The sequence below is a fragment of the Macaca fascicularis genome, chromosome X, assembly GCF_037993035.2.
Source record: "Macaca fascicularis isolate 582-1 chromosome X, T2T-MFA8v1.1".
Lineage (NCBI taxonomy): Eukaryota > Metazoa > Chordata > Mammalia > Primates > Cercopithecidae > Macaca > Macaca fascicularis.
In genome coordinates, this window is record NC_088395.1 from 21,829,989 (window position 1) to 21,901,319 (window position 71,331).

At 43.4% G+C, this 71,331-nt stretch overlaps 1 protein-coding gene and 1 long non-coding RNA gene across 3 annotated transcripts; both read left to right on the plus strand.

Moving 5' to 3' along the window:
- The first annotated feature begins 446 nt into the window (after nucleotides 1-446).
- Nucleotides 447-57,626, plus strand: SMS (spermine synthase). Of its 2 annotated transcripts, none has more exons than XM_005593159.4 (11): nucleotides 447-611; nucleotides 29,849-29,969; nucleotides 34,555-34,648; nucleotides 35,163-35,227; nucleotides 39,676-39,851; nucleotides 40,582-40,736; nucleotides 41,511-41,600; nucleotides 47,354-47,468; nucleotides 48,186-48,265; nucleotides 55,354-55,469; nucleotides 57,088-57,626. In XM_005593159.4, the coding sequence occupies exons 1-11, from the start codon at nucleotides 563-565 to the stop codon at nucleotides 57,125-57,127; spliced, it is 1,101 nt and encodes a 366-aa protein (XP_005593216.1). In that variant the 5' UTR covers nucleotides 447-562; the 3' UTR covers nucleotides 57,128-57,626. The 2 variants fall into 2 exon arrangements, with proteins under 2 accessions (XP_005593216.1, XP_045240334.1); XM_045384399.3 differs by lacking the exon at nucleotides 447-611 and adding an exon at nucleotides 694-1,105.
- Nucleotides 1,272-2,050, plus strand: LOC135969222 (uncharacterized). The gene is made up of 2 exons (XR_010584365.2): nucleotides 1,272-1,407; nucleotides 2,002-2,050. It is a non-coding gene; the product is annotated as an uncharacterized lncRNA (long non-coding RNA).
- Nucleotides 57,627-71,331: the final 13,705 nt, after the last annotated feature.

Sequence of the window (71,331 nt, forward strand, 5' to 3'; positions counted from 1 at the left end):
AATGCAAAGCAGACCCTTGCTAATAATGGTAATAATCCGAATGGGTTTAACTGCAGCATTGTAAGAAAAGCCAGGCAGTACTCTTAGACTACAGGGGTGGATCTCATTTGATTTTCCCGACTCCGCCAGGAAATAAGAGGGGCCTTGGCTTGGGGAGAGGTGTGTGGGGAAGCGTAGGGGGTGGGCCCCCCGGAAGTCCTGCTGCGCTGTTTAAACCTAAGGTGACCTAACGGATGGCGGGAGCGGCCGCGCGAGCCTTGGAGCAGGGCGCGGCCATTGGTGACGCACGCCGGGGAGCACGGCGCCCACGTTTCCACCATTAGCGAGGCCTCACACCCGGCGCTCCAAGTTCGGGGCTGGAGGCGTCCTGGCTTCCTCCCTCCCGGAGGCGGGACCGGCCCCGCCCCCGCGCCCCGGGTCTCTCCCGGCGGCCCCTCCCACCTCCTAGTCCTGGCCTCCCCGGGCGCAGCGCACTCCCCGCCGGCCGCAGCCTGACACGCCGCGCGGCCCCCCAGTCTCCCGCGGCCGCTCCCCCAGGCATGGCACAGGGCCTCGCCTCACTATGGCAGCAGCACGGCACAGCACGCTCGACTTCATGCTCGGCGCCAAAGGTGAGGGCGCCCGCCGCCACCTGCGCGGCCATCCCCGCCGCTCCCGCCGCCTGGCGGGCTGGGGCCGGGGTCGGGCGGGGCGTGCGCCGCGGGCCGAACAATGCGGGCGGCCCGCGCGGCGCCGCAGTCTCCCGGGCTGCCGAGCACAGCGCGCTGCGGGGCCGCGTGCACCGGCGGCCGGGCGGAGGCCGCGCTCCTGCTCGCGCCACGCTCGGTCCCGGCCGCAGCTCGGGGCCTGGAGGGGCAGTCCCGGGTGCCCGCCAGCCGCGCCGCCCTTCCGGGCCCTGGCCGTCCACCCGCGCTCCAAAGCGGGCTCGCCGCCTTCGCACTCCCGCTCGGGGATTCCCCGGGCTGCCGGGCGCGGGCAGACCCCCCATGGGACGAGGGTTGTAGGGATTGCGGCGGAGCGAGGCGTGACCCGCGCGGCGAGCCCGGGCTGGGGGCGTGCGCCGAGCGGGGCTGCCCGCGCGACCTTTTCCTGTTCTTGCAGGCGGGTAAATTTCCCTCTTGGGGGCGGGGGTTTCCCCTCGCAGGGAGATGGGGCTGTGGAAAGGTCTGCGGACGCGCAGTGCTTGCAGAATTCTCAGCCGACTGCGTAGGAGACGGATACCCCGGAAAGGAACTGGGGGACGGGAAAAGGAAACGATTATTATTATTGGGGGTGGGGAGGCATGAGGTCTGGGCGCGGGAATCGTTTACACCCCGAATCGGGGAGCTATCAAAAGAGTCCGCCGGGCGCGGTGGCTCACGCCTGTAATCCCAGCATTTTGGGAGACCGAGGCGGGCAGATCACGAGGTCAGGAGTTCGAGACCACCCTGGCCAACATGGTGAAACCCCGTCTCTTCTAAAAATACAAAAATTAGCCGGGCGTGGTGGCGGGCGCCTGTAATCCTAGCTACTCGGGAGGCTGAGGCAGGAGAATCGCTGAAACCCGGGAAGCGGAGATTGCAGTGAGCCAAGATCGCGCCGTTGCACTCCAGCCTGGGCGACAGAGCAAGACCTTGTCTCAAAAAAAAAAAAAAAAAAAAAAAAAAAAAAGCCGACCAGAAGAGAGAGGCCTGCTAAAGTCGGAACTGTGTGCAGGAAATTTGAAGGGGAGTGATACTTTGCAGGCTTCTTTTCTCGGGATGCCTCTGTCGTGGGGGTGGGAGTCGCGGGAAAGATAGAACTGCCCTTTCTTTTTCTGGTGGCTTTTAAACCTGTGACTGCCGCAGACTTGAATCTGCACTTCCCATAGGTTCCACTTGGAGTGTCTCGCTCATACCTTGGTTTTCCCACAGTTTTCCTCGAATTGGATAGAGCAGGCTTTTCTCTTACCATTTTTAACACTGACTTTTTCTTTCTGAATTTCTGAGTACTCACTTTGCATTTTCTCCCTCAAATTTAAAGGATCTCCGAACGCGCAAGATTTAGTAAAGACTGAGGATTTGGAGCAACACCTGGGTTTGAGTCTGGCTTCTTCCTGATGGGCTCTGCGTGTGACCTTGGGTTTATGTTAACCTTTCTGAGTCTTCCCCGTCCATTAAAAAGAAAAAAAAAAAAACAGTGTACACCTCTTCGGGTTTTTACTCTTAAGGGAGTAGCTGTGGAGCACACTGTAGGGTTTTTAAGCAATATCAGTGTATTTAGGTGGTCTGAAGTGACTTGGAGAAAACAAAGCATGTTAATTTTAGTCCCCACATTTCTTAGGTAAGGATGTAGGGCAGGGAGACTGCTAGAGATAAAATGGTGCTTGAGTGGTGGAGCTGAAGAGCCAAGGTTTCATTAATTACCCTGCCAGCCCTAGGGCTGAATGGTTAATGAAAGCTCTGGCATACTGAATTTAGCGGTTAGTGTATTATGGTCACCCAACTAGTAAGGGGTGAGTCTGGGAAGTGTCCCTGTTGTGAGCACCTTGTGAACACTCACCTGTATTTATCGTCCATGGATTTTCTTAACTTTTTTTTTTTCCTCTGAGATGGAGTCTCACTCTGTCGCCCAGGGTGGAGTGCAGTGGCACGATCTCAGCTCACTGCAACCTCCACCTCCTGGGTTCAAATAATTCTTGTGCCTCAGCCTACCAAGTAGCCGGGATTACAGACTTGAGCCACCATGCCCAGCTAATTTTTGTAATTTTTTTTTTTTTTTTTTTTTTTTTTTAGTAGAGACGGGGTTTCACCATGTTGGCCAGGCTGGTCTCAAACTCCTGGCATCAAGTGATCCGCCTGCCTCAGCCTTCCAGAGGGCTGGGATTACAGGCATGAGCCACCGTGCCCGGCCTGTTCATGGGTTTTCTTTTACGCTTTGAGGAGGGTGATCTCAGCATGGGGCCCAAAGACTCTGGCACTTCCCTTTGTCCTTAAACCTCCTTGGCCAAATTTAGATTTAGCCTCTTGAAGTGTTGGTTCACAATGGGATGTTTTTGTTGTTTTGTTAAAGTGGGAAAAAAGCGAATGAAGAAAAACTAAGAGATTTTTAACACTTTGGGCTGACACTGTCCAGGAGAACCATGGATCCCTAGTGTGGGAGGCAGGAGGAGAAACTGGCCTTTTCTAAATTGGAAAGGTGTGGAAGTGGCATCTTAATAATTTAGTTGTGCAAAGAGGAAGTAAAAAGATTGATGATAAAGACGTGTGTAGAGCAGAATAGAACCTTAAGAGGGAAAGGTGAAACATAAGCTGTTAAAATTTTAATTCCCCATCTGTTCTTAAAGATGAGAAAGCTTTGATGGCAAGGTGAACATTCTAGAAAGAAATATTACGTGCGTGGGAGGGTGGGGAATGTGTGTATGTACGCATCTGTCAGACCTTGAGTCATTACAAGTGTTCTGGGCTAAGAACTCCGATTCATATTGTATTCTCTCCCATCACTTTATTTGGGGTGAAGCATGTTGACCTTACTGTCAGTATCCACATTTGAAAAATAAAGAGATCGTGGCTAGATTGGGATCTAAGTTCGTGTAGTTTTTAGTAAGGGGAGCTTGGTGAAAAATCGACTTGTGAGGTCTCCAAAAACATTTAATTGATAATGAGTCAAAAGGCATTACTCTTGGCATGTGAATATTGGACGTGACTCAAGGGTGAGTCAAATGCCTGTGGAGCCTGGATTCATGTTCTTCTTTTCCCCGTTTGTCAGTAATCCTTTCTAATGTTCCAGTTCCATGATGTGATTTTAGTGGAATTAAACTCGAACCACTTAGTTATTATGTTGTTACTGTGTTGGGAGCGCAGCAGCCACCAGCCCACCAAGAGCAACTGTAGATGGGGCTCGGTGGTGCTGGGTTAGTGTTATGGCTGATGAGGTGTAACCCAGGACATTTTTATTTTTGCTTTTAACAAGACAACTCATCTGTGGTCATCTTGTAAGTGAAGTATTGGACTCTAAGGACTCTTGAGCCCAAAAACCATTTTGTGACTTAGCCTGAGGCTAACAGGAATAAACTTGTCCCATGTTTAGATAGTGTAGGCATATCTGAGCTGGTGGAGGAATCGTGGTCTGTTCCTAGCCCCATGTGCTAGGCAGGATGCCTGGGTATCCAGAGGGTGAGTGAGAGGCCGGGCGCGATGCCGCATGCCTGTAATCCCAGCACTCTGGGAGGCTGAGGTGGGCGAAGTGCTTGAGCCCAAGAGTTCAAGACCAGCCTGGACAACATGGGAAAAACCTGTCTCCAAAAAAAGCCAGGTGTGGTGGGTTTTCTGTACCTGCAGTCCCAGCTAGTTGGGAGGCTGAGGCGGGAGATCCCCTGAGCCCAGGAAGTCGAGACTGCACTCCAGCCTGGACAATGGCGTGAAACTCTCTCAAAAACAAGGGCCAGGTGTGGTGACTCACGCCTGTAATCCCAGCACTTTGGGAGGCCGAGGTGGACAGATCACCTGAGGACAGGAGTTTGAGACCAACCTGGCCAACATGATGAAACCCCATCTCTACTAAAAATACAAAAATCAGCTGGGAGTTGGTGGCCCTTGCCTGTAGTCCCAGCTACTCTGGAGGCTGAGGCAAGAAAATTGCTTGAACCAGGGAGGTGGAGGTTGCACTGAGCCCAGATTGTGCCACTGCACTCCAGCCTGGGCTGCAGAGAGACTCTCAAAAAAACAAAAACTCACACACAAAAACGGTGGTGAGTGAGTGTCTATAGCCTCTTCTCACCATGTTGGAATGGAATGTCTCTAACAGGCCAGCCAGCTCTGAAAAGGTCTGGCAATCCCACGTCCATTTTTTCCCCTGGGCTGGGCATATCTTTTGAAGGCAGACCTCCACCAGGGTCTGCATCCTGGAGACAGCTCTGGTACATGGTAGATATTTGGTATATGCCGATTAAATAGATCAAATTTATGTTACGGTAAAGGTGGAATGCTGGTTCACGTCAATTAGGGGAAAGTGAGACACTCAATTACCTTGTAGAATTATGAGGATGGTCCTGAATTCAGAAACATGGCAGATACTGTTAGGTCTGTCCTTTGGACCATTGCTATATGATTTGTGCAGGGAAACAAAGTGATTTGTGTCGCTCAAATTCACAAATTTTATAACAAATCTTGTTTAATAATTTAAGAACAGAAGGCTACTTGGGAATTATGGGCTTAGCAGAGAAGGTTTGGGGTAGGGGGTTCTGTTGTACCTTTGACCCTCATCAGGGAAGCCTGTGGGCCTCTTCTCAGAGTATGAATTTTAAATGCATACAATAACCCAATTAAAAATACCGTGTTAAAAATACAAAACCCCCAGATGTGTGGTATGGTAACATGTGCTTCGCTTCTCCCCCACTCCCCACCCCCCAGTCTTGCTCTGTCGCCCAGAGCTGGAGTGTAATAATGGCATAATCTCACTGCAACCTCCGCCTCCCAGGTTCAAGCAATTCTCCTGCCTCAGCCTCTGGAGTAGCTGGGGTTACAGGCACGCACGCACCACCACGCCCGGCAAATTTTTGTATTTTTAGTAGAGACGAGGTTTCACCATGTTGGCCAGGCTGGTCTCGAACTCCTGACCTCGTGATCCACTCGCATTGGCCTCCCAAAGTGCTGGGGTTACAGGTGTGAGCCACCGTGCCCAGCCCATGTGCTTCTTTATTAACACATCAAATAAGATGTAGCAGCAAGGCTAATAACTTTCATAATCTCAAAGTAGACCTGAGCAAAACTGATATTTAACAAATTGTTAGGCAAGGAGAAAAACCTGATTTTTGTGACAATGACCAGGTGTAGTTGACAATGTGTGATTTTTGGCCTCCAAGCATAACTGAAGAAAGTGCTAAATTTCTATTAGTGAAAATAAGTCGGCCGGGCGCAGTGGCTCAAGCCTGTAATCCCAGCACTTTGGGAGGCCGATCACGAGGTCAGGAGATCAAGACCATCCTGGCTAACATGGTGAAACCCCGTCTCTACTAAAAAATACAAAAAACTAGCCAGTCCCAATTACTCAGGAGGCTGAGGCAGGAGAATGGCGTAAACCCGGGAGGCGGAGCTTGCAGTGAGCGCAGATCGCACCACTGCACTCCAGCCTGGGCGACCGAGCGAGACTCCGTCTCAAAAAAAAAAAAAAAAAAAAGTCTGTGTGGTTTTTTTTTCCATTCAAGTTCACAGGTCCCCTGAATTGTATCCATTGACTACTTGGGCATCCATGGACCCCAGGTTCAGACCCCCAGGCTGGGGAGGGGGAGGACTGAGGCAGCCTGTTCTGTAGATTGTGTGTTCCTTTTAGGGGGTGTAGGTTTTCACCCAAGGCCAATGCTGGAGGCACATGTCCCTAGTTCCTCTTCAAAAAACAAAAGCGGCTCTTTGAAATCTTTGAAAACATAAAAGTTGTACTTAGTAATTGCCACAGGGGCTAGGTGTTGCCCTGAGTGCTTTGTGCATTATTTTAGGTAAATCCTCAGAATAACCCGTGGTAGGTCTTGTTCTCCCCATTTTAAAGACAAATAAATAGGCCTACCTGAGGTTTTTTACTTTTTGAGTGGCAGAGCTGGAATTCAAAGCCATGTGTTTGATTGGAAGGCTGGTTCTGCTTCCACGATTCTGAAGCCTCTTAATTTAAGGCGGTGATTCTCAATGTGGGTGCTTCCCTCTGTGAGTGACATCTGGCAATTTCTGGAGACATTTTTGGTTGTCACAACTGGGGAGATGCTACTAGCATCTAGTACGTCCTGCAGTGCACAGGACAACTCCCCAACAGCATTGACAGCCCAAAATGTCCATAGTGCCCAGAGAAACCCTGGTTTAAATTCATACTAGACCATTTCAGTAATTTGGATGACAGATCATCAGCAAAATTTCCCTGGTCCTTCTTGGAAGTGTCAGTTATGCCCACAAATTGTTAGGCAGGGAAGGAGGATGGGCCCTGTCTTTCTGTTAAGGTTGGCACTGGGGTCTGTTAGGAGCTTGGTCATCGCTTCCTATTCAACTGAGCCTGTGGTTTGAGGTGACCTTCCCTCCCTGATTTCCTGAACCATCGCCCTTTTTAATTAGCTCCCACGCTCCCCTGTATTTGAGCTGCCTTCTGGTGGAAGCCTGTCTTCTTTGTGTGTTTTAAATAGCTATAACTGTCTAAATAATAAAACCTAAACAATGTAGTTCAGATTGCATTTAGCTTTCTCAAGAGTAGAGAAAGCTTCCTTCCTCCCCCTCCTTCAGCATTATTATCCCGTCCCACTATACTTTAATCCTCCATTGTGATAACACCGCAGGCGCAGACGCCGTTGCTTTAACCATGAAGCCTTTCGGGGCTGATGACTGGGAGTGGGGAATGCATGCTTGGGCCCTACTCTACACGGACTGAATCACAGTTGGTGGAGGGGGGTGAGTTCCTGGATTTTGCATTTTTAATCATCTTCCTCACAGTAATTCTGTTGCTGATTAAAGTATGAGAACTCCTCTAGTAGGTTCCTCATTTAAAACAACAGCAACGAAAACTTGTCCGAAACCTTTGGCACACCTACCTCACTCAGCCCAACCAGTCAGCCTAGTCAGTCATTAAGTCCTGCGGCTTCTGCCTGCCAGTGTTCTCAAATTTGTTGCTCACCACCTGTTCCTTACTTTAGTTTCCTGGCTACAATCTCCCCATTTGTCTCCATTTGGGGATGGGCTCGATCATTAGGAACACAACAGGATCCCTGTCCTTTTCCCATTTAAAAACCCTTCCGTGGGTCCCTATTACCCCATGGATGAAGTCTAAACTCTGTATCAACACATACACGGTCAATTTCTACCGGGTTTTTCCTCTTGCCCCAATTTATTCCTTGTGCTTCCCAGTAGCCAGGAAGCACCTGGACTCAGGATTTGACAGCTTTGGGGGAAGACTTTTTGTGTGCTTTACATAGGAATTCTCATGCGTTAATTGTGTTTGAAAATACTTTATGGACTGCTTCCGGGAGATCCCTTGTTGGCATTGCCTGCCTTTGGCATGCTCTTTTGCTTTGTGACTTTTTTTTTTTTAATCCTCTTGTCCCAACTCTGCAAAAGATTCTTAATTGCACAGATTATGCTCCATATGACTCCAGGCTGAATAACCTCATGTTTCGGGGAATTAGTTTTGTGGGCTTGCCATTAAAAAATTGAGTAAACCGTAATGATTCTTTTTAGATTGTAGTTTCCAAGTCATACCGATTTCCTTAAACCTATGGAGGTAGCATATGGTAAGATTTTAGTTTCCACTTTATATCTGTAATCCTCATCTAGTTCTCATTGGGTAGTTCAGTATTGTTTAAAATGCTTTGGAAGGGATGATAGCTGTTTAAGAAATTGACTCCATGATCAAGGCACTAGGAGTGACCCCCATCCTTGCTAACAAGGGAGGAGTACTTTTTCAAGTAATCAGAAGCCCTGCGTGAGACATTCTAATTTAATAACCGGTAGTCAATTTGTCTCTCTCTCTCTTTTTTTTTTTTTTTTTTGAGAAAGTCACTTTTGCATTTGCAGTGGGGGAGTTACCAGTTGGGAATCTTCTCATCCCCTTAGTATGTACTTTACTCCGTTGTATTTGAATTGGCAGTTTCAGGCCTTAGCTACCTTCTCAGGAGATAAAGATTAAAATGCTGTGTTCTCTAATAGCTTTAAAAAGTTAGAGCTTTTGATTTTGAACTTGGTATCCAGAAGGTTTGAAATTATGGGCTTTATCATTTTAATTGTGATCACCATGGTTATACTAATCTTTCACATATAAAGATTAGTTATAAAGTTACTGATATCTGTCTAAAAACATCAATAAAGTTATTACTGAGTTTAGTTTTTGGAGTCTCTGCATATTCCAGGTGTTTTAATTCACTATTTCACTGCAGTTGTAACCTAAGCCTGCTGGTGTGCGCTGTGGCTCCGACCACCATTTCGTGGTAGTTACAGACTCAGTTCTTTTGAAAAGTCAGGAAACCTCCTCAATTGAATCTGCAAACCAAGTATGTAAACCATGCACAAATGCTCTTGAAAACCCTCACAACTAGGCACTTTTCCAGACCCCAGGAAAAACAGCTCTGTGGCCCTGAGGTGTTGTGGGCCTGGATTTCATTAAATTGACACTGTCATCTGTGTTCCGGAAGGAGCCACCGAGCTAGCTAGTGGTGATGCTGTTGATAAATGTGTTTACGTGCTAAGCCACAGATTCAAAAGGAGCTGGTAAGAGCCAGTAACATGTTCTAGATTCCTGAACTGACTTGACTCTGGGTAGTTTTACACACACCTTAATTTTTCCCTCTCCATGGAGGTGCTAATGATGCTAAAATCCCACACACTGTGTCGTTGGGTGGAATGTCCAATAAAATGTTTGGAAGAGTGTCAAATGATACATAAAATACCTAACACTAATTGCGATGCTTAGGGCCGAGTACTTTGAAATTGTGCCAGTGGATAAAGATGCTCAGTTATAAAGAGGTGTGAATTTAACTTACTTGAAGGGTAACGAAAGCTCTGCTGGCAAGAGAAGAGGCAGAAAATAATGGGTTGGCCTGTGTTTTGAAGGTTGGTCTACTTTATTTAAAGGACCTCCTTCCTAAGTTATTAAAGCAGAATTTTAAAAGGACACTTGGATTTAAGATATCAATTACTTGTGTTTCATGACTCCATTTTTTTTCTTAAATGAAAATTTCTCCATTGAGAATCCTGAGCAATTCCTAGAACAATGCTATATTTAATACTGAATTCTCCCTTCTAGAAGGACTGTAGATCACAGTGTTCAAACAAGACTGATGTGCCTGTGGGCATACCAAATTCCTTTGCTGGCCTTAAGAGGTGAATATAGAAATGTTCCTCAATCCTTTTTTTTTTTTAGCGTACAGGTTGAGCATCCCTAATCTGAAATGCTCCACAATCTGAAACTTTGAGCACCGACGTAACACAAAAAAATGCTGATTCGGGATTTTCAGATTGGAGACTTAACAGTCAGTGAGTGCAATGCAGATATTCCAAAATGGAAAAAAAAAAAAAATCCAAAACACTTTTGGTCCCAAGCATTTTGGATAAAGGATATGCAACCTATATTTTCAGGGCCAGTGCCTTGGATCATGCTTTGGAAACAGTGGTAGCATGGTTTTTTGTTTTTGTTTTTCAAAGATGGGGTCTTGCTGTGTCGCTCAGACTGATTTTGAGCTCCTGGACTCAAGGGATCCTCCAATCTGAGACTCCTGAGTCACTGGTATTACTGGCGCACACCGCAGTACCTGTCTGAAGTTTCATAAATGGCTTAACATTGAATCTTTTAACTGTATAATGCAATAGCTAAGTGGCCCAGTTGCATGTGGGGTTTTGAGGAAGATGGTCATGGGTTTGTCAGTCCAAATGTTTGTTCCTTCGTGGGGGTTTGTCTGATTTGGAGCTTGAGAGTTGGTGTTGAGAAGAGAGAGGAAAGAGCTTACTATTAACTCCCTTTGGTATGAGATACAAGAATATGACAGGACTTTTTTTTTTTTTTTTTATTTGAGTTCTGGGATGCAGTGCAGAACGTGCAGGTTTGTTACATAGGTATAAATGTGCCATGGTGGTTTGCTGCACCTGTCAACCTGTCATCTAGGTTTTAGACCCTGCATGCATTTGTCCTAATGCTCTCCCTCCCCTTGCCCCCCACCCCCTGACAGGCCGAGGTATGTGATGTTCCCCTTCCTATGTCCATGTGTTCTCATTGTTCATCTCCCACTTATGAGTGAGAACATATGGTGTTTGGTTTTCTGTTCCTGTGTTAGTTTTCTTAGAATGATGGCTTCCAGCTTCATCCATGTCCCTGCAAAGGACAGGAACTCATTACTTTTTATGGCTGCATAGTATTCTATGGTGTATATATGCCACATTTTCTTTATCCAGTCTATCATAGATGGGCATTTGGGTTGGTTCCAAGTCTTTGTTATTGTAAATAGTACCTCAATAAACATACGTATGCATGTGTCTTTATAGTAGAATGATTTATTTATTTATTTATTTATTTTTTTTTTTGAGACGGAGTCTGGCTCTGTCGCCCGGGCTGGAGTGCAGTGGCCGGATCTCAGCGCACTGCAAGCTCCGCCCCCCGGGTTTACGCCATTCTCCTGCCTCAGCCTCCCGAGTAGCTGGGACTACAGGCGCCCGCCGCCTCGCCCGGCTAGTTTTTTGTATTTTTTAGTAGAGACGGGGTTTCACCGTGTTCGCCAGGATGGTCTCGATCTCCTGACCTAGTGATCCGCCCGTCTCGGCCTCCCAAAGTGCTGGGATTACAGGCTTGAGCCACCGCGCCCGGCCAGTAGAATGATTTATAATCCTTTGGGTATATGCCCAGTAATGGGATTGCTGGCTCAAATGGTATTTCTGGTTCTAGATCCTTGAGGAATCGCCACACTGTCTTCCACAATGGTTGAACTCATTTACGCTCCCACCAACAGTGTAAAAGCATTCCTATTTCTCCACATCCTCTCCAGCATCTGTTGTTTCCTGACTTTTTAATAAGGACCATTCTAACTGGCATGAGATGGTATCTCATTGTGGTTTTGATTTGCATTTCTGTAATGACCAGTGATGATGAGCTTTTTTTCCATATGTTTGTTGGCTGCATAAATGTCTTCTTTTGAGATGTGTCTGTTCATATCCTTCACCCACTTTTTGATGGGGTTGTGTTTTTCTTGTAAATTTAAGTTCTTTGTGGATTCTGGATATTAGCCCTTTGTCAGAAGAGTAGATTGCAAAACTTTGCTCCCATTTTGTAGGTTGCCTGCCTGTTCACTTTGATGATAGTTTCTTTAGCTGTTGCAGAAGCTCTTTAGTTGAATTAGATCCCATTTGTCAATTTTGGCTTTTGTTGCAGTTGCTTTTGGTGTTTTTTTTTGTCATGAAGTCTTTGCCCTTGCCTGTGTCCTGAATGGCATTGCTGCCTAGGTTTTCTTCTAGGGTTTTTATGGTTTTGGGTTTTAAATTTAAGTCCTTAATCCATCTTGAGTTAATTTTTGTATAAGGTGTAAGGAAGGGGTCCAGTTTCTGTTTTCTGATTATGGCTAGCCAGTTTTCCCAGCACCATTTATTAAATAGGGAATCCTTTACCCATTGCTTGTTTTTGTCAGGTTTAGGGACTTTTATTTTTTTTAAAAAAAAAAAAAAAGAAAGAATTTTGTGACTGTTAAATTTTTAGTGGAGTTCCTGTAATTTATTTCTTTGAACAAAGGGTCTGGCTTTGCTTCAGAAGGCTGCAGGAACTGTTCAAGTTGTGGTTTGTGCATTTGTCTTCTTACATCATCTGCTCATTTGACACTATGGGGTTAGGGAAATATAAAGAAAGGGGGGATACAGCTCTGATATTATGGCAAGTAGATAACCACTTTGATGTATGGTACAAACGGCTTGCTTATTCTTGTTGCATATATAACAGTGTTGTGCGTAAAAACACTGAATTTTGTAGCCTAACTGTTGGGGTTTGAATCCCGGTTCCACTACCTACTAGTGTATGTGACCTTGGGCAAGTTGTTAATCTATGTGCCTTACTGAGCTGGCTATATTTCGGTTACCCTTGAATAGCAGCTGTGAGAACAGACATCCTTGCCTTGTTTGGACCTAAGGGGGAGAGCAGTCTTTTACCATTTTGAGTATTATGCTAACTGTAAGTTTTTTGTAGATACCCTTTATCAAGTTGAGAAAGCTCTCTTCTATTCCCATTTTTGTGTGTTTATCTTGAATGAGTGTTGGATTTTGTCAGGTTCTTTTTTGCATAAATTAATATAAAATGTGGGGTTTTTTTCTTTAGCCTATTATGGTGGATCACATTTTTTTTTTTTGAATGTTGAACTAGCCTTGTACACCTGGAATAAATCTCACTTGGTAGTGGCATGTAATTTTTCTATATTGCTGAGTCCTATTTGCTAATGATTTTGTTAAGGATTTTTGTGTCTATAGACATGAGGGATATTGGTGCATAGAATTTATTTTGGACTGTCTTGGTCTGGTTTTGGTATTAGCATAATACTGGCTTAATAAAATAGGGAGACCTTCCCTTCTGGAAGAGATTGTGTAGAATTGGTGTTAATTCTTTAAATGTTTGGTAGAACTCTCCAGTGAAACCATCTTCGTCTCAACATCTCTTTTCTGGAGTGTTTTTTTGAGAGAGGGTTTTGCTCTGTCACCCAGGCTGAAGTGCAGTGGTGTGACCTCAGCTCACTGCAGCCTTGACCTCCAGGGCTCAGGCAATTTTCCTGCCTCAGCACCCCTCCCCTCCCCTCCAAGTAGCTGGGACTACAGGTATGCACCATCATCCCTGGCTAATTTTTGTATTTTTTGTAGAGACAGGGCTTCCTCATGTTGCCCAAGCTGGTCTCAAGCTCCTGACCTCAAGCAGTCGACGCACCTTGACCTCCCAAAGTGCTGGGATTACAGGCGTGAGCCACCATGCCTGGCCTCTTTCTGGAGTTTTTAAGCTATAAATTCAGTCTCTTTAACAGTTATAGGACTCTTCAGGTTATTTCATATTGGGTGAGTTATGGTAGTGTAGTGGAATTGATAAGAAATCAGAGAGACTGATGGGGTTCATGAGGATATTTATTATTTAGGTGCACTGGCCCAGTTGGATTAACATCCAAAGGACTGAGCCCTGAACAAAGAGTTAATTACCTTTTAAGCATTTCGTGGGACTGGGGGAGATCTGTGCAGGGGGAAGCATATTACAGAAGCAAGAAACAAAGACAGTTATTCAAGTAATTGAGACATGCATTACATCATTTCTTACTTCTCAAGGAAAAACATGTTTTATGACTTGAGTTTATCTGTCTAGTGACCTTGCAGCTGCACAGCTAGAGAAACAGGGTCTTCACAATGCCTGGGAAAGGAGGAGAGATAAGGCTCACTAGGCACAGAAAAACAGGCAGTTAATTTTTAAAGGACTCCAGCTCTTTCTCTTTCTCAGGGGGAATTGGGTTTTCTTACGTACAGCTGAGTTTCTGCTTACACATTCTTTAATTTCTTTTCATTCCTATTTCATTAGTTTGTGTTTTTAGAGGAATTGCCCCATTTCATTCTTAAATTGCCACATTTATGTGTGTAGAGTTGTAGTATTCCCTTATCCTACTGGTGCTTCCAGGGTGTCCGTGGTGATATCTCCTGTTATTCCTAATATTGGCAATCTTTGGTTTTTTCTTTGTAAGTCTTGCTAGAGTTTATCTTAATAATCTTTTCAAAGAAATAGCTCTTTGCTTAATTTTTTTCTCCTCTAGTTTTTACCAATTTTATTGATTTTTTTTTTTTTTTTTTTGCTGTTATCCTTTTCTTCTTGCTTTGGGCTTTTCTCTTTTTCTAGGTTCTTGAAGTACTAGTGTGGATTAGGGATTTGAGATTTTAAAGTGGAATTTGGTACTCTTAAGTATTCTCATTCTTTAGTATGCGGTTTCTGTTAATACTAGTTGATAATGTTGCTTCCACGTATTCCTTAAAAAGCAGGAGTCTTAGTTATGTTGGTTGTTAGCTGTTCTTTTTTAAACACAATAAATTGCTAACTTGAATATAGGAAATATTCCTCAGATTATTCTAGTTTCAAATGCTAAGAATGTTCTGAAGTTCTTGGACCGGATTCTGCTAATCTGGCCTAGTTTTGCGTGACCCTCCAGCTAAGAATGATCTTTACATCTTAAAAGGGTTGTAAAACACACACACCAAAGAATATGTGACAGAAACCTGAGTTAGCCTGAACGCTTTACCACGTGGCCCTTTACAGAAAAAGCTTGCCCCCCTCCCCTCACCCCGCCTTTAGACCATCTAGGTACAGTGATTTTGGTTGCCTGTTTCAGAGTCATCTGGAAAAATTTTGAGGTACAGATTTCCAAGCCCCTCACATGGCTGCCTTCTCATCTGGAATCCATCATAGCGCACAGCCCTCTCCGTGTTTGAGTAGTTGTGACTTGTGTCTTTTGTCTTTCATCTTTATTCTCCAGTGGCACGCACTTGTCCAGCACCTCCTAGGTGCTGAGTAATCTCCTTGGGGGCCCAGTTGAATGTGGACTTGGCTAATAGTACCCTGGTAAAGCCACAGGAAGGGAAGGCAGAGGGACCTCCTCAGCGACATGTGTATCAAGGACCATCTAATATAAATATGATATATATATATATTTTTTTAACACCACACAATTCCCAGAGTCCAAACTGTTTTATCTTTGGAAATGCTATTTCATTGTTGATTCACAGCCTGGCATAGATGCTCAGACAGAACCCTCGAAGTATTGTTTTTTTGAGACAGAGTCTTGCTCTGTTGCCCAGGCTGAAGTGCAGTGGCGTGATCTTGGCTCACTGCAATCCCTGCCTCCTGGGTTCAAGGGATTCCCTTGCCTCAGCCTCCCGAATAGCTTGTATTTACAGGCACCCGCTACCATGCCTGGCTAATTTTTGTATTTTAGTAGAGACGGAGTTTCACCATGTTTGTCAGTCTGGTCTTGAACTCCTGACCTCAAATGATCCGACCACCTTGACCTCCTAAAGTGCTGGGACTATAGGTGTGAGCCACTGCACCCGGCCTTGAATTATTTTTAAACACAAAAATGGTATGACCCCTAAGGGATTCTGCCCAGTTAAGGTTAGTGAGAAGAAAGCTGGATGTTCGTGATAGTGATGCAGTCCTCAGAAAGCATATTTCATCCTTCCCATATCATGAAACTGGCAGTCCCATGGTTTCTACTTTGGCAAGGAAATTTTGTTTCCCCTTCTGGATGGAGCTAAAGGAAACCATTGTCATTTAACCAGGGCCAGCCTGTGTCCTCTGTTTCAGCCTGCCCCTCTGTCATGAGGGGGTGAAGGTAGGTTGGTGGCTGGGGCCGTCTCCACATGTCACATGCCAATTTTGAACTAAAAGTAAGGGCTGATCACTTTACCTGGTCCAGATGCATTCCTAACTCATCTCCTGTTCCCTGACCTCAAACACTGCAAGTCCCCTTTCAAAACCTTCTTGTTGTTACTTCTCTAACTTTCTGTTGGGTTGTAGCATGATCCCCACCCTCTGCTTTTCTGTGGGTTCTTATCTCTTTTCCTAATCCTCTGCCTTGGTTCTCTTCCACAGCTCTGGGCCAGAGTTTATTCCTTCCTCTTCTCAAAAAAACATGGTCCTTAAGCTGACGGGGCCCACTGAAGAGCATCGTAGGATACCTTGTGTTTTTTGCATGATTCCTTCCAGGAGAGGTCAGGTGGCCTGGTTATTCAGTGTCTCACAGCCACAAACTAATAGATAATGTTCCTTCCAGAGGAAAGGCAGGCTTTAGTATACTATCTTGTCTGTGCCTTGTTTTCTAAGTCTTGGCTAGACTCCATATGGGTTAAATCAGAAGGGTGAGGATGGGTGAGTTTGAATCACTTGGCAACCAGCAAGGTGCTGCCCTCCCCAGTCCCAGTATCTGTGGGAAATGCTCTCCCTTGCAGTGGGAATGACAAGGCAGAGCAGTGAAATAATTAGCAGCACATTTAAGCCATTGTGGCTGGTACTCTGTAAACATGCCCATATGGCTTCCCTTAATGCATGTTTGCATGAAAAAAGCTTGGGTGTCATTTCTGTGTTGGTGTTGTGTTTTTCTTCTGTAGTTAATTTTTCTTGTCTGGTTGCTCTTCTCTATGAATATCAGAAACCATGCTATAAAAATTAAAGTCCTGTAAATTTCTCATGCCACTGTCCCTCTTCTGTCACCCAGACAGGAGTGCAATGGCGAGATCTCAGCTCACTGCAACCTCTGCCTCCTGGGCTCAAGCGATTCTCCTGCCTCAGCCTTCTGACTAGCTGGGACTACAGGCATGCACCACGGCATCTGGCTAGTTTTTTATTTTTATTGTTGTTATTTTTTGAGATGAAGTCTTGCTCTTGTCACCCAGGCTGGAGTGCAGTGGTGTGATCTCGGCTCACTGCAACCTCTGCCTCCCGTGTTCAAGCGATTCTCCTGCCTCAGCCTCCTGAGTAGCTGGGATTACAGGCATGCGCCACTACACCCGGCTAATTTTTGTGTTTTTAGTAGAGACAGGGTTTCATCTTGTTGCTCAGGCTGGTCTCGAACTCTTGACCTTGTGATCTGCCCGCCTTGGCCTCTGAAAGTACTAGGATTACAGGCGTGAGCCACCACACCCAGCCTTTTGTATTTTTAGTACAGCCGGCATTTCGCCATGTTGCCCAGGCTGGTATCCAGTGATCCTCCAGCCTCGGCCTTCCAAAGTGCTGGGAGTACAGGTGTGAACCACCACGCCTGGCCCCATCTGTATTTTGCAGCCATACTGGCCCCTGTTTGTATTTTGCAGCCATACCTCACCGAGACCTGAGACTGGCTGCAGGCACTTTAGTGTTAGGAAAGCTGTGTGGGAACTGGGCACCAGCCACCTCACTGTGTAGCGACAGTGATTGTGCAGTGACAAAGATTGTTTCTCAATCTTTGTTTCATGTTTGCGCTCCCTACCACCCAGCCCTTGAGGCCAAAGAACCTTTGTTTAGATATGTTTTACTGATTCTCTCCCACAACAGCCACTCAGATACTTGGTAGTCTATGATGGATGGGGACATTTAGAGAAGACCACAGCAGCCCCTTTACCTGATGCATGTTGCATCTGAGCCTGTGCCTAGTGGGCAGCTTGTGGTGGAGGAGAAGGAGAAACCAATTATTATTATTATTTTTTTGTAAGAATGTATGTATGTATTTTCTATTGCTGTACGATAAATTACCACAAATGTAGTCACCTAACACATAATCACATTTTATGTGGATTAATAATCTGAGAATGGCTCAGCTGCGTCCATTTTTATTTTATTTATTTTTTCGAGACGGAATCTCTTTCTGTCACCCAGGCTGGAGTGCAGTGGTGCCATCTTGGCTCACTGCAACCTCCGCCTCGTGAGTTCAAGTGATTCTCCTGCCTCAGCCTCCCAAGTAGCCAGGACTACTGGTGCACACCACCACACCCGACTTTTTTTTTGTATTTAGCAGAGACGGGGTTTTGCCGTGTTGGCCAGGCTGGTCTCGAACTCCTGACCTCAGATGATCTGCCTGCCTCAGCCTCCCAGAGTGCTGGGATTACAGGCGTGAGCCACTGTGCCTGGCCAGTTGGGTCTGCTTCTAAGGATCTCAAAAGGATGTGGCAGAAGCTGGGCTGTGTTTTCATCTGGAAGCTCTGCTGGGGAAGAATCTTTTTCCACATTCATTCAGATTATTAGAATCCACTTTCTTGCAGCTGAAAGACTGAAGAAACCAGATTCTTACCGACTCTTGGTTGTGGGCTTTCCTCAGGTCCTAGAGACTGCCCACGGCCTTTAGCCACCTGGTCTTCCACCTGGTAGTTCACAGTGTGGCTGCTTTTTCAAGGCAAGAGAAAAATCTCTTACTCCACTGTGCTAAACAGGGTCTATCATATCATAACCATGGGGTGAAATCTCATCACCTTGCCATCCTGTATTGATTAGTAGGAAGTCATGAGTCCTAACCACACTCAAGGGGAGGAGATTATTCAAGGACCTGACTCATTGGGACTCACTGTAGGTATGTGTGCCTTAGTTAGTGATTGCATATGAGCATAGACAGAAGTGATATGGCACAATTAAATGTCATCTCAATAAGAGATCAAGATTATATGACTTCTTTGAGTTAAAATTACTACATTTTAGAAAACAGTGAATATAGGCCAGGTTTTTAATATCGTTGCCACCTTAGATGTTTTCCAAAAAGATAGAAAAAATCTGGTTGTATATAGGCTATAATACACCTGTTTGCAGAAGCACCTGGAAAGCACCGACAACCCCAAAATATATCCATTTTTGTCCTATACTTTTGTGTGTGTGTGTGTGTGTGTGACAGAGCCTCGCTGTGTCACCCAGGCAGTGCAGTGGCGCAATCTTGGCTCACTGCAACCTCTACCTCCTGGGTTCAAGCGTTTCTTCTGCCTCAGCCTCTTGAGTAGCTGGGATTACAGGTGCCCACCCCCACGCCTGTCTAATTTTTTTTTTTTTTTTTTGTATTTTTAGTACAGATGGGGTTTCACTGTATGTTGGCCAAGCTGGTCTCGAGCTCCTGAGCTCAAGCGATCCACCTGCCTTGGCCTCCCAAAGGGCTGCGATTACAGGTGTGAGCCACAGCACCTGCCCTGCTATATGCTTTTTTTGTTTTTTGGAGATAGAGTATTGTTCTGTCGCCCATGCTGGAGTGTAGTGGCGCAGTCTAGGCTAACTGCAACCTCCGCCTCCCGGGTTCAAGTGGTTCTCCTGCCTCAGCCTCCCAAGTAGCTGGGACAAAAAATTGAAAATATTTATATCAATAGTTTTTGGGGTATAGGTGGTTTTTGGTTACATGGATAAGTTCTTTAATGATGATTTTTGTGCACCTGTCACTCGAGCAGTCTACACGTACCCAATATGTAGTCTTTTTTCCCACACCCGCTTTCCACTCTTCTCCCGTAGCCCCGAAAGTCCATTATGGCATTCTTATGTCTGCATCCTCATTGCTTAGCACCCCACTTATAGGTGGGGATATATGATATGCTTTTCCATTCTTGAATTACTTCACTTAGCCTAATGGCTTCCAGTTCCATCCAAGTTGCTGCAAAACACATTATTTCATTCCTTTTTATGGCTGAGTAGTATTCCATCGTATATATACCACATTTTCTTTTTTTTGAGACGGTGTCTTGCTCTGTCACACAGGCTGGAGTGCAGCAGTGTGATCTCTGCTCACTGCAACCTCCACCTCCTGTGTTTAAGTGATTCTCCCGCCTCAGCCTCCCAAGTAGCTGGGATTATAGGTACGCAGCACCACACCCAGCAAATTTTTGTATTTTCAGTAGAGATGCTGTTTTGCCATGTTGGCCAGGCTGGTCTTGAACTCCTGACCTCAAGTGATCCCCGCACCTTGGCCTCCCAAAGTGCTGGGGTTACAGGCATGAGCCATCACGTCCGGCCAGTATACCACGCTTTCTTTATCCACTCGATCAGTGGGCATTTAGGTTGGTTCCAAATTGTGCTGCAATAAACGTGTATTCATGTCTTTTTCATATAAATTCAATGGTTCCAAATTGAATTGCAAATAAATTCAATGGTTCCAAATTGAATTGCAAATTGTGCTGCTATAAACGTGTATGCATGTCTTTTTCATATAATGGCCTTTTTTTTTTTTTTTTTTTTTTTTAAGACCGAGTCACTCTTTTGCCCACCCTGGAGTGCAGTGGCCTGATCTCTGCTCACTGCAACCTCTGCCTCCTAGGTTCAAGTGATTCTTCTGCCTCAACCTCCCGAGTAGCTGGGATTACAAGCGTGTGCCACCACGCTGGGCTAACTTTTGTATTTTTAGTAGAGATGGGGTTTCACGATTGGGGATTCACGATGGGGATTCACGAATTAGCTGGGCATGGTGTTGCGTACCTATAATCCCAGCTACTTGGGAGGCTGAGGCAGGAGAATCTCTTGAACACAGGAGGCGGAGGTTGCAGTGAGCAGAGATCACACTGCTGCACTCTAGCCTGGGTGACAGAGCAAGACACTGTCTCAAAAAAAAAAAAAAAAGAAAATGTGGTATATATACGATGGAATACTACTCAGCTATAAAAAGGAATGAAATAATGTGTTTTGCAGCCTGTTGGCCAGGCTGGTCTCGAACTCCTGACCTCAAACCTTGGCTTCCCAAAGTGCTGGGATTACAGGCGTGAGCCACCGTGCCCAGCTTTGTTTTTCAGATAGTGGCTTTTTTTCCTCTGGGTATATGCCCAGTAATGGGACTGCTGGATGCAATGGTAAGTCTACTTTTAGTTCTTTAAGGAATCTCCATGCTGTTATCCACAGTGGTTGTACTAGTTGATATTCCCACCAGCAGTGTAAAAGTGTTCCCCTTTCACCACATCCACACCAACATCTATTGTTTTTTAACTTTTTAATAATAGTCATTCTTGCAGCAGTAAGGTGGTATCTCATTGTGGTTTTTGCATTTTCCTGATAACAAGTGATGTTGAGCATATTTTTCATGTTTGTTGGCTGTTTATCTTCTTTTGAGAATTGTCTGTTGCCCATGTCCTTTGCCCACTTTTTGATGAGATTATTTGTTTTTTTCCTTGCTGATTTGAGTTCCTTGTAGATTCTGGATATTAGCTCTTTGTCAGATGCATAGTTTGTAAATATTTTCTCACACTCTCTGGGTTATCTGTTTGATGATGATTTCCTTGGCTGTGCAGAAACTTTTTAGTTTAATTGGGTCCTGTTTGTTTTTGGTTTTGTTGCATTTGCTTTTGGGTTCTTTTGTCGTGAATTCTTTGCCTAAGCCAGTGCCTAGAAGAGTTTTTCTGATGTTATCGTTATCTCCTAGAATTTTTATGGTTTCAGGTTTTAGATGTAAGTCTTTGATCCACCTTAAGTTGGTTTTTTGTATAAGGTGAGAGATGAGGATCCATTTTCTTTCTTCTACATGTGGCTTGCCAGTGGAGAAACCAACTTCTGAGACTTCTCCATTGCCTTGGCAACCTTGCAGTAAGTGGGATTCTGAAGGCTCAGCTTGTTAGTTTGGGATTTTTGGGGAACAGCTTTATTGAGATATAATTCATATGCCATATAACTCCTTTATCGAACATGTACAATTCAGTGGCTTTCAGGATATTTGCAGAGTTGTGTGACCATCATGACAATCAACTTTAGAACATTTTCATCACCTCAAAAACAAACCCTGTGCCCCTTAGCCATCACCCTTATTCCTCCCCACCATTCTTCCCAGCCTCTGGCAACCACTAATCTGCTTTACATCTCTATGAATTTGCCTTTTCTGTTTTGTTTTTTGAGGTGGAGTTTCGCTCTTGTTGCTCCAGGCTAGAGTGCAGTGGCACCATCTCGGCTCACCTCAACCTCCGCCTCCCGGGTTCAAGCGATTCTCCTGCCTCAGCCTCCCTAGTAGCTGGGATTATAGGCATGTGCCATCACGCCCAGCTGAGAATTTGCCTTTTCTGGACATAACAAATAGAATTACTTTTTTCAGTTAGCATAGCGAAAGCTGCTTTCACTTAGCATAGTGTTTTTAAGGTCTGACTGTGTTGTATGTAGTGTGTATCAGTACTTCATTCCTTTTATGCCTGAATAGTGCATGGATAACCACAGTTTGCTTATCCATCTATAACTTGATGGAAGTTTGGGTCTTTTCTACTTTCTGGCTATTACATGTCATGCTACTGTGAACATCTGTGTCGGCTTGGATTGTGTGTCATGAGCTTCATTTCATCATCATGCAGCTGTTGTAAAAAGGACTAGATATAGGGCTGTAAAGCCAAGCCGTTAAGGAATGCCAAAGGACCACCTGCTTGACCTAGAAATTCATTAAGCTTCTAATATCTGAGAAGTCTAATAGGCAGATCCTTTTTTAAAATTAAAAAGTTAAATTTTTAATTGTAAACTAAAATTTTCTTTTGTGAAATTGAAGGCTTTTTTGCATATCACTTGATTTCTGTAATCTGGACCTGCTGCCTGTCAGTCTTCATGCTTTTGATGGACCTAGCACATTCTGAGTTCAAAAGATGCTCTCAAACCCTTAGGCAGTGCTCAGCCATGGGTTTGGGTGAAAAGGAGACTTGAGGGATGCTGTGCTCTTTGTCATTCTTTCCAGAGGGGTTATGCCAGTGGCGTTGGTGACTCCTCAAGAGATACTTCTTTAACTTGATTCCTGAACAGGTACTTCTTTAACTTGGTGTAATTTATGTAAATTTTAGTGTACCAGTTCTGAGTTTTGACCAATGCATACAGTTGTGTAACCACCACTATTATCAAGATTAGAAACATCTGAACGGGTTTTTAAAGCAGCTACCTGATTTCAAACTGGATTGGAATCCAGTTTCCTTTCCTCTTTTAGGTTTGGGGTCTATCAAGAAAAACCAGAAAGCTGCTTTATGTGTGAAGGGAAATTGTGCACAACCTGAGCCTGGCTCTCAGGTTATCTGACGTTAGGATCTGGGGTTTAGGAGAAAGGATGCCTGCATTTGTGCTTCCCCTTGCAGGGTATTTGCAGACTGGCTCTATCACCAGCCAGCTCGCACACCGTCTTCCCATGGAGAGAGTGCAGATCTCTGAAAGGAGCAGGCAGGGAGGGGCTGGGTGTAAGCTTGACCAAAGGTGGGGGGGGGCCTTGGACTTAGGTGGCAAAGTGGTAAGCATGGGTGGGGAAGGCGTGAGTGTCTGTCTGTGTGTGTGTGTGTGTGTGTGTGTGTGTGTGTGTAGGAGCACTGAGAATAAAGTGTGAGTGAGGGCATGGAGCTCTAGAAATCTCGGCAGTTCTATGGTGCCCGGGGCTGCAGTTGCTGGAGCAGTAGGTGGGCTGGAGGTTCAGCTTTGGGTCTTATCACTTGGCATGATGCGATGATGGGGATGACTAACCACTCCTTGGAGCCAGTTCTGGGAGAGACCTAGGAGGGAAAGGGGCTTGATAGTGAGGTATGAAATTTTCAGTCTTCATAACTAAAAATATGCTTGGCGAGAATAGAAATTCATCTCCCAACTTCACAAGCCAGGTGCTCCTTAACCATGAGAGAGCTGAAAGGAGTGTGAATGTAAATCTGTTCCAACCGCCTCATTTTGCAGAGGAGAATGTCAAGGCTTTGGCCTGTCGAGTCTGATGGCTCTGCCTAAGGGGAGGGATGGTGACCACACACAAGACAGTCGGAGTTGTGTAGCCTTCAGAAAGCACCCAGTGTGCTCATGGCCTGAGTTTTCTTAGCTAAAGTTTATGAAGTTGAAAAAACAGTCACAAGCCAAGGTCACAAGTAGAGAGGTTTTTTGTTGTTGTTTTTTGTCTTTCTGGATGTGTGAGAATTGCGTATTTCCTTAGGGCAGCCTCTAATGGAATTTAGTTAAGGAGGATGTTAGATTCTGAAAGCTGAAGGAGGAGCAGGAATATAATATGCATGTCTTTTTTTTTTTTTTTTTTGCCAGGTGTGGTTTTGATTCAGAGTGACTCCCTGGCCTGGTAAGGTTGGCTAGTACAGCTGATCTGCTTTATGCACACAGGGCTGCGTACCATATGGATCGGTGATTAAATAGCAGTACAAAACCATGAGGGAAGGAAGGAACTGACGTTGATTCTGGGTTCTATAGAGGAACCCTACAAAGTAGTGTTTCTATTTTATGAGGAAATTAGGTCTGTAAGTGAAAAGTCCTGGCCAGCAAGTTTGGGTGGGATGGAGAGACTCTGGTGGGAGGCTTGAGAGGGCCTGTTATGGGGACTGTTAAGTGGCTGGTGATGTAACCATTGACGAGAGTAGGGAAGTAACAAGCCTGATTTTAATCCGAGACTTGTGATTGGAACAGTGCTGGGAGCAGTTGCACAGGAGGCAGGTTCCAGCTAGATACACAGATTTGGGCTTCGGGCATCTGGAGCTGATACTCAGGGTGGGAAGAATGAGGTTCTCCAAGACGGGCATATAAATGGTTCCCTGGTAGAAAATGAGGCAGGAGGTGAAGCTTAGGACTTGATTCTTTCCCCTTCCTGTCTTCCCTTCCTTTCCTTTAGTAGTGCTGTATTTAATTTGGACCAGTTTATTCATTTTAAGCTATTGTTGAACAAACACACAAAGTAGGCAGTGGGCTGGAAATGGGGGCATTGCGTTGTTCAGTAGACAAAGGACATGTTTTGCCTTGGGAGAAGTCACTGTGTTTCTGAGCACTTTGGAAGGCTGAGCGATCTACTAGTTACAATATATTGTTCTTGCTTGGCCATTGAAGTGAATTTTCTGAGAACTTCTGCCAAAGAAGAACATTCCATCGGCCTAGATTGGATGACTATGTCTCCTTGAAAGTAGTGTGATGAGCTCTTTTAGCATTTGAATCTATCTTCACATTTTCTTCTGATTTGTGGACATTTACAACCTTGCTGTCCTGTGTTCTCAAGTTTGGATATATTCTGACCTCAGGCTCGTTTTCACCTGAGTATAGAGCATGTAGTAGTTCTCAAGTGATTGTATTGCCCCTCTCCTGCCCTTGGGGCAGTTGGGGTGGGGGGTCTTTTATTGACAAGCAAAGGCATTCCTGACGTTTACTGGGTATGACGGGTTACCAAAGTCCTGTGAAAGACAAAGACGGGGCAGCCTTTCTTACCACATTGTTAACCTTGCCCCTGATAGCAAGGAACCCTGATAGAGCAAGTCTGATTTGTTTGGTTATTTTACAAGTTCCATGCTAGACAGGCATAAAGGTTGAAATTTGGAATAATTCCAAAGCATGTTCTGGGGCATGTGCCAGGTTACCCTTGGCTTCAGTTAGTGAAGAGTTCTAACTTTTCTCAGCCCTTCTGTTGAGCATTTTCTATAACTTTTTGGTGGCTTAATGAGTATAAGTGGTCTGGAAATGGTAGGGGGTTTCTTTTCCTTTTTTTGTGTTGGGTGATTTAGATTAGTGGTTCTCAACTGTGGCTGGACATTGGAATTTCCCAGGGAGCTGTTGAAAATACGGATGCCTGGGTCCCACCCCCACATTTCTACTTAATTGGCCTAATGTGTGGCATTGGAATTTTTCAAAACTCCCAAGGTGATTATTATTTACTTTTTGAAATAGGATCTCACTGTTGCCCAGGCTGAAGTGAGGTGGCGCAATCATGGGTCACTGCAGCCTTCACCTCCCAGGCTAAGGTGTTCCTCCCATCGCAGCCTCCTGGGTAGCTGGGACTATAGGGACGTGCCTCTATGTCCGGCTAGTTTTTGTATTTTTGGTAGAGACAGATTTTACCACGTTGCCCAGGCTGGTCTCGAATTCCTGGGCCCAAGTGATCCTCCTGCGTTGACCTCCTAAAGTGTTGGGATTACAGGCGTGAAACACCATGCCTGGCCTCCCTGGGTGAATTCTAATGCACAGCTAGGATTGTAAACCACTGGTCTAGATGTTCTTGAACCTCTGCAAAGATATAGTAATAAAGGATGATGAATTCAGCCAAATAAAATAATTTTTTATTTGCCCACAAAACATTTATTGAGCACCTGGGATCAAGATGACTAAGTGAGCCACCTCATGCTTTTGCTTTATTTTGCCTTAAAAAGCCCTGATTTGGAAAGAGATACTACTGCGGAGTTTTCACCTCTAGCTCCCCTCCCTGGAGTGTCTTCCCCAAGGGCTGGGTGACAGGGGAGGCCCCAATCAGGAGGAAGGTGAGGATGAAGGGGAGGTGAATGGTGGGCAAAATGATGGTGTCCCCATAAAGCCCTGCAGACACCTTCCTGGCAGGGCTAGCATACTCAGATGCCCATGGGGACCCGGCGGCCGCACAAATGAACAGGGCTTGTGGGTAAATGAGCTTCCAGAAACACGTTCAGTTTTGGCCTGTTTTTACTGAACTTGGCGGGTAAGCCTATAGTGTGGGAACAAGTAATGCTTCAAATCAGATTTCTTGTGTAGTTTTTCCTTCAGTTTGAAACCTGGCCGGAGGACTTTCTTTAGTCCACACGGTGCCTTTTTGTTAATTGTGCCAGTTAGAAAAAGGGGATGGCCACTACACTGGGCTTGGCCAGCAGTCAAATCCTTTGCATAGATCAGACAAAGACCCCCCTTTCCTTGGCCTAAGGGATGAGGTTCATCCCAGCTCAGCCACCCAGGCCAGGGTCCTCGTTCACTGCACAACCTGGTCAATTACACGCAGGGTGGCTTTGTCTAGATTGTTCGTTCACCAGCATGGGGGTTTGGGTTCTGTTTTGTAATGTGCCAACAGAACCATCTTGAGGCCATTTCCCAGGAGTGATTATTTGTTTTATATGCTTTCAAAACAGAAAACATCTGTTCTAGCCAAGGAGGGATTGCTTAATTTTAGAATGGCTCTTCAGATTCAGGGAAAGTTCTGCCTGGCTCAGTACACTGAGGCCACCTCCACAGTGGGCTGGCCCACCACACTTCAGTGACAAACGCAAACTGAACAAGGTTAGTTTATCTTACCAAGTTTGAAATCAGATTTATTTTAGTGAAGCAGTCTTAAATGAAGATTTATTTTAGTAAAGCAGTCTTATTTTAGAATTCAGTCTTAAATGCTACAGTTCTGGGGATATAATTCAGACCTTGGCTTTTAATTTCCTGAAACCAATTTCAGAATAGCAAAGCAAGCTAGATTATTTTCTGCCAAATGACTTTCCCAGAGGCACAGTTTTGCTAGGAACAAATGAGAGCTTAAGGATTCATTGGGCCACCACTGCTCGGTGTTTACAGAGGCTTGTGCTGCTGTGGAAGTGTGACGTGGATTCTGCACTGGTAGTCTCTCCCTGATGTGGGACTTTTTCTTGGAGATTCTTTGATTTTGGCCATCTGTAGGGCTTGACCACCCTGACATCCATCCCTACCCAAGTCCTCGCAAGTTTCAGCTGCATCCTCGCTTTGGCTAGCCAGACCCCTGCATTCTGAGGGGGAGGAAACCGCTTCTTTGGGGGTGAACACCTGTTGGTGACTTTTGGAAGGGGTTCCTCTAGTTCTTAGGGCTGTCTGAAGTCCCTTTGCTTTTTCTCTTCTTCCTCTCTCAATTGCTGATACCCCACGGGTCTCAGGGTTGTGGCCCATTTATTTCTACCTATACCCATTTGGGAATTTAGGGTTACACTCTGTCATCTAGTTTTGTTCCAGATGTTGTCCATGAGTTTTGGCTGGGCTATCAACTGCTCTGTTTGGCAATTCTGAATATTAAATTATGTTTTCACTGCCACTTTTAGTATTCTGTTTGCTGTTGTTAAAGTTGAAAACGAATTTTGGGCAGGTGTATTAGCTTCCTAGGGCTGCTGTAACAAAGTACTACAAACTGGATAGCTTACAATGGCAGAGATGTATTCTCTCACAATTCTGGAGGCCAGAAGTTTCAGATCAAAACGTGACAGGCCCTTGCTTCCCCAGAAGGCTCTAGGGGAGAATCCATCCTTGCCTCTTCAGCTTCTGGTGCGCTTGTAGCTGTCCTGGGCTTGGCGTATGGCTCTTAATCACTCCAACCTCTGCCTCCGTCTTATGTCACCTGCCCCCTTTTCTCCCTGTATCTTTTCTTCTGTCTCTTATAAGGGCACTTGTCATTGGGTTTAGGGTCTGGGTACCTGGATAATCCAGATGCTTTCATCTCAAGATCCTTAACTTAATTACATCTACACAGACCCTTTTCCAAAGAAAGTCACACCCCCAGGTTCTGGAGATTAAGATGCAGATATATCTTTTTGGGGCCACCGTTATACCCACTACAGTGGGAGAGAGTGAAATCTTCTGATTTTTAAATGGCAACTAATTTACACTTTAGTCTGTTCAGGGACTGGGTGCAGTGGCCCATGCCTGTAATCCCAACACTTTGGGAGGCTGAGGCGGGTGGATTGCTTGAGCTCAGGAGTTTGAGACCAGCCTGGGCAACATGGTGGAACCCCATTGCTACCAAAAATGTACAAATTTAGTTGGGCATGGGCTGGGCGCGGTGGCTTATGCCTGTAATCCTAGCACTTTGGGGGCCTGAGGCGGGCAGATCATGAGGTCAGGAGATTGAGACCATCCTGGCTAACATGGTGAACCCCTTTCTCTACTAAAAATAAAAAAAATCAGCTGGGCGAGGTGACAGGCACCTGTAGTCCCAGCTACTTGGGAGGCTGAAGCAAGAGGATCACTTAAGCCCAGGAAGCAGAGGTTATAGTGAGCTGAGATTACGCCAATGCACTTCAGCCTGGGTGACAGAGGGAGATCCGGTCTCAAAAAATAAAAAAAAGTCTGTGCAAGCCAGAGTAAGACGTATCTGTCCATTTTGGCCTCCGAACTCCCCGTTTGTAGCCTTCATTCAGTGGCCTTGGGAACACAGTTCTGAGTCACTAGAGATAGACTATGCATAGTGAAAAGATCCTTAACATCCCAGTTCTAGTTTCAGCACTACTTAGTTTATGGCGGAAATTCTAATGTAATTTTCTTGGCAAATCACACTGCAGTCAGCTGTGACTCTATTTTTTTCTTTTACCTCTGTTCAGGTCACAGAGATGCTTCGTTTTGATATTTACCAGGCTGTTTTTCCCCTCACAGGAGCCAGCCTTCAGAGGGCTGGTGGGAAAGTAAAGAGTAATTCCTCTTGTCATATCTTGGTTCTTTGTTTTACATTTATTAGGGAATGCCTGCTTTGTAGATAGAACTAGAGAACAAATTGCATTTACCCCTTATTCTAAGTATTGTAATGTTGGATGTTCTTGAAGATCCTGGCTTCAAGTGAACCTGCAGAGGTTAATGTACTTTATGTGGGAACACTGATTGCACTTTTGGGAGTAGGACTGTGGGCAGGATGGGAGACAGGAAGATTGGCTTCTGCGACCATGGGGGTGGGGTAGGGAGACCGACACGCCAGCAGGTTGTCCCATATGGAATCGTTGTCCAGTTTGTACCATTGAGAGCTATGTTACTGAGGATTACTGTTGGATATTTTTTTCCAGTTATAAAAGCAGCACATCGTTTTTGTAAAACATGGGGAAAAAAGCTTGTCATTTATATTACTCATCAGCAGTGGACAGGTATCACCTTTCTAGTACCATGTGTCCTCATTAATTTATTTAACCTGAAGTGGAATCTCATTTGTTGTTCTTGCATTTATTTGCATTTCTTTAATTTCTGCTTAGAGTGAATATTTTGTTGTGCTGTCTCTAGGCTGAATATGTCTACATCCTTGGCACAGCTATTTGTGGTCGGCTTTTGTGTTCTTACCATCACGTAATCTGGTGGTCTGTGTCGCCTTTCCTTGCAGGGTGGAGAATGTTTATCACTCATGTCATGACAAGGGATAAGTGACACTGACAACTTTGTTCAGGTTTTTTTTTTTTTTAAAGGTCAGTCCTCAAACTGTGCCTCACTGGCCTTCCTTCTGAATGTTTCTTTCTGACCATCTTGCCTTCTTCCCTTTGTTCTCCAGCTGATGGTGAGACCATTCTAAAAGGCCTCCAGTCCATTTTCCAGGAGCAAGGAATGGCGGAGTCGGTGCACACCTGGCAGGACCATGGCTATTTAGCAACCTACACAAACAAGAACGGCAGGTGAGCAGTCTCCGGTGCTGTTCTTCATATCTGGTCACTTATGAGCAGAGTGGGTGACAGAGTGGAGGATCGGGGTGGCACCTGGCTTTTGTTTTTCTCCTTTGACATCTTTTAGGATGGGGCTGGAACTTGGTGCCTCTCAAGATTCTGCACATCAGAATCTCCTGGTAGCGTTACTGACCACAGGTTCTTAAGCTCTCATGTATATAGAGATTGACAGGAGGCCAAACATGTTTCCCAGACAAGTTTTTTGTTAAGACTTATTCCCAGAGTGAGCATAAGGGAGGCAGCCCAGGAAAAGTTTTGTGGCTGACTCCCCCAAGGTGATGTTTTGAAGGGAGTGATGTGAACAGTTCATGAGATAGATGAGTGTAATTACAGGTACGCACCTAGTTAGTGGTGTGCAGATGCAGTGAGACCTCCTGCTTAATGTATGCACCCTGAAGTGGCTGGTGAGCCCGCTCTTGGCGGGGACTTTAGCGTAATAGTACGACAGGGGCAGGATCGCTCATTGGGCTCATGCAAGTGGTAGGTCAACTCCCTGGAGTAAAAGGTTTACGGTGAAACTCAGCCTCTTAAGTCCCTGGAGTAAGATTTACCATAGGATGCTGCTTATCTTAGTGTTTCCTGGTCTCTTGGTCAGCAAGGATGATCTCAGAGGGGCTGGGGTCCGGATGGATGGGTTGGTTGGGGTGCCCACCACCTGTGAGGACCCACTAGTTTGCAGCAGAGGCCCGTAGTGGGCATGCCGGGGCCTTCTCGCTGCAGGATGCTGAGCTGCAGACACTCTTGCTCAGGTCAGAGTATGGTGGGTGCAGGCTGAGGGTACCTGCTCTAGGCTGGCCAGCAGCAGTGCTGCAGGGCCCCAGGGGCAGCCTGCACAGAGCCTCAAGCAGCGCTTTGCCATCTTCCTGGCTCCTAGAGCCTGGTATTTCTGGAAATAAGTGTGTTATTGGGGTGGGGGGAGCCCAGGTCCCTTCTCTACACTGTTTCTGGAGAGCTTTCACGAAACACTCGTGCCTGGGCATTTCCCCCAGAAATTGAGGTCACAGGGCCTGGACATCTGGATTTCTCCAAAGCCCCAGTGGTTCTATGTGGCCAGGACCAAGAACCCCTGGCGGCATAAGCAGTTTGAAATGGCAGGCAATGATCCCCTGGGCCCCTACCGCAAGAGTTCTTGATGCAATAAGCCGGTCTGCAACCGGGCCCAGATTCAGTTTTCAGGAAGCTCCCGGGGGATGCTGATGCTGCTGGACAGCTGACCACACTTTGAGTAGCACTGTTATGACTGATTATCAGCTACTGCAGACCATGGTGAAATGCAGAAGAAAATCTAAACTAAGAAATGACTGATAACAAGAAACCAGTGCGTTGAGCTCTTGGTATTTCCTTAAATATTGGTTTGTATTGTATCTGGACTGGCTTAGTATGTAAAACTACTAATTAAGATTCTTAGTAATTTGCACTATCAATTTAGAAATGTAATAGGGTGCGGGGTATACTGCTTGGGCGATGAGTGCACCAAAATCTCACAAATCAGTACTAAAGAATTTACTCATGTAACTAAACACCACCCATTCCCCAATAACCTATGGAAATAAACATTAAAATAAATAAAAATGTGAACTCCAGGATGGGGTATTTTCGATGACTTTTATTCTGTTACCTCAATGGGTACCCAGTACTGGAATTCCACGTGGCTTCCTTAATGTCCTACTTTCTCTCCCTTTGTTTCTCTATTAAAGGAAAAAGTAGCCACCTCCATTATATTCCAGAGACCTAGAGATGAGGGAAACCTGTACTTTTTGAGCTCACTGCCCCTTCCATTATTCTCTCTGTAAGTCTCCATGGCCCACTCCTGTGGCATTAATTGGTGGTCTCTATCCTGATACCTCTCAAAGACATCCGAACCTCTTCTTCCCCAAGCCCAGACTTGTATTTCTAACTGTGCAGCAAACCTCCCTGTGTGTTTAGTAGATACCGCAAATGTATCTAAGATGATGATTTCTTCCTTATATGAACGCTACCACCAAACCCTCCTCTCCCCTGTGTCCTTTCCTTCCCTGCTCTGACCCAGATGGTCTCTTGGAAGCAGAGGCTGTAGCTGTCCTAGAGCCCTCTGGCTCCTGCAGGATTACACTCAGCCCCTCCCTGTACCTGCCGCCTCTCACTGTTTTTACTGTGGTCCATCTTTTGGGGACCACAGCAAATCGGAACTCATCATCCACGGCCTCCGGTGGCAGGCTCCTCAGCCAGCACCAGGTGAAAAGTTGCACTTTATCTCCTAAAGGCCTTTGCAGTTGGGCCCTGCCTACCTCTCTGTCACAATTATTGAAGTTTCTGCCATAGCCACCAATTCCAGTTGTACAGAAGACTTGGAATTCCTCCCAGAAGGGGTTTTTGAGTGACAAGAGCCGTTTGGAAACTGCTTTGAAAAGCAATAAACAAAAACAAAAAAAACCCCAAATGAACTGCTTAGGGTTTTGTTGTTGTTGTTTTTGAGACCAAGTCTTGCTCTGTTGCCCAGGCTGGAGTGCAGTAGCGCAATCTTGGCTCACTGCAGCCTCTGCCTCCTGGGTTCAAGCAGTTCTCCCACCTCAGCCTTCCGAGTGGCTGGAATTCCAGGCACTCACCCCCACATCCAGATAAGTTTGTGTTTTTAATAGAGACGGGGTTTCACCATGTTGCCCAGGCTGGTCTCGAACTTCTGGCTCAAGCCATCCACCTACCTCGGCCTCTCAAAGTGTTGGGATTACAGGCGTGAGCCACCGCGCCTGGCCAGCTTAGTTTTTAAGAGTTTTCTACTTGGTCTCCTTCCTCTCTCACTTGGTCAACTGGTACCCACCCCGAGGTGCCTGTCCTGAAACCTCACCTCTCCTACCCATGCATGGGCTTGGGGAAAGGAGCTGAGCCACCTTTATTTAGGTTCTCTATTCCCTTCCCCCCGACCCTGGGCACATTTTTCCCCCTCTAGTTCTGGTTTTATCCCTAGGAGCACCTTAATCCTTGACTCTGCCTTCTAGTATTCTCTGTGTTCATGCTAGAACCACCCAAGTGGATAAAGGGGACATTATTTCTCTGTTGTTCCTTCCCCCCTCCTCTCTGCTGCCAGTGAAGGAGGGAAAGGAAAGATGATCCTCTCATTCCGGTGTAGAAGAGTTTGTGGACTGTGGGCAAGAACTTGATTTTTGAGGTCACTTAAGGGCTGAAGGTGAAAAATTAACTAGTTTTGTTTTATTTTAAATTTTTTATAGAGACAGGGTCTCACTATGTCGCCCAGGCTGGAGTGCAGTGGTGCGATCATGGCTCACTGCAGCCTCGATCTCCCAGGCATAAGGAATCCTCCTGCCTCATCCTCCCAAGTAGCTGGGACTACAGGCGTGTGCCACCGTGCCTAGCTTATTATTTTTAGTTTTTTTTTTTTTTTTAATCCAAGCACACTGTCTGTATTTTCTGAACATAATTCATCTTCTAATTTAGTATTTTTCAAACATTTCTTTACCTATAATTTATAGTAGGAGGTAATCATAACCCTGGAAATACACATCTGTGTAAATGCAGAACAAATGCATGCATAGACCAGGTGCAGTGGCTCACGCCTGTAATCCCAACACTGAGAGGCCAAGGCAGGTGGATCACCTGAGGTCAGGAGTTTGAGACCAGCCTGGCTGACATGGTGAAACCCCGTCTCTACTGAAAATACAAAATTAACCAGGTGTGGTGGGACACGCCTGATGTCCCAGCTACTTGGGAGGCTGAGACAGAAGAATTGCTTGAACCCAGGAGGTGGAGGCTGCAGTGAGCCGAGATCATGTCACTGCCCTCCAGCCAGGGCAAGACAGAGTGAGACTCCATCTCAAAAAAAAAAAAAAAAAAGCGTGTAACTGAAACAAAAGTTTTATTGAGTACATCTTAGTGCATGTGATACACTCAAATATGTTTATTTCATTAAAAAATAAAAAGGACTGGTCAGAAAATTTTCTGTAAAGGTTGCTGTCACATTTTTTTAAAAACTTTTTGAAAATGTAAACCATTCTTACTTAGCCTGCAGGCTTTACAAAAACATACTGTGGGATGGATTAGGTTTGCAGGCACTTGGCCTGGATTTTCCAGAGTGCTTACTTAAATTAATTTACCTACCACCAGCCTGCAGTTAGGAAAAAATGACTCTGGTTTGAACTCTAAAGTTTAATTGGGAGAAACCAGTATACCCTTCTCCACACTCCCTTCATATTAAGGCAGTGGTTACTAAACCTGGCAAAATTACCTAGAGAACCTTTTTAAAAATTAGATTCACAGAACTGCTACTGAATCACTTTCTGGGCCCAAGAACCAGTTTTGAAAACCTTAACTTTTGGTAATGCCCTCTAAACCGTCCACAAATGATTGGTAGTTTCTCCCCGCAAGACGCAGCCCTAGTAAGAAAGCAAAATGGTTAACTGTATAGTTTTAGGGAAATAAAGAGCAGTGGTCTTTTAATTGGGTGACATCTCTGTTTCTTTCTCTCTCTGTTTTTTTTTTTTTTTTTTTTTTTTTGAATGCCCTGATACAATTCTTAAGATTAAAATTATATTTTCCTTTGTAGCTTTGCCAATTTGAGAATTTACCCACATGGATTGGTGTTGCTGGACCTTCAGAGTTATGATGGTGATGCGCAAGGCAAAGAAGAGATCGACAGTGTCGGTTTTTCACTTTCATTTACTTGGTGTTTAAGGATCATAGTATCTGCTTAGCTTAGTATTAAAATAATTTTCTCTTCATTGCTTGCTTTCCAGTTAATTTTAAACTTTCCTCCCTCCACATAAGTGGTTTTAGACTAGAAGTAGTTGTTTAGTTGTTTTTAGGAACTTTGGTGTCAGCGTTCCCTTTTAACTGCCTGAGTGTGAGTAATCTTATTTTCCACTGGAGGGAATAGAAAACCTTTAACCAGGATTTTATAGCTGCAGCACCCTTTGGCCTTCCTCTTCCATGTTATTTTGTTGCTAACTTACACTAAGGTTAGGTCAGCAACATGAAGGGATAGTTGGGATGGGAGAGTGGAATTGGGCCAGGCCTACAGGCTGCTAGAGGGCAGGAGGAAGGACAGGTCAATCTTGCACAGCTCTGTCAACACGGCCTCAGTTGTTGGGTCTGTAATTTAGCTGTTCCACGCAGCTTATTCTGCAAGCCCATTGATTTTTCTTTTAATTGTAGATTTTGAACAAAGTAGAAGAAAGAATGAAAGAATTGAGTCAGGACAGTACTGGGCGGGTGAAACGGTAAGTCCACTCTTGAATGTCCTTTTATATTTAATCGATTGAAACAATGATAGTTGGCTGGGCGCAGTAGCTCACACCTGTAATCCCAGCAATTTCGGAGGCCGAGGCAGGCAGATCACTTTAAGTCAGGAGTTTGGGACCAGCCTGGCCAACATGACAAAACACCGTCTCTACTAAAAATACAAAAATTAGCTGGGTGTGGTGGTGCATGCCTGTAATTCTAGCTCCTTGAAAGACTGGTGCATGCAAATAGCTTGAACCCAGGAGGCAGAGGTTGCAGTGAGCCGAGATCGCACCACTGCACTCCGGCCTGGGTGACACAATGAGACTGTCTCAAAAAAAAAGAAAAAAAAAAATTAGAATGGCGGTGTTGTCCCCAGTAGTGTCTGCTTGAGATATGGAAAACATCAAACTCAGCACCTCCTTCTGGCAACATGGTGAACCAAACTGCTGGGCCCCTCACACCAAAACAAGATAGTGCATGAACATACATGTGCATGGATGCACACACAAAAATGCTAGGTAAAATGAAACTAAGGCAGAAAGGAGATAGGGACCAACTCCAAGGAGTTGGAACTGCATAAAGTGGAGACCCAGGTAGAGCTGCCACCTCATCAAAGGGTGCTAGAAAACACCTGACTTCAGTTCGAGACCAGCCTGACCAACATGGGCGAAACCCTGTCTCTTCTAAAAATACAAAAATTAGCCAGGCTTGGTGGTGCACGCCTGTAATCCTAGCTTCTCAGGAGCCTGAGGCAGGAGAATCGCTTGAACCCGGGAAGTGGAGGTTGCAGTGAGCTGAGATTGCACCACTGCACTCCAACCTTGGGCAACAGAGTGAAATTCCATCTCAAAAAAAAAAAACCTGACTTGGACCCTTCCCGGAAAGAGAAAAGGTCACTTTTTCTCCTTCAGGGCCCCAGAGTAAAGTTAAGCAATTTTAAGAGACTCTGACCAGGTGGGGTGATAAGAAAATTTGCCTCAAGGCTTTCAAAGAAGAAAACTTTCCAAGATACTAAGAATTGATAGGCCGCCAACCTTAAGCTGCCATAGGCAGGTTATTTTCAAGTGATCATTTTCAAGGAAAATGAAGCTCTCCCTATCAAGTGGAATGGGCACTAGCCCCACATGGCTATTTAAAGTTAGTTAAAATACACAATTCAGTTCCTTAGTCACAATAGCTAGTGGTTAGTGTCTGCCATGTGGGACAGTACAACTACGGAACATTTTCATCATCTAAATTTCTGTCGGACACTGCCGAAGTGTTTGCCAGTGGTGTCAGATTTTAAAAGAATGCAGTTTTGACTTCTGTGGGAAGGAACTGGAGGGAATTAAGTAGTGCTTTGGATAGACAGCATGTAAATGCAGGACAATTTACTCTTGCCCTGCCTTGGTGGATCCTCACCAGGCCTTAAGGCATAGAAGTCCTGTCCCTTGCTCATAAAATTAACCTCATAGTTGCAGAGATAAGCGAGGGACTTCCTCATTGCTGAGCAAGGGGTATATAGGTTACTCCAGTTCATGGCACTTTCCAGAAGAAGGAATCCTTATTGGCAAGCGTTAGGATGTTTAAGTACTTAATTACTCACCATGCTGAGTTTGATCAGCCCATAAGAAAGCTCTAGAGCAGATGTAAGATAACTAGGTAATTGTTTAATCTCCTGTAGTTAAAGAGGAAAGCAGGAAACTGAAAGTGAAAAGAAGAGGCCACAGTATAGAACTGTCTACTTTATTGAGATCTGTTAGAGCACTCAGGTTCTTTTAGAGCACCCAAGCTCAGTTTAAGGTCCTTAGCCATGTCTCTCACCCTTCATCTTCCTTTAAAAGCACATCCACACCCATATGCCCATATCACTTTTTGGACATCTCATCTTTTCCTGTTTGCAGGGTTTTCCTTATCTACACCCATTTGCAATGAACAGGTTCCCCACTGTCAGAAAGGGTCTTAACTCGATGATAATGAATTGGTCCACATCAAAATGTGGTCTGATTTTTATCAGTTACCTCTATGAGTGGGTAAACAGAATACATTTATGGGCTTCAGCATTCGTGAGAAGTCTGGATCTTTTCTTTTTTTTTGGTATAAGAGTTTTCTAAGAGTGGAGTTAAGCTTTAGATCTTCAAAATACCTTGCCTATGCTTGTCACAGTTTTTATTTTCATGAAATAAGGTTGATGAGAGCTGGAAATTGGGAATATTTTGTTGTAAGCCCTTTGTTGCTGGCCTCAAAAGGACAAGGATTGCTATACTTTTTTTTTTTTTTAATGTGGAGAATAAAGATCAGAGGTTAAATGTTAGAGATGAAATCATTAACAAATAACCCGTAACATCTGAAATGATTCCCCTTTGTTAAGTTAAATCTGAATTTTTGACTAAGAAGCTATGGGATGTACTTGAATTTATTTTTGTTTTCTGCTTTCAAGTGAAAAGGAACAAGAAAACAAGGTCACATAAATTAACTTTGATTTTAAAAGGTTCTTGCAATTTACACAGTATACCTGAGGCCTGGGCTGTAATCTGCCTGAATTGGTATAGTCCAGTTTCATTTTTCAGCAGTGAAGTTTGAAACGAGTTTGATAGGGGACTCCATAGTACCTCCTGGTAGCCCGTTATAGGGCTACCAGGGAGATGCCCTTTAATGCTAGGTTGAGCACTTCATCAGGGTAACGTCATTTACATCCTGTTAAGATGCTTTTTTCTTTGCCAGTCTTTAAAAACCATAGTGTTACAATCTAGAAAAGAGCTCTTCACCTTAGCCAAGGCACTATTGACACAATTGAGAACAGACACTTTATTTTCAGTGGGTTTGTCTCTAGTGCAGTAATTTCCTATAGCTGGCTGGCTGTCAAGGAGAGGGTAGTCTTCCTCCCCTGGAAGTGAGTGACTTTGTCCTTCTTCCAGTGCCATGGGTGGCTCACTCTCATCTCACTCCCCACCATCAGCCAGGGGTAGAAGAGGCTTCCTCCAAGTCCTGTTTGCCTGCTCTCTAGCGGTTGTCCTGATTGGTGCTTCACATTTTCCAATTTACAGGAAAAACCCTCTAGAATGCCTCACATTCTCAAAGCTGAATTTGTTCATATGGAGTTTGGTAAAGAAGTGGTTAAATCAAGAGTTGTCAGGATTACATGAATTTATGGGAGTTTGCCTTTTCAATCTCAGTGTTCTTTATAGATGTTAGTATTCCCTCATAGAAAGCCTCATTAACTTGTAACAGGTTTAGACTGTACTCTTGGAATCTGGTGAGCAGGGAAGGGAAAGAGACTCATAGGAGTAAGTCAGGCCGCATATCCCAGCATTTTAGATATCTACAACTGTGCATCATGGCGTTTTAATATCGAACACTACTGTGTTTGAGAACACATGACTCACGCGGTTGTGTTATGTATGCAGTGAGCTCTCCTTTTCTTTGTGTTTGACTTGCCAAGCCCCTTTTCCAGGTCTGTTTTTTCCTGTCATTTAGTGTCCTCTGCTGGTACTTTCTAGTACATTCATCCTGTGAAAAATACCGGGTATTTACAAAAGAATGAATGAAAAAGTCATGTTGCAGCCTCTCTAGTAGTAACTGGTTCAGGCCAGAATCTTCTACATGCTAAAACCACTGGTAAAGGTTTGTTGGGGGTGAGGACTTTCACCTAGTTTCAGAGGACCACCCCACAGCCTGCTTAGTAATTTCAAAGGGTGAAAAGGTGCCTTTGCAGATGGAGAGATCTCATGAATACCACTTTAACCAAGTGATCACAGACTTAGCATCACCAATAATAGGACAAATACACATCTTGTGTTCCCAATGTGATGCCTGTGTAATTAATATATGTCAACCTGATTCTAACCATGAAGAGTGAGAGATTATCAGGTAAACCCATATGAGTCATTTTTCGGCAGAATAGCTGGTCTGTACTTTGAGATCTCAATGTCATGAAACATACCAGTAAAAAAAAAAAAAATTCTACGTTACATGAGTATAAAAAAGAAAAAAATAATAGGGACATGCAGTGTATGAACCTTTATTCAAGAGCAGAACATCTATAAAGGACATAACTGGCATAACTGGGGACACTTGAAGATGGACTCTGTACTAGATAACCATATGATACCCATGTGAACTGGTGTGAATGTGGTAACGTCAATGTAGTTATGTAGATAGTCTTAAGAGACGGATACTGCTGGAGCATTTGAAGTATGAAGTGTGCAGTGGCCATCTTCTTCAGCTTTTTGTTAGAGAAAATCTATAGCATGACAGGATTTTTTAAAAAGTGAACTGTGTACAATAGTGGTCAACATTTGGTGGTGGCCGTGATTATATAAAACTAAAAGCCCAAGCTTTGGATTTGTTTTGTGCTTGTCAGAAGTCGGCAGTCATGTGGCTTTCTTTTGCATACTCTTCATCCCAGGTCCACTTGTAAGGCAGTGTTCTAGTAAGGTACATTGCTGTTTTTCTCTTTTTCCAGATTACCACCCATAGTGCGAGGAGGAGCCATTGACAGATATTGGCCAACCGCTGATGGGCGCCTGGTTGAATATGACATAGATGAAGTGGTATATGACGAAGATTCACCTTATCAAAATATAAAAATTCTACACTCGAAGCAGTTTGGAAATATTCTCATCCTTAGTGGGGATGTTAGTAAGTATTCCATCCCTGCCCCGATCACATAACAAAGTGGTGATATGTTAGATGATGGTGTTTTCCTGACAGTTATTGCTGTTGTGGATTTGTTTGAGTTTGTTTCTGACACTGCTGGTGTTTGAGATGCACATTTATGTCATATTAACCTGTGGATTGTCCGGGCTTTCACATAAACTTCGTCTTGACATTGCCTCCTTAGTGATGAATATTTAGATTGTGTTTCAAAAGAAAATGCATTTGCGTATTACAAAAAAAAAAAAAAACCTTTTTGTTACAGAACAGTTGAAACCTAAGTAGACAAATTAGTGTGATGAACCCGCATGTACTCACCGTTGAGTGTGAACAATTATCAACTCCTAGCCAGTCTTATTTTGCCTAAACCCCAGTCTACTTTGTCCCTCTCATATTATTTTGAAGCAGCTCACAGACATCATATTATTTCATTTGTTAAGATGTAACTGCTTTTAATTATTTGGTATATTGACACATTTTTAAGGCTGGATTTTCTTTCCACTGACTAATGTCCATTTGTATAAGGTGTCAGATGATCAGGGTTGATGAAAAAGTCCTCAATGGAAAAAAAAAGCTTGCATATTGTTCACAGTTTTAAAAAATTGAAAATGAAAAATTTACATTTTGGGCTAGATCCCAGCACTTCAGTGTGGCGGGGCCAGGTGGTTTGTGTGTGAAGGTAGACTCACCATTTGGATTTGTTTCTCCTCCCTAGATTTGGCAGAGAGTGATTTGGCGTATACCCGGGCCATCATGGGCAGTGGCAAAGAAGATTACACTGGCAAAGATGTACTCATTCTGGGAGGTGGAGATGGAGGCATATTGTATGAAATAGTCAAACTAAAACCAAAGATGGTCACTATGGTAGAGATATCCTTTGTTGTATGAGAGAACAAGTTCAGTGGGTTTCTTTTGTTTCCTTCCTTCCTTTGGTGTCTCACAACTCAAATTAATGTTACCACAGACTAGAGGCAAATGTGTTACCCATACCCAGACTGCTTTGAACAGACAAGTTAGTAACAGTACCCTTTTACGTGGCCATCAACAAAGAAATAATCGGCTGGGCACAGTGGCTCATGCCTGTAATCCAAGCACTTTGGGAGGCCGTGGCAGGTGCATCACCTGAGGTCAGGAGTTCAAGACCAGCCTAATCAACATGGCGAAACCCCGTCTCTACTAAAAATACAAAAATTAGCCAGGCATGGTGGCGGGCACCTGTAATCCCAGCTACTTGGGAGGCTGAGACAGGAGAATTGCTTGAACCTGAGGTGGCAGAGGTTGCAGTAAGCCAAGATCGCGCCACTTCACTCTAGCCTGGGCGACAGAGTGAGACTCCGTTTCAAAAACAAACAAATAATCTACCTAGTTGAGGATTAAAGAGCAAATGACTTTGATACTGTGTCTGCTGCCCGGCAGTTTCCAAAATGACTTCCCTAAAGCTATCTCATGAGGAGAAAAGAAGATTCAGTTCCTTTTGCATGTCCTTGGTGGGAAAATAAAGTCACTCACTGCCTCATTCATCATTTTGTCAAATTTGTGATACCCAAGTTAGCATTATAAAATCTTTGTCTTAACCCTTTCTTTAAAGTATTACTATTTAAGAATTCTTTGATATACCCAAATTCTCCTTAACCTGTTTCGGACATTGACCAAATGGTGATCGATGGGTGTAAGAAATACATGCGAAAAACGTGTGGCGATGTCTTAGACAATCTTAAAGGAGACTGCTATCAGGTAATTATGTTTTCTGGATAATATAGTTTTAAGTCAACTGATAATATAATTGATTTAAGTTATTGATCAGAATCGTGCCTTATTAAAACAGCTTTTAGTATAATTGGTTGAGAAGATAAATACGTCATCTGTCTCTTCATGTGAGTTATATGTATATTTGTATTTAGGGTACACATGTACCAATGATGGGAATGCACCAACTCCAGATTCTCTGAATGGAATAAAATGAATTCTGTTTTTTGTGGGGTTTTTGTTTGTTTGTTTGTTTTTTTAATACTTCTAGGGTACCTGTGCAGAACATGCAGGTTTGTTACATAGGTATACACGTGGCATGGTGGTTCGCTGCGCCTGTCAACTCATCATCTAGGTTTTAAGCCCTGCAAGCATTAGGCATTTCTCCTAATGCTATCCCTCCCCTAAGCCCCTATCCCCCGACCGGCCCCAATGTGTGATGTTCCCCTCACTGTGTCCATGTGTTCTCATTGTTCATCTCACACTTACAAGTGAGAACATGCGATGTTTGGTTTTCTGTTCTTGTGTTAGTTTGCCGAGAATTATGGTTTCCAGCTTCATCCATGTCCCTGCAAAGGACATGAACTCGTCCTTTTTTATGGCTGCATAGTATTCCATGGTGTATGTGTGCCACATTTTCTTTATCTAGCCTATCCTTGATGGGCATTTGAGTTGGTTCCAAGTCTTTGCTTTTATGAATGGTGCCGCAGTAAACCTACGTGTGCATGTGCCTTTATAGTAGAATGATTTATAATCCTTTGGATATATACCCAGTAATGAGATTGCTAGGTCAAATGGTATTTCTGGTTCTAGATCCTTGAGGAATTGCCACACTGTCTTCCACAATGGTTGAACTAATTTACACTCCCACCAACAGTGTAAAAGCATTCCTATTTCTCCACATCCTCTCCAGCATCCGTTGTTTCCTGACTTTTTAATGATCGCCATTGTAACTCCAGCCTGGGCCGCAGAGCGAGAATGTCTCGAAAAGAAAAGAAAATTTTAATTAAAAAAACCTTAATAATAATAATAAAAAAAGAAAACCTTAATAGTAAAATCAAGTAGTACACAAAACTAAAGATTGCTTTTACATATGTGCAAAATTTCCAAGTAAAATAATAAGCTAAATCTGTCATCTTAAGTCTATATTATGCTCAAGTAGGATTTAGTTAGAAGTGTAAAGATTTGAATTTTAAGAAATCTGTCAACTTAATTCATTATGTGAGTAAAGGAGGAAAATAACAGATGACAAAGAATTTGAGAATATTTAGCAGTCATTTTTAATAAAAACTAATGCAGTATACTTATGTAAAATTAGCCAGGTGTGGTGGCGTGTGCCTGTAATTCCAGCTACATTGGAGGCTGAGGCAGGAGAATTGCTTGAACCCGGAAGGTGGAGGTTGCAGTGAGCCGAGATTGCACCACTGCACTCCAGCCTGTTCAACAGAGGGAGACTCTGTCTCTAAAAAAAAAAAAAATATATATATATATATATATATTTTATTTTATATATATATATTATATATATATTTTTTATTTTATATATATATAATATATATATATAACAAATCTGTACATGTACTCCCTGAATCTAAAATAAAAGTTAAAGTATAAATTACTTGAATAAAATAAAATTGCAATAGAGATGAAACTACCTAAACATTAGTAGAAATTAGGTTATAGTAAATAGAAAAATAGAAAATATAATAAATATAATAGATAGCAGAAGCCATTTCCACTGAAAATAGGAAGAAGATGAGGATGCCAATTATCTTTTTCACATTGTTTTTTGAGGCAGCTGAGATAGTAAAGTAGAAAGATGAAAACAGTATAAATCTAATTATTTGCAGATGATATGAATACTAGAAAAGCCAGGAAACTTACATAGAAAATTATTTGAATTCATGAGAATTTGGTAAAGTGATTGGATAAAGCCAGCCTAGATTTTTTTCTCTATACTAAATGCTAAATCATTTAAATAGGATTTCCTTCCCATCCATTTCCTTTCAAAGTAATCAAGTGTTAAATTCCTAGGAATATATATTTAACAAGAATGGTATTGTGAGACTGGTATGAATTATATTAAGATCTTATTGAAAGACATCAAAGTCTGAATATGTGGAGAGGCATGCTGTATTTCTTGTATTGAAATAACAGAACAGGCCGGGCGCGGTGGCTCAAGCCTGTAATCCCAGCACTTAGGGAGGCCGAGATGGGCGGATCACAAGGTCCGGAGATCGAGACAGGCCTGGATAACACGGTGAAACCCCGTCTCTACTAAAAAATACAAAAAACTAGCCGGGCGAGGTGGCTGGCGCCTGTAGTCCCAGCTACTCGGGAGGCTGAGGCAGGAGAATGGCGTAAACCCGGGAGGCGGAGCTTGCAGTGAGCTGAGATCCGGCCACTGCACTCCAGCCTGGGTGACAGAGCGAGACTCCGTCTCAAAAAAAAAAAAAAAAAAAAAAAGAAATAACAGAACAGGCCGGGCTTGGTGGCTCACCTGTAATCCCAGCACTTTGGGAGGCTGAGGTGGGCAGATCACTTGAAGTCAGGAGTTGGAGAACAGCCTGGTCAACATGGTGAAATCCCATCTCTACTAAAAATACAAAAATTAGCCAGACGTGGTGGTGGGTGCTTGTAATCCAGCTACTCCGGAGGCTGAGGCAGGAGAGTGGCTTGAACTCGGGAGGTGGAGGTTGCAGTGAGCCGAGATTGCACCACTGCACTCCAGCCTGGGTGACAGAGCAAGACTCTGTCAAAAAGAAAAACAACAACAACACAGAACAATGTCTATTTCTTCCCAGTTTATTATGTGTAATCCCAAGGAGAGGGGAGGGGTTTAAAAGTAGACCAACTGATTTTAAAGTTTATTTGTAAAAACAAATATCTAAGAATACCCAAGAAAACTCGAAAAAAGAATCACAGTGTGAAGCGAAATATGTCCTATTCGTTGTTAATGTACTACAAGGCACAGTAATCAAATAGGAAGTATGAAAGGAATACACAATACCTAGGAGTGTCAAAGGAACTTGAACAGGTCTGCGTATGTGTTCCTACACACTGCTAATATGGTCTAAGATGCATTTCAGTCGACTTGGGAAAAGGTTTGGTTGAGTTAATGTGCGATGCCGGTATAATGAGTTAACCATCTGCATGAGAACCAAGTTAGCCAACCATAGAAATAGGAATTTTGGTGACTTAGGCTCTAAATGTAAAAACTAATACATTTAAGACAATTTAGAGTACTTAACCTTGGAGTTGGGAAATCTCTTAAAGATAGGACACTCAAACTGTTAATGGTATTATGTTGTCCTTACCAAGCCAAAAGTTCAGACTAGAAGAAAGACTGGTAACAAGCGTGACAGGGAATTGATCCCTTGAATAATGCAGAGTCCCTACAGCTTCGAAATGAAGTTAACTAACTTTAAAAAAGTATAAAGGGTATATTTACTGGTACTTCTCAGAATAAGTCAAATAACCTGTAAAAAGTACCACAAGACAGGCCGGGCGCATTGGCTCATGCCTGTAATCCCAGCACTTTGGGAGGCTGAGGTGGGCAGATCACAAGGTCAGGAGATCGAGACCATCCTGGCTAACACAGTGAAACCCCGGCTATACGAAAAAATAGAAAAAATTAGCCGGGTGTGGTGGTGGGCACCTGTAGTCTCAGTTACTCAGGAGGCTGAGGCAGGAGAAAGGCGTGAACCCGGGAGGTGGAGCTTGCAGTGAGCCAAGATTGCGCCACTGCACTCCAGCCTGGGCGACAAAGCAAGACTCCATCTCAAAAAAAAAAAAAAAGTACCACAAGACGGTCACCCCTGTTGGTGGCCCAGGAAGTTCTTGTGAAAACATTAGCAACAGACTTCACAAAATTTAGTAGAGGAGCAATATTCCACGCTGAGGAGGATGCGAGGAGGAGACAGGTGCTCATATGCACATATGCATTGCTGTTTGACATGTGAAATGCTATCAAAACCGAAACACATGGCTTCTACCCTGTGTTTGAGCACCCAGCCCACAGTTAAAAAGGTGTCACTACAAGGTTTTATTATAGATGTGCTTGTAGCGGCCAAGGCTTGGCGATGACAACAGAAAGAACGTTTTTAGTGGAATGGCGTATTTTTAAAAATGTGTGTTATTACCTGGAGAGATGTTCGGTGAAAATGTTCAAGTTCCGAATGATGTGCGTGATCCAAATTTTACAAAGGAGCACATATATTTGTATTTGTGTGCAAGTATTTGTAAGAATCTCTGTGAACGTATGGAAAAATTATGAGCATATCAAACAGGATTCATAGTGAATTGAAGGCAACTGTGGTGTTAGTACCTCCACAGGTATGATGCATTAAGTGAGACAAGTTATAAAACAATAGGACAGAAAAGTCCCAGTTTCTTACAACTGTGAGGCTATAAGAAGAATGATGAGAAACAACATGGGCTAGGTTATTTTAGGGAATTGTGGTGAACTTTTTTTGGTTTTTTTTTTGAGACAAGGTCTCGTTCTGTCACTCAGGCTGGAGCGCTGGAGCGCAGTGGTGTCATGATCATGGCTCACTACACCCTCGAACTCCCAGGCTCAAGCGATCCTCCCACCTCAGCTTCCTGAGTAGCTGGGACTACAGGCACATACCACTAGGCCCAGCTGGTTTTTCTATTTTTTCTAGAGACAGGCTTTTACCATGTCGCCCAGGCTGCTCTAGAACTCCTGGTCTCCAGTGTTCCGCCCACCTCAACTTCCCAAAGTACTGGGATTACAGGTGTTGGGCCACTGCTCCTGGCCTGGCAAAGTCTTAAACTCTTGATTTCTGACTATTATATGTAATTTTTCTTTTACTTAATGTATTTTTTTTTTAATTAGAAAACTAAAAGATGACCGTAACTCCTGTTTAGTTTAGGATGTTGTTTAGATCCAGATGTGTCCCCAGCATAGAGCCTCAGTACTTCAAATATACAGCTGACCTCAAACTTCTTTCCTGTATTAACTATGTATGATCTGTATGGGAATTCCAGCTGGACTCTTGATTGACTGTGATGGTGGGAGCTGTTATATATAGCTTTATTAGCAGTAGCCAAGCATTAGAGAAAATTGAGGAACAACATGTTTATAGTTTGAGTAACATGCAAAAATAAATCCATAAACAATGAAGTCATTCAGTGCTTAGTATAAAAGAAAAATTAGGCTGGGTACGGTGGCTCATGCCTCTAATCCCAGCACTATGAGAGTCTAAGGTGGGCAGATTGCTTGAGCCCAGGAGTTCAAGACCAACCTGGGCAACATAGTGAGACCCTGTCTCTAGAAAAACTTTTTAAAAATAGTTTATTAATTTTAAAAAATAAGAAAAATCAAAAGAAGATGATACAAATAGTGGTAGGAGAGGCAGTATAGATTAGAGATGAAAGTATGTAGTTGGCTTTCAGATAGTAATAGGTATACTTCGTGGATCTGTGGGCAAGCTGGATAACACCTCAAGTTTGTTTCTACATTGGTAAAATGGATAATAGTGCCTCTAGTATTGTTGCTTTATTGAAATGAGAAGGCATATAAAGCATATATGGTAAGCACTTAATTTTTGCTATTAATAGACATAGATGAAAGTTTTTTGGTTCCTGTAGCAGATGCTGTGGATAGCTGTGGATATAAGCCCCCACTTGGTATTTTTTTCCTCCTTCCTTTACTATTGTTTTTTGTTTAACTACATCCACATGTTGGCTTACTCATCTATTCCTGTTCTTTCTGGAAGGTTCTAATAGAAGACTGTATTCCGGTACTGAAGAGGTACGCCAAAGAAGGGAGAGAATTTGATTATGTGATTAATGATTTGACTGCTGTTCCAATCTCCACGTCTCCAGAAGAAGGTAGATTTTTTTTTTAAACCAGGATACTTATGATGGAAATGTTTCTCTGGGCACCATGTGAGGGTGAAAGGATCTTAGAGATTGTCTAGTTCTCTCACATTTTTAGGGAGTTAAATTGAGGTCCATGGTGGAAAGATGACTGGATTTGGCTTCAGTTCCTGTTCTGCCACTAAATGAGTGAACTCATTCAGTCATTTGAAGCAAAAATGAAATAAAGTGACTCATTACATTATTGAGACGGTAAATCATTTGATAATGTATTTAATTTATGTGATTTTCAACCTGTATTGGTACAAATTGGTCACTTATCTAACAACAGGTAATTCCCTTTCTCAAACCATATGTTTGTTCAAAATCACAGCTAGTTCATGTTTTTTCTATAAACTCAAGTTCCTGCTGAGTTTGCAGACTCTGAATTTCTCTCAGGATTTTGCTGCTTGCCCCCTTATTTAAAGCAGTTTTCTTTCACGTTTCGGCCACTGCCTTTGTGTCGAATCTATTGGTATTTTGAGAGCAGTGCTAGGTAGATGTGATTTTGGCATCCAAAATCAATTTCATTATCGTTCATGAACAAGCTCTTTGAATAGTGAGTGGGTCTCACACTTGTGGCTCTTTTTCTTCTTCCCCTTTTGGTATTGAGTATTTGAATATTTTACTTCAGATGTTGTGGATACGTACAAACCCATATTTATGAAACTTGTTCTTTTAAACCTTCAGATTCCACATGGGAGTTTCTCAGACTGATTCTTGACCTCTCAATGAAAGTGTTGAAACAGGATGGGAAATATTTTACACAGGTAGGCTACTTAACAGTTTTTTTCCTCAAAACACTCTTAAGATTTTTATATTTTGAAATCTGAATGCACATTTTTGAAATTTATTAAGGATAGAGCAGCATCATTGGTTTATGTTGTTTCAAACAGTAAGCTTCTAAGTGGACCTGTCCTCTGCTGGGAATTAATGAGTTATCAGCCCTGGTCTTTCGCTGTAGTATGAGCTGCTGCCACCTGATGGAGACACAGACTGATTTTCTTTTTTTCCCCTCCCCTCATCAACATACACTTGATGAAGTAGCTCTGGCTGTACTGTGAACTCCTGCCACCAGATGGAAGCAGATTGTGGTGTTTTTCTCATTCTCTAGGGGATTCTAAAACTTTAAAGATTTCATTTTTTGGTGTTAAAAATATACATATATATCTTCTATTGAAATCCTTAACAAAATTTTGAAAATGACAGCAAAGACAGCTAATTGATAATCTAGTCTCTTGGTACAAAATTCCTTGATTCATAAACATAAACACTTACATAGCATCGTACTCTGGATCTCTGAATTATTCTGAGTTCACAGGAAAATCCCCTCCTCCATTTTTTAAAGTACTGCCAGCCTGGGCAACATAGTAAGACTCCATCTCTACAAAACATTTAAAAGATTAGCTGGGCATGGTGGTGCATGCCTGTAGTCCTAACTCTGGAGGCCGAGGTGGGAGGATTGTTTGAGCCTGGGAGGTTGAAGCTATAGTGAGCTATGATCGTGCCACTGCCCTCCAGCCTGGGTGACAGAGTGAGACCTTGACTCAAAAATAAACACAGTATTAGTTTACTGTATTTAAATGTCAGGAACAGGCCAGGTGTGGTGGCTTACGCCTGTAATCCCAGCACTTTGGGAGGCCGAGGCAGTTAGATTACCTGAGGTCAAGGAGTTCGAGACCAGCCTGGCCAACATGGTGAAACCCCGTCTCTACTAAAAATACAAAAATGAGCCAGGCATGGTAGCAGGAGCCTGTAATCCCAGCTACTCAGGAGCCTGAGGCAGGACATTGCTTGAACCTGGGAGGCGGAGGTTGCAATGAGCCGAGATTGCACCACTGGGCTCCAGCCTGGGCCACAGAGCAAGACTCCGTCTCCAAAAAAAAAAAAAAAAGTCAGGAACAGGTAGAGGTTTTAACTTGATTCTCCTGAGGAGATGTTTGCAAGCAGACCCTATCCTGGACATTTTATGGAATCTGAGATTAATAATGCTGAAAACAACTTAGCAATTCTAAGGGACATCTTGATTCAGGCTCCAGCCTATCCTGTTGTTCCGCTCTTCCCTCTGCGTGCAAGACCTGCAGGCACATTGTGCTTAATCTTAGACTTTGCGCTTGGTGAAAATGTTGGGAAACTTTGAGCAGAGCAAAGCCCTATCTGTTAATGGAGTGTCTCTCCCCCACCACCCCAAGGTTTAGAAACGATTTTTACAAACATGTTGTAGATGGATATAACTATTCAAAGCCAGGAGTCTGCAAACATTGGGCCAAATCTGGCCTCCTGCTTGCTTGTTTGTAAAGTTTTCTTGGCACACAGACACGCCCATTTATTACATAGTGTCTGTGGCTGCTTTTGAACTGAGTAGTTGTGGTAGATACTGTATGATCTGCAGAGCCTAAAATAGTTTCTGTCTGACCCTTTACAGAGGAAGTTTGCTGACCCCTGTCTTATAGGAAACCTGCAGTGAAACCTGCTCAAATGAAGCTTTCTTATTGTAAAGAAGCAAGTTGGACTTTCTTATGATGGTTTTTTTTTCTTTTTTTTTTTGAGACGGAGTCTTGCTCTGTCGCCCAGGCTGGAGTGCAGTGGCGTGATCTCAGCTCACTGCAACCTCCACCTCCTGGGTTCAAGCGATTCTCCTGCCTCAGCCTCCTGAGTAGCTGGGATTATAGGCATGTGCCACCATGCCCAGCTGATTTTTTTGTATTTTTAGTAGAGATGGGGTTTCTCCATGTTGGTCAGGCTGGTCTCAAACTCCCAACCTCAGGTGATCCGTTCCCCTTGGCCTCCCAAAGTGCTGGGATTACAGGCGTGAGCCACTGCACCTAGCCATGATGGGCATTTTTTAAGCAGAGCATATGGAATCTTTTTCTTTTCATTTTTTTGAGCTAGGTTCTTGGTATGTAGCCTAGGCCGGAGTGCAGTGGCACAGTGGCGCTCATTGCAGCCTCAACCTCCCAGGCTGAAGTGATCGTCTTGCTTTGCCCCTCCCAAAGTGCTGGGATTACAGGCATCCATTGCCAGGCCTGGCTAATTTTTGTAGAGATGAGGTCTCACTATGTTGCCCAGGTTGGCCTTAAACTCCTAGATTCGAGTAATCCTCCTACGTCAGCCTCCTGAATTGTTGAGATTACAGCCATTAGTGACCGTGCCCAGCCAGAATTTTTTCTTTTAGGTTTCTGCAAACACATAGAAGAAAATCTCAAGCAGCTTAAATCAAGGAAAAATGTGAGGCTCTGGGAACTTGAACAAAAAGAGGCTGAAAAAAATTTGGATCCACTACCAACTAGCCAGTCTGTAGTACAAAAGACAGGACAAAAGAGACAGCCACACTAACTCCACCTGTTGTCTACTACAACCGTGTGACTATTGTTCTTTTGTTCTGAATATTGGCATGGCAGGCCACCTCCTATGGAGAGCCGTTATCTTAGTATGAAAGGCTAATAGAATGCTTGCTTAGTGTACTACCACAACCCATTTGTAAATATTAATGACCCAGGCTTTGATATCTTGCCTTTGCCAATAGACTTTTTACCAAAATCAAAAGGATTGTATGCCCAGGGCTGTCTTGGTTTCTAAGAATTGTCCGAAAGACATATGACGTGTTTTCTGTCCCCATGTTCATTACAGTTAGAACCACAAAACAATCTCATTATATAACACCTGGGGTTCATTCAGTACATTTGGTGGTTGACAGTGTCACATGGTAAGATTTATGTGGACAGGCATGTATAGCCCTTTTAAGAAGTAGTAATTAAGTCAAAAGGCAAGTGATTCGACTCAGGATGTATTGATGTAGTTGCCACAGGGCAGTTTTGTTTTTTTTTTTAACTGCCAGGTGACATACTTAGGAGGTAACCCAGATTCCTGGCATGCCCACCCACTTTGCCCAAGTGTGCAGCTTAGAACTGGAGTCAGGTTAAGGGTGGGATGAAAATGTGTTGTTTTACAGAAGCTAAATGTTCCCACCTAAAACTGCTGGCATCACAGTGGTGAGTTTGCGATGTCATTGGTATTACTGTGGCTGCCTGAACGCAGCCTTGTCAGCATCCCAGGAAGCTGGGGAATGCATCGTGGAGAGGCGTGGGAATCAAGGTGGGCCAATAGAATTTGAATTGGGGAGGAAGTGTTTTCATGGAACCTAGGAGGCAGATCCTGGGACTTGACCTTCCTCTCTTCTCTCCCTCCAGCCCCATTTAAAAAAAAACCTGTAAGTTATATTTCTCTCTCATTCCTGCTTGCCTTCTAGAAGCAGCCCATCCTTGGTCTCACTTTTTTCCGTTTCTGTATCTTCTAGATGGTTCTTACATGTATGATTTCCTAAATCATTATACTATGTAATTTTATTTGCTTTTGAACTTGATAAAAGTTGCTAAGGATGTATTCTTCTATACCTGTTACTGAGGTGTCATGTGCCTGTAATCCTAACTACTCAGGAGGATCGCTTGAGCCCAGGAGTTCGAGGACAGCCTGGGCAACATAGTGAAGACCCCACCTCTAAAATAAACAAAAGCAAATGTCACCTGTCCACACCTAACATGGGGAAAAGAACTTTCTAGAACTGAAGCTATAGAATTTGGATTTAATCCCCTAGTGAAGCCTCAAAGGGTTAAATAAACCAATGACTAATAAAATCTGAGTTTGCAGGATTGCAGGTAAAAAAAGAAACAACTTGCTGAAACACTGAAACTCCCCACACTTAAGAAAGAAAATCACTGGCTAAAATCTGTTAAAACCAATATGCCCCATTAGAATTTGCACAGAACAAGCTTGCTGATGTCACAGCCTAAGTTTTCACCACTTGCTTCATACTAACCACTTCCCCGCCCTCAAGATTGCACACAAGACCCATTAGTGGGCAGAAAGAGATAACCATACGTGCCTGAGGATTTTCCAGATCTACCCTTTCCATCCACAAATCAATCACCTGCAAATCTCAGAACCTACCCCTTAAATTTTTTTTTTTTGGAGATGGAGATGGAGATGGAGTCTCACTCTGTGGCCCGGGCTGGAGTACAGTGGCTCGATCCCTGCTCACTGCAACCTTTGCCTCCCGGGTTCAAGCACCTCTCCTGCCTCAGCCTCCCAAGTAGCTGGGATTGCAGGTGTGTGCCACCACACCTGGCTAATTTTTGTATTTTTAGAAGAGATGGGATTTCACCATGTTGGCCAGACTGCTCTCGAACTCCTGACCTGAAGTGATACTCCTGACCTGAAGTGATTCGCCTGCCTCGGCCTCCAAAGTGTTAGGATTACAGGTGTGAGCCACTGCAGCCAGCCCCTTAAACCTTTTCTAATAAAAGGACTGCCTTTAAGCCCAGCACAGGGAAACGTATTTAAGCTGGACTCCTGTCTCCTTGTTAGTTGACTTCCAATAAAAAGCTTTTCTTAGGCCAGGCTCGGTGGCTCATGCCTGTAATCCCAGCATTTGGGGAGGCTAAGGTGGGAGGATTGCTTGAGGCCAGGAGTTTGAGGCTGTACTGAGCTGTGATCACAGCACTGTACTTCAGCCTGAGCAACACAGCAAGACCCTGTCTCTGAAAAGAAATTAAAATAAGCTTTGCTTTTCTTAAAACCCCAGTGTCCTAATACTGACTTCTAGAACATTGGGCAGTGAGCCCCTTTTTCTTCGATAATGCCAGGTGTGGCCCCACCCCTTGTTCCATCCCTTTTTCTTATCCTTAATGGGTGCTTAATTCTTTGCTATTAGATTTTTATTCATCTCCCATTTGTTTCTCTTAAAAAGAAAAAATGTCATTCCATTTAAATAGACAGGAAAGTGAAATGTATCATGTTACTTTTTTGGGTAGGTCTCTATTTGTGGTGTGCGTTTTCTTCTTTTTTTGAAACTTCTTGACAATGTTGGGAAAGAACAAATTGAAACTTTCCTATTTTCTTACCACAGTCTATGTAAGGAAGTCTTCCCATATAACCTCTATAAAGAGAGAGTGTGGTGTCAATTTTAACATGGCAAAGCCATTTACTGTGCACCTTGGTGGCATTTTCATTCTATAGCTTCCCCAGTGGCGATGGGTTCTAAAAACAACTGGGCAGTTTTCTATTTGTGAATCTTAAATTACACGTGTGGTGTTTATATGCTCTCATGGTGAACTTGATGTTGAAACCAAATTACATGCTGGCAAAGGGCACTTTGACCATGGCCATATCCCACTGCGGGACCCTAGATGATGGGTTACTAAACAGTCTGGCACTGAAGGATGACGTCATGTTGAGTGAATGTGCTAAGTTAAAACCACCAAGGCCAGCTCTCAGAATAATTCTAACCTCTTGCCCGTGACTAGCTGGCTGGTTGGTTTTGAAAGCCATTCTCAGGAGTTCTTACATCACAGGCTGCCTTTATTTGTAAATAATTTTCATCTTGCATTATACTTAGCTATTTTGAGGCAAATTAAGAGTAACTTTTTTTTTGAATTGGAGTTTCGCTCTTGTTGCCCGGGCTGGAGTGCAATGGCGCAATCTCAGCTCATTGCAACCTCCACCTCCTGGGTTCAAGTGGTTCTTCTGTCTTAGCCTCCTGAGTAGCTGGGAATACAGGTGCATGCCACTACGCCTGGCTAGTTTTTGTATTTTTAGTAGAGATAGGGTTTCACCATGTTGACCAGGCTGGCCTCAAACTCCTGACCTCAAGTGATCCACCTGCCTCAGCCTCCCAAAGTGCTGGGATTACAGGCCTGAGCCAGCACTTCCAGTGAAGAGTAACTTTCTTAAGAAATGGAATCAGCCACCTGGATTCAGTATTACTGTCTTGTGAATACCAACTTCAGAGATTAAAAGGAAATAGTTGGTATTTCCTTTTAATCTCTGTATATAAATACCAGTTTTGTTTTCTAAATTCATAATGAAAATCATTTGGGGAAAATTGTGCTAAAAGGATGATAAAGGCTTCCCCAGACTTAATCCAAATTTACATTTTAACAAGATCCCCTATGATATCATATGTACATTAAGGAGTTAGAAGCATTGCTCTAGAGTTGGGCAAATACTGTATCCATTCAGCAACTCTGCTATATCTTGGCTGGCATCTCTTGAATTCTCTTCACCTTTTTTTCCTTATGGTCACAAGATGGCTGCTGCAGCTCCAAATATCACATCTAGGTTATAGCTTGGAAGAAAGTTGAAGAGGCGGGTGGCTCTCTCTTTGTTCTGAATCAAAAGCTTTTCCAGCAGCTACCAGCAAACTTGCAGTATATGTCATTGACTACCCCTAGCTGCTGGAGATGCTGAAAATGGGGTGACTGGAAAGGGAGAAATGCTAGAATAATGAAGTTGAGAGAAAGTTTTTGATAAGGTGTGCAACTGGGGGATATCCCTAGCATATATATCCTGAATAGACTTTTGTTCTCTTATACACAGATTCTAGGAAAAAAAATAGGGGTGAATATAGTTCTGTGTCAACATTTTAGACTTTTAGGAGAATTGTAGTTTAAACCATTGTGGAAATCAAGAACACTATCTTTTTGATACTTCGTTTATAACATAATGGTGACCGTTTTTGAGAAAATTTCCTTTGAATATGTTATTTGTATGAATCTTTGCAAATTGCATGGTTTTAATTCAGTGACTGTGTCACTAATAAGAAATCGGTTTCACTGCTTTCTATCATTTCATATTCTAATAATTTGAAATGGCTTGGTCAATGAGGTAGAAGGATAACGAGCTCTAATGGGTCTATAAATAGAATGCAGTGTGATTTGTGAAAATACAGAAGCCTTATCTTGTTTTTAAAGATGAACTTTTATCTAAAGCTAGAAATGTTCTTCTTTATTAACGACCTTCAGATGAGTGGGGCCCTTGGAAGGACTCAAGAATCCCATTTGCTTATCTCTCTTTGATTTAGGGGAACTGTGTCAATCTGACAGAAGCGCTGTCGCTCTATGAAGAACAGCTGGGGCACCTGTATTGTCCTGTGGAATTTTCAAAGGAGATCGTCTGTGTCCCTTCATATTTGGAATTGTATCCTTTGACCATGACATTATTTTGCCAGATCAAAGCACCCAAGTAAATCCTATGCCAATTAAAAAATTTAAATTCCAATAATAAACAATTAGCTTAGCCGTAGAGTATATAAAGCCCTGGTTCTCAAGCTTCGGTGCACATTGGAATCCCCCGAGAAGCTTTAAATAAAATCTAACATTCTAGACTCCCATTCTCAAAAGTTTTGGCGGGCGCTTGCCACAGCTTTCCAGGTGCTTTTAATGATCAAGCACTACTGGTGTAAAGCATCGGTTCTCAAAGGTGTTGCCAGACCTGCAGCATCGCTCAAGAACTAGTTAGACATGGACATTCTTAAGTCCCACCCCAACCTGCTGCCCAGTCAGAGGAATTCTGGAGGTGGGGGCCCAGTGACCTATTCTACCAGCCTTCCCAGGGATTTATGTGCACCTAAAAAGTTTGAGAAGCCCTAGTCTAAAATAACCATCCTACCTGTGGCAGGTAAAATGTCTAAAGACACTCATTCTACTCTTACATTAAAATTACCTGATGTTAATACTAGTTTCTACACTTGATGCTAATTTGCAGTAGAAATCGAGAACTAGAATGATGTTGGGGACTGCACAGTTAGCGTTGGTGTTCTCTGTTCCACTTAGTAAAGTTAGTCTAGAGAAATAAAACATGGAGAAAAAAGGAAATGAGAGCATTATCATTGGAAATTTGTGCCACAACACAGCTGTGGGCTATAGTCTGCAGACAACAGCTTCCTTATCTGCTGTTGCCAAGTCCAGGTTCCTGTGACGGCAGGTTTTTTTTTTTTTTTTTTTTTTGCTGTCAAGGTTGCTCTGCGACTGCTGCTGACCTCCAGTGAGGCCTGGTCCCATCAGGCTGGGGCAGAGCCCGGCAGCGCAGACTGCCTGCTGAGACCAGATGGCCAGCAAGAGGCAATGAGAACCCTCTAGATCCTCCACGTGAGGAGGGGGCACTCCGCCTGCTGGGTGGCCGTGTCCCTCCACAGCCTGTACAGAGCTTCAGCATCTCCTCCCAACTGTCCACCTTCGTTTAGGGTTCCCCTCAGCATGTTTGTCAGGCCTGTGTTTGCATGTTTGGAGATTTGAGAAATGAGTTGATAACATTTGAGGCAAAGGCTTCCACCTGCTAGTTCTTCTCTCTCCCTCCTTCCTTCCCTCTCCTTTACTCCTCTGACCTTTTTTCCTCTCCTTCTTCTTCCCTCTCTTCCCTACCCCTTCTCTCCCTTCCTTGCATTTCCTGCTACCCCAGTTTTCCCTCTCTCCCTCCCTCCTTTCCTCCTTCCTTCCTTTCCTTCTTCCTGCCTTTCCTTCTCATACTAATTCCCTAAAACTTGTGAGACTTTGGATCGGTAGTGTTACCTGAGAGAATATTTGTGTTCCTTTAGCCTTCTGTTGTCCACTCAGTACCTCCTTCAGACATCCCAGGTGGTGGGGATGTCCCCAGGCTGCAGAGTGGCCTTATTCAAAGGCCTTCATTCTCATTCCCACAGTGCTCTAAGCCATGAAGCTTTTCATCCGTCTTTCAATTTGTAGGCCAGCAAACGAATTACAAGTGATGCCTTTTCTTCCTTGAATTACCTGCTTTTATTCCTTGACTCCCTGACCAGGTGGGTATTTTACACTGTTTGGAAGAAAGCTAAACCTTGAAGATCAGTAGCCCCTAATCACATGTGCTGCGAATGGCCTTCCTGACCTCCATATGCTGTACATGACATCGAAATGAGTCAGGCAATTGATTGTGAATTCCTTAAAGTTTTCCTTTTTTTAATAATTATTTTTAATTTAAACAAGCAAATGGCAAATGTATATTTTGATGAGCTTAGGGTGTTATTTTTTTTTGAAAGTCAGCTGAAGGATGGTTAGACAGCACAGCGAAGACTGCTAAATGCACTGACCTCCCCTCCCCCCGCCATTAGAATGTGATTTTTGTTCCTCTTTTTTTCTCTGTGGGCTTTTGTTTTTGTTTTTGTTTTCGTAGATCTTCAATTTGGATATTTGGAGGAGTAAACATCGTTGTTTTGCTGGAGGGATGATCTTGATGATGTTTCTTTCCCCAAAAATTGACTTAGATATTAAAATTTGGTGCTTATAAGAGAGAGTTAAAAAAATAAATAGGATTGCTTCAATTAAAATTACAAAAGAGACATTTCACGTGTTCTGTCGTTTTATTTCAGCCCAGTCCCTTCTTTCTAACTTGTGATCTCATAGATCAATGGTATCTCCTGGTCTGTTTCTGGTTCTATCACTCCATGTCATTTATCTCTTTATAATAGGATGGCCTTGGGGTCTTTTTTGAACAGTAGTAATGACTTCATTCGCCACTGTGCTAAATGATACACAACCTATTACATTCACCAGTCCTTCATTATACCATTGACCTGAGGCTAGCAAGAGATTTTGTCTGACTGTAAAGTTGAAAGTCAAAAGCTTATTTCTATTCCTACTCTTACCAGTGTATTAGATGTGGAAATAAAAGTCATTTTGGGTAGCTGCTAGGAAACTTGGTGAGCAGATTCTTGGCTGCACCGATGTATGACAGAATTTGTGGAGAGGCCTGCGGCAATATGAGCAACTTAAAAACTCCTAAAGAAGTGCAGGTAGCTAACAGCTTGATTGTGTTTGTGGGTAACGATCCACATCAAAAGTGAGCTTTACACTGACTTGGATTGTTAGATGTCAGTGGGTTATTCTGTTGTTTTTATAAAAGGTTTATACTGTATCAATGGAATGAGTCATTTATGGTGAATTTGCAATAAGCAAAGGATTACAGATGAAAATATTCAGTGTCCATTTTGAGATAGAATTGGTGTCAACAAAGAGAACATTCTTCTTCCCAAGGTGTAGGAATCAATAGTATGTATGTTAAAAAAAAAAAAAATTTTTTTTTTTTTTTTTTTTTTTTTTTTTTGAGACAGAGTCTTGGTCTGTCACGCAGGCTAGAGTGCAGTGGTGTGATCACGGCTCACTACAACATCCACCTCCCAGGTTCAAACGATTCTCCTGCTGCAGCCTCCCAAGTAGCTGGGATTACAGGCACATACTATCACACCTGGCTAATTTTTGTATTTTTAGTAGAGATGGGGTTTCACCATGTTGGCCAGGCTGGTCTTGAACGCCTGGTATCTGACCTTGGCCTCCCAAAATGCTGGGAATACAGGCGTGAGCAACCACACTTTTTTTTCCTTGAATGAATGTCTACTTTTCCCTTCTTTTTCTTTTTCTTTTCTTTTCTTTTTTTTTTTTTTTTTTTTTTTTTTTTTGAGACAGAGTCTTGCTCTGTTGCCCAAGCTGGAGCACAGTGGCACAATCTCTGTTCACTGCAACCTCTGCCTCCCAGGTTCAAGCGATTCTCCTGCCTCAGGCTCCCGGGTAGCTGGGATTACAGGCGCCCGCCACCATACCTGGCTAATTTTTGTATTTTTTAGTAGAGACGGGGTTTTGCCATATTGGCCAAGCTGGTCTTGAACTCCTGACCTCAGGCGATCCACCTGTGTCGGACTCCCAAAGTGCTAGGATTACAGATGTGAACCACCATGCCTGGCCGCCTACTTTTTCTTTGTATTAGATTGGCATGGAAGAAGACGAAGAAGAAAGGAGTTAGTCATGGTGTAATGATAGACTTAAATTTTTCTTGTGCACATAGGTTAAAAATAGCATTAGTAGACATTTTTCCCATCCCCTCCAACTCTACTATAGTGCTTTGCAAAGCTCTCTGTACTGTGTAAGATACAAAATGATGGTACTATTACTGTAGAACACTGTTTGGGGTCAATAGAATTGGATTTTTTCTACTTTATAAAAGAAACCAGGTATATGTACCGCTGTCTGGATATCGTGTTTTTAATAACTGGTCATGGCTTTGTACTTGAAGACTAGCTTGAGGCTGGGGCAGCAGATCCACTGATAAAATCTGTTGACACAAGTCCTGCAAAGACCTGAGAGGTGGAAATGAAGTGGATCAGGTTGTGCCATGCCATGGGAGATACATTCAGGAGAGAATAAGGGATGTGGAATGGGAAGGAAAGGCATGGAAATCTCTCTTTTCATTTTGGGTGACAATAGTGAATTTTGACCCAACTCACTTCTTTGTATTGGAGAAAGGATGATGGATGTTTTGAACATCTTTGTTACTGTTTTGAAACAAAAGCATGCAAACTGAACTTTGATAACTGAAAATCCCCTCTGCTTTTGCTGACTTTTAAAGAAATGTTTTAAGATCTAGCATTGTTGTTTCACTTTAATGGCTGTGGTGTTATATAGTATTACAGTCTCCTTTATAACTTAAACTAGAATGTACTGTAGTATCCTATAGCTGCTTTTTAATTAGAGACAAGACAAATATGACTGTTTAAAATTCCATTCAACACATCAGCAGATGTCAGTAATTTATTTTAAAAATGAAATGCTGCTTTCTCTTAGAAGTGTGATTGATTGAATATTTTAGAGACTTGACTCATGATGATCCAGTGGGGCTAGAGGAAGGCTGGGTTGACAGTGTTTTTAATGGGCTGGAGCAGCGCTGATGTTGAAATAAAAATGTGCTAGTACTTCCTGTACAGTCTGCATAGTCACTTCCTTGCTGGCATTAACTATTGCTGACGCAAGACTTTGCATTTCTACCATCTGTCTCAGTAGATTCATCAGTTTCATTCTGGTCCCATGACTTCTGGGATAGGGTGGGGAATTGTGGGGGTGTGGGTTTTGTGTTACATATCATTGGCCTATGTTCAAGACTCTAGAGCAGGACCAGTCAAAAGTGTGGTTTGTCAACCAGCTCTTTGTTTTCTAAGCACTGCACTTCAGCTGACCTGTTTTTCACAGCAAGACTCATTGAAAGAAGCAGTGTGCTGATTTTTCCCTGTGGCACAAACTCCTTACCACATCTTGGAGCAGCGTTTTTTTGAGACTGAATTTCACTCTGTCACCCAGGCTGGAGTGCAGTGGCGCGATCTCGGCTCACTGCAACCTCCGCTAGGGTTCAAGCAAATTCTCGTGCCTCAGCCTCCCGAGTAGCTGGGACTACAGGCGTGTGCTACCACACCTGACTAAGTTTTATATTTTTAGTAGAGACGGGGTTTCACTATGTTGGCCAGGCTGGTCTCCGACTCCTGGCCTCAAGTGATCTGCCTACCTCAGCCTCCCAAAGTGCTGGAATTACAGGCGTGAGCCACTGTGTCCAACCCTGGAGCAGCAATTTGAGTGGTGCTCTTCCAGAGGCCAGTTGGGCTGCATTATTAAATACCTAGTTCCTAGATAAGAGCTGTTATGTGACCTTGAAGAAGTACTCTATCTCCTTTAATTACCATCTTGCCGAGTGTCTTTGTACTAAATCTTTAACATTGCTTTTCTTTTGGCTAATAAACCACTTTCATTTACATTATCCTGCTCTGTCTTAAAGCAGCTTTGTGAATGAGATGTTAATAACACTAGGCAGGCCGGCAGTCCAAGTTTGAAATGTGCCTGAGGGTCCTATGAATCTGGGTTCCAGCCTTCTTAATTTCTAGTGTGGATGCTTCCATCAGAGGTGCTTAACTGTTTTTGTACCTTGGACTCCTTCAGCAGCTGCCTGGTGAAACCTGTGAACCCCTTCTCAGAAACATTTTAAATACATAAAATAGGATTCCAAGAAACAAGTTATAATTTCCAAAAACTTACGATAGAATATTTGTGCTGCTTTGTTATATAGCTGGATCAAGTGGTGAGTCAGATACCATAATTGTGAAGTAGTAATAAGCATAAGATCCGTAGCAACTGAAATGTGATGAGAACACATTTGATTTCTCTTGTTGACAAAGTTATAGGAACTGATGTCTACTAACATGGTTTGTCACCCGTGTTCATGCTTAAAGGAAATGCTAAATTTCAGTGGGAGTTAGTAAAGATAAAGATAGAAACATTTTCCCATCCAAGTTTATGGAGTCACAGAATTCTGTCCATGGGCCCCAGGTTAAGAACTCCTGACCTACAGTTTTTGCTTCCATTGTTTTCATTGCATTTGAGCGGTGGGGAAGGGTAGGTGGGATCACTTCACCCTTCTGTCAGAACCTGAAATCAACACTGGCAGATCAGTTCTCCTCAGCCAGAACCATTTAAAATCTCAATTACCTCATGTAGTCATTCTGCTGATTTCTGCTTTACTCATTATTTCAAAAATGAGAAATAGAACATGGGCAAGAAATAGCCCAGTGCTTTTGGAAAGCTATTTGAATCCTCTTGGATGTGATTTCCCTGGGAAATTGGATGATAAATGTGACTGGACAGGTAGACTTAGTTCCTGTATCTGGGGGTCCTGGGATGCTTAGGCCAACTAATTAATGCAGACAGTTTTCCCATGCACCAACCAACCATGTGGTGATTATTTCAGTGAGCAATTTTTTTTATGATGAAGCACCAGGGAATAGGCCCATCTCTGTGCAACTTTGCACAGGAATGTAACAATAAGTGAATTAGGCAGCCTTTCTAGGAAAGAAGCAGGCCAGGTATATTTTAATGGAAGGCCTCCAGTATCCAGAGAAGGGAGGGTTGGGGGTTGCTCCACCCCATTTCCTGAAAAAGACTGGTAGGGGGTCAGTCTCTGTAGCCCTTGGCTTTGACCATAGAGTTACTTATTAGAGATCATTCCTAGTTCCACCTATTAGAGAATACTTTTTTCTTGACTTTGTTCTAAAATAGTCTTACATCTCGGTAAGTGATTATGATGGTATCTTAGGTTCTTGCTAAGTGATTCAGACTGCTCCTGTCTGTTCATTGCTAAGGGACAGAAACACTCCTTGGACTTGGTCACGCACACAGCTCTACACTACATTCCATGTCCTCTTATACTTTCTAGATGTTCTGTCTTTCTCCAGTTTAAATTTGGCACCTGAAATTCCCCCTCTGTCCACCTTCCCATTGCTAAGAGGGAACTTTTGCCAACATGTCCTATGCATTGCATGGTCCCTTCAGTGTTTCTATTTTATAATCCTCATCCCATATCTATTGACCATGTGTGTTTACTTTTTATTATTATACTTTAAGTTCTGGGGTACATGTGCACAACGTGCATGTTTGATACATAGGTATACATGTGCCATGTTGGTTTGCCACACCCATCAACTCGTTATTTACATTAGTTATTTCTCTTAATGCTATCCCTCCCCCAGTCCCCCCCATGACAGGCCCCGGTGTGTGATGTTCCCCACCCTGTGTCTGAGTGTTCTCATTTTCAGTTTCCACCTATGAGTGAGAACATGCGGTGTTGGGTTCTCTGTCTTTGTGACAGTTTGCTGAGAATGATGGTTTCCAGCTTCATCCATGTCCCTGCAAAGGACATGAACTCATCCTTTTCTAGGGCTGCACAGTATTCCATGGTGTATATGTGCCACATTTTCTTAATCCAGTCTATCATTGGGTTGGTTGCAAGTCTTTGCTATTGTGAATAGTGCCACAATAAACATACGTGCACATGTGTCTTTACAGTAGCATGATTTAAAATCCTTTGGGTATATACCCAGTAATGGGATTGCTGGGTCAAATGGTATTTCTGATTCTAGATCCTTGAGGGATTGCCACACTGCCTTCCACAATAGTTGAACTAATTTACACTCCCACCAACAGTGTAAAAGCATTCCTATTTCTCCACATCGTCTCCAGCATCTGTTGTTTCCTGACTTTTTGATGATGGCCATTCTAATTGGTGTGAGATGGTATCTCATTGTGGTTTTGATTTGCATTTCTCTGATGACCAGTGACAATCATTTTTTCATGTGTCTGTTGGCTTCATAAACGTCTTCTTTTGAGAAGTGTCTGTTCATATCCTTTGCCCACCTTTTGATGGGGTTGTTCTTTTCTTGTAAATTTGTTTGAGTTCTTTGTAGATTCTGGATGTTAGCCCTTTGCCAGATGGGTAGATTGCAAAAATTTCCTACCATTCTATAGGTTGCCTATTCACTCTGATGGTAGTTTCTTTTGCTGTGCAGAAGCTCTTTGGTTTAATTAGATCCTATTTGTCTATTTTGGCTTTTGTTGCCATTGCTTTTGGTGTTTTAGTCATGAAGTCCTTGCCCATGCCTGTGTCCTGAATGGTATTGCCTAGGTTTTCTTCTAGGATTTTTATGGTTTTAGGTCTAACATTTAAGTCTTTCATCCATCTTGAATTAATTTTTGTATAAAGTGTAAGGAAGGGATCCAGTTTCAGCTTTCTACATATGGCTAGCCAGTTTTCCCAGCACCATTTATTAAATAGGGAATTCTTTCCCCATTGCTTGTTTTTGGCAAGTTTGTCAAAGATCAAATTGTTGTAGATATGTGGCATTATTTCTGAGGGCTCTGTTCCGTTCCATTGGTCTGTGTATCTGTTTTGGTACCGATACCATGCTGTTTTGGTTACTGTAGCCTTGTAGTATAGTTCAAAGTCAGGTAGCGTGATGCCTCCAGCTTTCTTCTTTTTGCTTAGGATTGTCTTGGCAATGCAGGCTCTTTTTTGGTTCCCATGAACTTTATTTTTTTCCAATTCTATGAAGAAAGTCATTGATAGCTTGATGGGGATGGCATTGAATCTATAAATTACCTTGGGCATTATGTCCATTTTCAAGGTATTGATTCTTCCTATCCATGAGCATGGAATGTTCTTCCATTTGTTTGTGTCCTCTTTTATTTCACTGAGCAGTGGTTTGTAGTTCTCCTTGAAGAGGTCCTTTACATCCCTTTAAGTTGGATTCCTAGGTATTTTGTTCTCTTTGAAGCAATTGTGAATGGGAGCTCACTCATGATTTGGCTCTGTTTGTCTGTTATTGGTGTACAGGAATGCTTGTGATTTTTGCACATTGATTTTGTATCCTGAGACTTTGCTGAAATTGCTGTCAGCTTAAGGAGATTTTGGGCTGAGACAATGGGGTTTTCTTAATATACAATCATGTCATCTGCAAACAGGGACAATTTGACTTCCTCATCTCCTAATTGAATACCCTTTATTTCTTTCTCCTGCCTGATTGCCCTGTCCAGAACTTCCAACACTATGTTGAATAGGAGTGGTGAGGGAGGCCATCCCTGTCTTGTGCCGGTTTTCAAAGGGAATGCTTCTAGTTTTTGCCCCTTCAGTATGATATTGGCTGTGGGTTTGTCATAAATAGCTCTTATTATTTTAAGTTACGTTCTGTCAATACCCAGTTTATTGAGAGTTTTTAGCATGAAGTGCTGTTGGATTTTGTCAAAGGTCTTTTCTGCATCTATTGAGATAATTGTGTGATTTTTGTCATTGGTTCTGTTTACGTGATGGGTTATGTTTATTGATTTGAGTATGTTGAACCAGCCTTGCATCCCAGGGATGAAGCCAGCTTGATGGTGTTGGATAAGCTTTTTGATGTGCTGCTGCATTCAGTTTGCCAGTAGTTTATTGAGGATGTTTGCATCAATGTTCATCAGGGATATTGGTCTAAAATTACTCTTTTTTTGCTGTGTCTCTGTCAGGCTTTGGTATCAGGATGATGTTGGCCTCATTTATAAAATGAGGGAGCATTCCTTCTTTTTCTATTGGTTAGAATAGTTTCAGAAGGAATGGTACCAGCTCCTCCTTGTACCTCTGGTAGAATTCGGGTGTGAATCCCTCTGGGCCTGGACATTTTTTTGGTTGGTAGGCTATTATTGCCTTAATTTCAGAGCCTGTTGTTGGTCTATTCAGAGATTCAACTTCTTCCTGGTTTAGTCTTGGGAAGGTGTATGTGTCCAGGAATTTATCAGTTTCTTCTAGATTTTCTAGTTTATTTGTGTAGAGGTGTTTATAGTATTCTGTGATGGTAGTTTGTATTTCTGTGGGATTGGTGGTGATATCCCCTTTATCATTTTTTATTGCATCCATTTGATTCTTCTCTCTTTTCTTCTTTATTAGTCTTGCTAGCAGTCTATCAATTTTGTTGATCTTTTCAAAAAAACAGCTCCTGGATTCATTGATTTTTTTGAAGGATTTTTTATGTCTCTATCTCTTTCAGTTCTGCTCTGATGTTAGTAATTTCTTGCCTTCTGCTAGCTTTTGAATTTGCTTGCTCTTGCTTCTTTAGTTCTTCCAATTGTGATGTTAGGGCATCAATTTTAGATTTTTCCTGCTTTCTCTTGTGGGCATTTAGTGCTATAAATTTCCCTCTAAACACTGCTTTAAATGTGTGCCATAGATTCTGGTGCATTGTGTCTTTGTTCCCATTGATTTCAAAGACCATCTTTATTTCTGCCTTCACTTCGTTATGTACCCAGTAGTCATTCAGGAGCAGGTTGTTCAGTTTCCCTGTAGTTGAGTGGTTTTGATTGAGTTTCTTAGTCCTGAGTTCTAGTTTGATTGTACTGTGGTCTGAGAGACAGTTTGTTGTGATTTCCGTTCTTTTACATTTGCTGAGGAGCGCTTTACTTCCAACTATGTGGTCAGTTTTGGAACAAGTGCGATGTGGTGCTGAGAAGAATGTATATTCTGTTGATTTGGAGTGGAGTGTTCTGTAGCTGTCTATTAGGTCCGCTTGGTGCAGAGCTGAGTTTAAGTCCTGGATATCCTTGTTAACCTTCTGTCTCGTTGATCTGTCTAATATTGACAGTGGGGTGTTAGAGCCTCCCATTATTATCGTGTGGGAGTCTAAGTCTCTTTGCAGGTCTCTGAGGACTTGCTTTATGAATCTGGGTGCTCCTGTATTGGATGCATATCTATTTAGGATATATGTAGCTCTTCTTGTTGAATTGAACCCTTTACCATTATGTAATGGCCTTCTTTGTCTCTTGATCTTTGTTGGTTTAAAGTCTGTTTTATCAGAGACTAGGATTGCAACCCCTGCTTTTTTTTGTTTGTTTGTTTTCCATTTGCTTGGTAGATCTTCCTCCATCCCTTTATTTTGAGCGTATGTGGGTCTCTGTACATGAGATGGGTCTCCTGAATACAGCACACTGATGGGTCTTGACTCTTTATCCATTTTGGCAGTCTGTGTCTTTTAATTGGGGCATTTAGCCCATTTACATTTAAGGTTAATATTGTTATATGTGAATTTGATCCTGTCATTTATTATGTTAGCTGGTTATTTTGCCTGTTAATTGATGCAGGTTCTTCCTAGCATCAATGGTCTTTACAATTTGGCATGTTTTTGCAGTGACTGGTACCAATAGTGTTTCCTTCAGGAGCTATTGTAAGGCAGGCCTGGTGGTGACAAAATCTCTCAACATTTGCTCATCTGTAAAGGATTTTATTTCTCCTTCACTTACGAAGCTTAGTCTGGCTGGATATGAAATTCTGGGTTGAAAATTCTTTTCTTTAAGAATGTTGAGTATTGGCCCCCACTCTCTTCTGGCTTGTAGGGTTTCTGCAGAGAGATCTGCTGTTAGTCTGATGGGCTTCCCTTTGTGGGTAACCTGACCGTTGTCTCTGACTGCCCTTAACATTTTTTCCTTCATTTCAACCTTGGTGAATCAGACAATTATGTGTCTTGGGATTGCTCTTGATGAGGGATATCTTCGTGGTGTTCTCTGTATTTCCTGAATTTAAATGTTGGCCTGCCTTGCTAGGTTTGGGAAGTTCTCCTGGATAATATCCTGCGGAGTGTTTTCCAACTTGGTTCCATTCTCCCCATCACTTTCAGGTACACCAATCAAACGTAGATTTCGTCTTTTCACATAGTCCCGTATTTCTTGGAGGCTTTGTTCATTTCTTTTTACTCTGTTTTCTCTAGCCTTGTCTTCTTGCTTTATTTCATTAATTTGATCTTCAATCACTGATATCCTTTCTTCCACTTGATCAAATTGGCTGTTGAAGCTTGTGCATGTGTCACAAAGTTCTTGTGCCATGGTTTTCAGCTCCGTCAGGTCATTTAAGGTCTTCTCTACACTGTTTATTCTAGTTAGCGATTCTTCTAACCTTTTTTCATGGTTTTTAGCTTCCTTGTGATCGGTTTGAACAAGCTCCTTTAGCTCGGAGAAGTTTGTTATTACCGACCTTCTGAAGCCTACTTCTGTCACCTCATCAAAAGTCATTCTGTGTCCAGCTTTCTTCCATTGCTGGCGAGGAGCTGTGATCCTTTGGAGGAGAAGAGGCGTTCTGATTTTTAGAATTTTCAGTTTTTCTGCTCTGGTTTCTCCCTATCTTTGTGGTTTTATCTACCTTTGGTCTTTGATGTTGGTGACCTACAGATGGGATTTTGGTGTAGATGTCCTTTGTGTTGATGATAGTGCTGTTCCTTTCTGTTTGTTAGTTTTCCTTCTAATAGTCAGGTCCCTCAGCTGCAGGTCTGTTGGAGTTTGCTGGAGGTCCAGTCCAGACTCTTTGCCTGGGTATCACCAGCGGAGGCTGTAGAACAGCAAATACTGCTGCCTGTTCCTTCCTCTGGAAGCTTTGTCCCAGAGGGGCACCCACCTATATGAGGTATGTGTCGGCCTCTCCTGGGAGGTGTCTCCCAGTCAGGCTACACGGGGATCAGGGACCCACTTGAGGAGGCAGTCTGTCCGTTCTCAGAGCTCAACGCTGTGCTGGGAGAACCACTGTTCTCTTCAGAGCTGTCAGACAGGGTTGTTTAAGTCAGAAGAAGCTGTCTGCTGCCTTTTGTTCAGCTATGCCCTGCCCACTGAGGTGGAGTCTATAGAGGCAGTAGTAGGCCTTGCTGAGCTGCAGTGGGCTCCACCCAGTTCGAGCTTGAGCTTCGCAGCTGCTTTGTTTACCTACTCAAGCCTCAGCAGTGGCAGATGCCCCTCCCTCAGCCAGGCTGCTGCCTCGCAGTTCGATCTCAGACTGCTGTGCCAGCAGTGAGCAAGGCTCTATGGGTGTGGGACCCACTGAGCCAGGCACGGGAGAGAATATTCTTGTCTGCTGGTTGCTAAGACCTTGGGAAAAGTGCAGTATTTGGGTGGGAATGTCCAGTTTTTCCAGGTACAGTCTGTCCTGGCTTCCCTTGGCTAGGAAAGGGAAATCCCCTGACCCCTGGTGCTTCCCAGGTGAGGCAACGCCCTGCCCTGCTTCGGCTCACCGTCCTTGGGCTGCACCCACTGTCCAACCAGTCCCAGTGAGATGAACCAGGTACCTCAGTTGGAAATGCAGAGATCACCCATCTTCTGCATCAATCACGCTGGGAGCTGCAGGCTGGAGCTGTTCCTGTTTGGCCATCTTGGAACGGAAGAGCCTATGTGTAATTTTTTAATGTCTGAAGAAGATAGTGTGCCTTGGAAAGCATACAGACACCTGGGTTTGGGTTCTGACAGCCACTTAAGAACTGGAGATTTTTAACTTTAGTGAGGGCAGGGGCAGCAAGAACTTCAGCCCAAGTCCAGTTGGCAAGAGCTAAAATGGAAGCTCTGAAAGCCACTGGGTCCCTCTTTTGCCTTTGATGCTTCGTGCATGTAGTAGGCACTTAGTCAATATTTCCAACCTTGGGAGATTGAAGCGCACTGTAAAAGAGAATTCTTAGAATTGCATTTTCCATGTAGAACGTGGAGGAAACAGGTTGGCTGGAAGAAGTTACCCATAGTTGGGCTTGTTGATGAAGAAAAGCAGTCTGTGATAATAAAGGGAGAAGTCCCTGCAAATTCATTTTGCTCAAAGGAGCAAAACTGTCTACTTGACACTAGCAAAGGTGCAGTCCTGGTAATGGTGAAAGTGCTGTGTTGGCGAAAGGGGTCTTCAAAGTCCAGGGCTTGACACTGAGTTCCTTCCTGGTTCTCCTAAGGGCTGAGGAGGAGTAGAAACTTGAAGATGTACAGTGGTCAGACTGGAAAATGGACAAAGTGGGGGATCTGTAGCCATTTTGACTGTCAGCCATTTCTATGACTGAGTCTTCTCTCTTTTCTCCTTGTTTGCTCTCCACTGACCTGAGTCTTGAATATCTTAATTCCCCACCCATTTGGATGGAGTTACTGCACCAGGTCTCCACTTTGATCCAGGCCAGCCCACAGAGGACTGTCTTTGGCTCAGGTGCAGACACCAGTCTGCAGAGGCCAGGGTTTAAGACCACACGACTCATTTTGGTTGCTTGTGTTTAGTTTGAGCCTGGCCCTTGGCTCTCACTTGATGAATCTACTAAGGGTTTGTGCATCAAAATAATTAGGCATACTGGTAAATTATAAACGTTTGAAAAATTGGAAATCATGGCCAGGCACAGTAGCTCACACCTGTAATCCCAGCACTTTGGGAGGCTGAGGGAGGGCAGATCATGAGGTCAGGAGATCGAGACCATCCTGGCTAACACGGTGAAACCCCCTCTCTACTAAAAATACAAAAAATTAGCTGGGCATGGTGGTGGGTGCCTGTAATCCCAGCTACTCAGGAGGCTGAGGCAGGAGAATTACTTGAATCCGGGAGGTGGAGGTTGCAGTGAGCCGAAATCGTGCCACTGCACTCCAGCCTGGGCAACAGAACGAGACTTTGTCCCCCTGCAAAAAAAAAAAAAAAAAAAAAAAAAAAATAGGGGACACAAAGGGGGGCTCTTTTTTACTTTTCAGTGGCAAGTGGCTATGGGAGAGGGAGTGCTGGAGTTAAAAAACTAGTATTTAGTAATCATAATGAAGACTGAATCAGGCAGTAATCATCCATTGGTGTTTGATAGTAAGGGAAATCTCAGCAAGGATCATATTTACATGGCTTTAAAGTATCTCCTACAGATTGCTTATGAGTTGTGTATCAGTTCCCTGTTGCTCCTTTAACAAATTACCAAAAACTTATTTCCTTAAAGTAACACGAATTTATCTTACAGTTCTGGAGAGTCAGAAGTTCAAAATGAGTCTTAGAGGGCTAAAATCAAGGTGTTGGCAGGGTTGGTTCCTTCTGGAGGCTCCTGGGAAAGTCTGCGTTCTTTCTATAATTTCAGTCTCAAAGCCAGCAGTGGAACAGCTTCAAATCTCTCTGCTCCTGTTGTCACATTGCCTTTCATCTCTGACTCCTGTGTCCCTCTTGTAAGGCCACTTGTGATTACAGGTCCTACCTAGATGATCCAGGATTCTCTTCCTGCTTCGAGATCCTTAACCACTTCTGCAAAATCCTTTTGCCATATAAAGTAACATTCTTATAAGGTTCTGGAGATTACATGGGGTGGGGTGGCGGGGCAGGGGCATTTATTTCACCTACCGCATGTTGCAAGATAAAAGTAACTTTACAGTGCAGAAATGGGACAACACCTTGACCAGGTAATCAAAACCAGCATCCACAAGGGCAGGTGGACATCCTGTGCCTCCAGAGGTGATACTCTGAGAAGGGTCTATCACCACCTATGCAGTATTTGGCTTAGGATCCATTACCTGAATCAAATCACGAAACCTGAGATCCCCAAAGGAGGAATGTTCTATTAAGAAAGAGGCCTGTTACAAAAGTATTAATGTCAAAAAAGACAAAGGCTGTGAAAAGATTCCAGATTAAAGGAGGCTAAAGAGACATGGCAACTAAATGTAATACCTGACCCTATCCTAGATACTGTATTGGAGGGAAAAAAATGCTGTAAAGGACATTGTCAGTTGACAAGTTAGAATGTAGTTTAATACAAGTATTGTATCCTATTTATTGAAGTTCTTATTGCAACTCAGCTTGAAGTTATTTCCAAGTAAACTGTTAAACATTATTTTAAAATAGGGGGAGGGATTATTTTGGCAGTTTATCTCCCATCTGCCTGAGGGGCATGCTGGCAAGACTTCTGGACACAGAATTGAAAACCTAACAACAATAAGGCTCAAGGGACCCTCGTCACACCCAAAGGAGCATTCTTCTGCTTTACAGTGTAGCCCAGGAGGCAGTAAGATGGCAGGCTCCTCAGGCAGCAGAAGTCCTAGTGGTTAAATTATGTCTTTGAGGCTTTCTGCCTGCTACACGAGAAACCAAAGCTGCAAGGCTCCCACCAGAGACCACGGAGGCCAGAGGAGCAGAGTCTGCCCAT

Coding starts and splice junctions, on each gene's coding strand:
- SMS (XM_045384399.3), top strand. CDS start 712: ATGCGGGCGGCCCGCGCGGCGCCGCAGTCTCCCGGGCTGCCGAGCACA. Junction 47,469..48,185: donor CTCCACGTCTCCAGAAGAAG/GTAGATTTTTTT, acceptor TTAAACCTTCAG/ATTCCACATGGGAGTTTCTC. Junction 48,266..55,353: donor ATGGGAAATATTTTACACAG/GTAGGCTACTTA, acceptor TCTTTGATTTAG/GGGAACTGTGTCAATCTGAC.